Below are 71,424 nucleotides of genomic sequence, written 5' to 3'. Positions count from 1 at the left end.
GTCTAAAGTTTTCTTAGCACCTAAAGTATGTAACTTTGATTTCACTATGTGAGTGTGAGGTCTAGGGAAGAAAATTGGCTAAATGTATGATTAATTTGGAAGTCAGATACGAAGTTGGGAAGGAATCTAGGGTTAGGACAAAGTACAACTTTATCCTTGTGAAAGACAGCAAAGGGTGGAGCTGTCATGAAGACGTGTAACTCACTCACTTACTTGGCTGATGTTACTTGGCTATTATAAAAGCTGTTTTAACAGAGAGGTGGAACAGAGAACAACCGGCCATAGGTTCAAATAGAGGCTTCATGAGCTGCTTTAGGACTGGAGGTCTCATGATGGAACCAGTGTCTGACTGGTGCATAAATATTGGCAAGTCCCTTCATTAATCTCTTAACTGTATTATGTGCAAAGACAGATTTATTATCTGTGAATGCATGATGTGCTACTATAACTTCTAAATGTTCTTTTAAAGAAGGTATGGAAAGACCTGATAGTTTTAATTGAATAAATATTCCAGAATATATTGAATTGGTTCCCATGGTGGATCTCTGTTTCTTCCTTATCCACCTCACAAACTTAGTCCACTTGAGATGAGACCACCTACTTGATTGTCTTCTAGAGTTAATCACTACATGCTGCACTTCTAAAGGGCAAGATTTTTCAAGGTCCATTAAAGATCTATAGCCTGTGCAATCAGTGATAGAGAGTTCAACTGATAAATTCTGCTGTCTTGTTGAGATAATGGTCCAGTAACACTGCAAGAAGTTTGTACGCTCCCTTGGAGAAATGAAGAGAGGCTGTGTACCACTGTTGTGTTGGCCATGCTGGGGCAACTAGACTTACCTTCTTTTATCACTCTCTGGAAAGGAAAGCTGGGGTTGAGAGGGGGAGTATAGACTAGACCTCTCGCCCAGTTCAGAAGGAAAGTATCCAATCTGGACAGACTGTCTCTCCCTCCTCTTGAGCAACAGCAGGGACACTTTGAATTCTGTCTGGTGGCAAAGAGATTTAGGTTAGGAACTCCCACAGGTTGAAGATGTCATCTATCACTTATTTCTTTAGTGAACATTTGTGTAGTTCCAATGCATGTGTGTGCAGCTGATCCGCTGGGCTGTTGTCCTTGTCTGCTAGGTGTAGAGCAATGGGATAAATCCTGTGCTGGTTACACCTATCCTGTAACACGATTGCTTCTTTGAATAGTGGGAAGAGTAAGCTTGCTTCCTTGCTTGTTCATGTAATCCATTGCTGCTGTTGTTTTCTGTAACAACTTGCACCACCTTGTTCTGGATGTGAAGTACAAAAGATCTGAGAACAAGAGGGGTTGCTCACAATTCTAGGATGTTTATGATCTGTAGCTTATTTTCTTGAGAGCTCTAATGACCTTGAACTGTTAGTCTGAGATATGCTCCCCACCCTCTGTTGGGGTCATCCGAGACGACTGTCATCAATGGACGTGTAAGGCTGAATGATATCCCCTTCAAAACATTTGTACATTGAGTCCACCATGTCAAGGAAAGCAGAATTTCTTCCAGGATGGTCAATCTTATGAACATCCTATCTGTACCTGATCTGTAATTTAACAAGTTCTCATTCTGAGCCTAGCATCAGGTGTGACATATGGTTGAAGCCATGAGATTTAGAAAGAACACTACTTTTTGGGTAGGACTTTGATGGAGCACCCTTATCATGGATTAAAGCTTAAGAAATATTTCTTCAGGCAGAAAAGCTCTGCCCTCATGAGAATCAAGACTTGCTCCTATGAAAGGGGTGTTCTGTGGAGGAAGCAGAAGGAATTATTCCATGTTTAACAAGAGTCTTAACCACTCAAAAAAGGAACATATATAGTGTATGTCCTTGAGATGGCCATCTTCTGGTGAGGCTCTGATGAGATAATCATCTAAATAAGAGTAAATGAAAGTACCCTGCCTACCATCTAAAATAAGCTGCTATCAGAGATAGGCACTTCATAAAAACTCTGGAGTCAGTAGATAGGCCACCTTATATTGCAAATGATTCTGACCCGCTAGGATGCAGTGATTCTTGGTGTGACTTGCTCTGATAAACATATAGAAAGATGCATCCTTTAGACTGAAGGCTGCAAACCAATCTAAAGTGGAAAGGTAAGGTATAATGGATGCTAGAGTTAACATACGGAAATGGAATCTTCAGATAAAGGCCTTATGCTTCCTCAGATACAAAACTGGACAATGCCCTCTGTATTTTTTAGTATCAGAAAATATCTGGAAAAGAAGGTCTGACCTCTGACTTCACTCAGAACTTCCTCTCTTGCTCCCACTTGTAGTGGGGACTCAATTTCTGATCTTAACATGCTTTCATAAGAGGGGTCCCTCAATAGGGAAGGGAGAGGGGTGTTGGGTGGAGGAAGGGCTTTGAACTGAATGGCATATGCTTTTTCTGTTATCGCAGAATCTGCTTGTCCGATGTGATGGAATTCAATGTGTTGACACCATGAGAAAGTTGGTTTCCAAAGAGTCGGGAGGGAGAGTTGGTGTAGATTGGTCTGAAGCTTTTGATCCTCATGTTAAACTTGATGGTTGACATTTGGACCAGAAGTAAAGTTGAAGGTTCTTTCCCTTTCATTTGTGGCTTAAGAAAGAGGTCTGCTTCTCTGGTGTGTCTGTGAGGAGGAAAGGGGGTTTTGCTGCTGAAAATGACATTGTTGGAAATAGTAAGATTGGGAATAATACTGTCCATGGTACCTGAAGACAGGTCCAGAGGTCTTTCTCCCACTTGGTTGGAAGACACTCAAAGATCTTGCTGTAGACCTTGTGTCCTTCAACTTCTCCAGTATCTCATCAGTATTATTACTAAATAACCTATCACCTTCAAAAGGGAGGTCTTCTGCTTTTGAGTTGATTTCTGGAGAAAGAGTAGAGGACCTCAGCCATTCATATCTGCAAAGTATATTAACATAAAAGGAGGCTCTAATTGCATGTTTTGCCATTGTCTGAACTTCAGTTATTAAAGATGCCAGCAACTTATGCTGTTCCTCAGGGAGTGCTTTTGCAAACACACAAATCTGTTCCTATAAGTGATACTGAAACTGTGACATCACTGCCTGGGAATTTGCCATTTATACCAAGTGAAGCAGAATGAGATTATCCTCTTCTATGTCTATGGTCCACTGCTGCCACTAGTAGAGACTTGGGATTAGGGTGCATGTGAAAGAAAGTAAACCTCTCATATAGTAGCTGATACAACTTGTCAGCCTTTTTTTTTTAAAATGTTTAACAAGACAAAGGGGTAGACCAAACGGCTTACGCTGGTTGCAATAATCCATCTAAAATTGGGAGAGAGAGTTTATTCTTTGATGGAGGACCTAGGATCTGAAGATTTCCTCCAGTGTGACAGATGGCAGCTTCAAAGTCCTGGTCATTCAAGATCATGAAACTGCAAAGCATCCTCAGAAGAGAAAGGAAGCTGAAGCAACCTCACAATTTTCATCTGGGAAAAATTCAGCTTCCAGTTAATAACATAAGAATGGCCGTACTAGGTCAGACCAAAGGTCCATCTAGCCCAGTATCCTGTCTACCGACAGTGGCCAATGCCAGGTGCCCCAGGGGGAGTGAACCCAACAGGCAATGATCAAGTGATCTCTCTCCTGCCATCCATCTCCACCTCTGACAAACAGAGGCTAGGGACATCCTTCCTTACCCATCCTGACTAATATCCATTAACGGACTTAACCTCCATGAATTTATCCAGTTCTCTTTTTAAATGCTGTGTGACAAAGTTCCTCCTCTATCTTGGTGGGTCCTGCACTTATTGGTGGATTTGTTCGCCTCAGAGATTCACCATGTGGATCAGCGAACAGCCTAGAGACCTTCCCCTCTGGTACAAAACCCACAGTCCAGGTCAATTCCTCTTGTGTCTGATCAGGAGTTGGGAGGTTTGGGGGGAACCCAGGCCTGCCCTCTACTCTGGGTTCCAGCCCAAGGCCCTGTGGACTGCAGCTATCTAGAGTGCTTCCTGGAACAGCTACATGACAGCTACAACTCCCTGGGCTACTTCCCCATGGCCTCCTCCCAACCCCTTCTTTATCCTCACCACAGGACCTTTCTCCTGGTGTCTGATAATACTTGTACTCTTCAGTCCTCCAGCAATACGCCTTCCTACTCTCAGCTCCTAGTGCCTCTTGCTCCTAGCTCCTCACATGAACACTACAAACTGAAGGGAGGTCCTTTTTAAACTCAGATGCCCTGATTAGCCAGCCTGTCCTAATTGATTCTAGCAGTTTCTTCTTAATTGGCTCCAGGTGTCCTAATTAGCCTGCCCACCTTAATTGGTTCCTGCTTGTTCTGGAACTGCCCCTGTTACCTTACCCAGGGAAAAGGGATCTACTTAATCTGGGACTAATATATCTGCCTTCTAACACTCTCCTGTATCCATCTGGCCTGATCCTGTCAGAGCTGTTTTAGTCCTAGTCTTCATTCCATTTCTTCCATTTTTATTCCATTTCTTCCTCTCATACATTGTCAGGCACTGTGGTGGAAGAGTGCTCCAGAAACCAGGAGACATGACCAGATCTGGGAACCTCTGATTGACGGAGCGAGTCTCTTCCTGGTCCCTGGATGGAGAGGCATTCCTACAACTATGGAACATCTCTGTAGTACCTAGCAACAAACATTAGTGCTATCCAGCCTTGGGTGGGCCTTGTCAGTTGTGCCAGTAACTAAACTCCAGCACCATATTGCATCTTGAAGGGTGAGATGTATGCAATGTATCTAGATGTATACTCTCTCTTTGGCAGTGAAACTCAGAGGAATATCTGTAATCTTGGCACGATCCAATTTTTCCTCAGACTGTTTCCAGCCTTGGATATGACATAGATGCTATTGGTGAAGCTATGTGACCTGGCATGTGCAAAATGGAGAAGGGTGAAATAACTTTACTAGGAGAGGCTGAAGGTGTTTTAGGGGACAGAAGGGAAATGTCTGGGGAAATTTTGAGAGAACTCATCCAGCCTCCTTTGTTTCTCAGGTGGGTTTGTACAAGAAGGTAAAGTTGCAGGAAGTTACCTTTTCTCCCTTCTAGGTGAAAAGTCTTGTGGATCCAGCAAATGATCCAACTGCAGATTCATGTGATGCTGTTGTGCCACCATAGTGAGAGTAAGTTGAGTAAAATGGTGATGAAGCTACCACTGATTCCAGAATTTCTTTGGATCCACTGCAATCCTCGGAACTGGGAAATGATCTTTACACAAAAATTTACCCTCATCTGAGATTCTAGTCTTTGGGCATGTCTATATGGAGTCTTTGTGTGCAGCAAAAAGGGGTGTAAATCTACAACACACCAGCTTGCTGAAAACTAAGTTGCAACGTAGACCCTGCTATCGCATGCTAGTGTGCTTTGATGTACTGCTGTTTTGGTTTAGAATTAGTTGTTCTTGGCTCTTCCTCTGACAGACCTGGGAAGTCTCATGAATGTGATTTAGCCTGGTTACAGGAGCCTTTTTGTCCTGCACAGACTTTTTCAGAACTGATATAGGTGGAACTGATGATTCATTTTGTGGTTTGGCTCTTATCTCAGATGCTGACACTGATAAAGTCTCTTAGTGCTTCAAAGTCAGATCTGATGACTTAGGAACTGACTGCTCAGCAGTCTTGGAACCTGATTCTGAGACCAGAGTATTTTGCATATTGGTTGTCTTCTTTGACCCAGAGGCAATAATAGTCTTTGTGACCGGGTCTCTCAGAAGTGTTAGATCTAAGAGGATTCACAACCAGAGCTTCCTGAACCAATAAAGCTTGCAGCCTGTTCTGGTGCTTCTTGTGCACTCTTGGAGTACATGTGCTGGAGACAGAGCATCTTGGAGAACAGTAGCCTTCGCCAAGGCTAACTCCATGAAGACTGCTGGGCCAGAGGCACACCTTTTAAAGCCAGGTCTCTCTACCTTCAGATGTTTCATGAAACCAGTAGCCAGAAACTATAAACTAAACTAAGAATGAAACTTTTCCTTATCAAACTAACTAAACCTTATCCTATGATTAACACTAACAGCAAAACAGTAAACTACACTAAATTAGGGCCCTATATTTTTCTTGAAAGAAGGATCTGGAGGATCCAAAATGATTCCCTTGCCTCTGTTGTTGCGTCTAGAAGGAACTGAGGTTGCCGAGCATGCCCCCACCCCCTTTTTTATAGCCTCACCCTCTGAATGCTCAGGGACACGGAAGGGGAGGAGGATGATTGCTCAAATGAGCTCTGCTTATCAGAAGATTCTGCTGTCTGGGGCAGCACCCGCTGGTGCATCCCATGAATGGGAATATGCAGTGGACACTTAAAGAACTGATTTGTAGTGTGGATGCAATGTACCAGTGCAAGGACAAACAATGTGATTTCATGCACTGAGATACAAAGATGATGGACACATTTGAAAAAATTAGATTCTTCCTGCAACATTGCACTTGCCTACTACAAATGGACTCTTAATAACTGTGGTACTGTTTCTTGCTCCAAGATATTGAAAATAAGTGAGATGTCTAATTACATCCATATTTATAGCTCTAGGCAGATATTTCATCAGGCCCAGGAGCTTAATTTTTCTTTAATGTTCAGATGGAGAAGACTTTATTCACATTGGTGAGCAGTTACTCACATGATTAGAGCCACTGACTTCAATGCATCAATTTGTATGAGTAAGTGCTCACCAATTTGAGTAAAGGGTTCACAATCTGGCCATTTATGAGTATAGGATACTATAAAAGCTTTCCTGCATTAATTATTTCATATATGAAAGTGAAGTCTCCATGATAGTTGATTCACAATTCAGTAGGTCAGCAAAAGAGTTGCATCATTCTATAGGATACTCTGTTAGCAAGCAATTCACTTCCATCTGTCATACACTAAGGAGCAATTTATCCACTCTGCTGGGCCAAAGACTCTTCTAAACACTTAGTGAAATTTTTGTTTCTCGCCTTGACCTGCTTATGTCTGTTGTTCATGTGGTGTCTTATACTACCTGATAATTTGCATATATCAGATTTGTTTTCACACTTTACATCAAAGACCTTTGGTTTGCCTTTTTTCTGAACATTTTTTGTCCTCTATGACAGCTTTATGCTGGCCTGCAGGGGGTTGCTGATGGCCAAATCATTTTCACTAAACCAATCTTGTTTTCAGTGTATCTTGAACGCAAATATCTGAACGACAACCAATTCTAGTTAAAAAAATATAGTCAATTCTTCTTCACAATCTATTGAAGCATCTTTGTATTTGTGGAGCATTTGTTTTTGTTCCATGTCATATCCATCAGGACACAGATACAAACAACCTTCAATTTTTAAGATGAGAAAAAACTGCTCTTTCTTATCCTGTTGAGTCTTCAAAACCCTCACCTAAATTCCTCTCTTCACCTTATCTTCCTGCTATAAAATATCACTTCTCAGTTGGACTAGGATGACACACTCTTTAATAGTTTAAAATTCTTTTACATTCATTGTCACTTCCTCTTCACTGATTATATGAAACACAGTTTTGGTCTTCTGCACATTCAAGGCTTTGGAAGATCTTATCCAGAAAGCAGAGGAAGAATTTAGATGCAACAGTATCTCGTTTTGTAAATCCATGCACTCTGCTCAATCTGCTTATTCTCTTTGTTTTGCTTAACTGTTGCCGCACTATTTATATAGCTATTTCAGAACTCTTACCTTTGTATTTTTCTACTTGTTACTCTTCAGTTTACAAAACTAGTTTTACTTCCACCAACTTCGAAGGCCTCTCCTTATCTTCAGAAGTCACATGCAACTGTTTGTAGCCAACACACTTTCCTCAAAACTTTCTTCACTCCCTGCAGGTGATTTATGATTCTGCTATGCAGTCACAAATAAGGAAAACTGGGCAATGCACACAGAAAACTCCCAACCATGACTTCTGAGTACCATTTGCAATAATAAAAAGCTTTCTTGTTGGATTTCCTGGAAGTTTCACAGCTGCAGTTTAAAGCTGTGTTATATCATTTTTTTCTTAGTTTTCTCTAGCAGCAGTGATGTGATGTACATACATCTAAATGCAAAACTGGATGTTCCAAATTCTTTAATACCTTTTGTTGTTGGTCTATTTTAAAAGTAAATAATGTTTAGAATAAATTAAAAGCCCGTTCACAAAAGTTGTACAGTCTCACACAAACCCTACATCTGTACATCAGCCTTGAAGTCCTGAGATACTGAGTGTCGACTTGTTGGGTTGTTGCTCCTGAATTTCTTTTTAGTGCTAGAAAGCACTTTAAAAAAAAAGTGAAAAGTGAAGCCTTTAAGTGATCTTTCTGCAGATATTTTCCTTACTGGAAATCAGGGACACAATCCCATGCTCCAGATGATCCTAAACCTCCAACTTGCCAGAAGCTGGAATTGGAAACCAGAGGATGGATCACTTGAAATTGCCCTGTTCTGTTCATTCCCTCTGAAACATCTGCCACTAGCCGCTGTCAGAAGACTGGATACTGGGCTAGATGGACTTCTGGTGTGACCCACTATGCCCATTCTTATGTTCTAAATCAGATCTGTGAATAGTTACTTTGTTATTCTGTTAGAAACATCAGTAGGAAAAGAAAAGGATGAAGGCAAATATTTTCTTCTTCAAAAAGACCTGCTTTGTTATGGGATTCTCTAACAGGGACTAAGCACTTCCAGGGCTTTGGAAACCAACTAGCAGACATTTAATTTCCTTTTCATGTGGATCTTTGGAAAACACCTACAGTTGCCTGGAGAACAGGTGGTTTTATTTTGCCCCATAGGATAAAAAATAAAATCTGTTTTCACATTTAAACTGTAAACATTCTAAGGAATAGACTGGGCAGACAAGTCACTTTCAAGTGTTAAACTGACAGTGTGATGTAAAAAAAACTGAAGGGAAGTGATAGGACTCTGAAGAAGTTTGTTCACATTAATGAGATAATGGAAGAATGATTTGGGGTTCTGATATTGCATTGGCTGATTCCTACCTAAACTAGTGATGTGAATGGTCTGTGGAGGTTTGGCTAGTCACTGGATGCTGGCTCTCCTTGTTTCTACCCTAGAGAAACAAAACTGGTGGAAGGGGATGATTGTGGGGAAAAAAGGCAAAACAGCCAGTGAGAGTTCTTTTCTCCCCCCGCATAAAAGAAACACTTATTGCACTAATGACAGGTAAAAATACACAAATACTTTCCTAATATTTTTTCATGTAATCAATACTTTCCATAGGGATGTCATGCAATAGCAAATGGCACACGAGATGGTGTCTTTGAGACCTCTCTGTTAAGATGCAGTCCACATTTGAGAACCCATGCACTAGCATAATCAAACAAATGAACTTATCCTAAGAAGGGGAAACATTACTAGAGGTTATGTCTGTGCAATATGCATAACATGTCTAAGCACACTTTACTTAGAAGGACTTGTCCTTCAGCGTCATTTCGGGATAGGAGTTTCAGTATATACAGGTGAGCATGGCACATGTATTGTAGTATTTTACCAAAATCCTTATCCAAAGAGACATTTTCTGAGCATGCCAAGTTTGCACACTTCTAATACAGTGGCATAGCCAATGCTGCTTCACATTTAATTCCATCAACATTTCTGTTGATTGATGACTGCTTTTTTTGAAAGGTCATATTTCTGCCACTTTAAATCATAATGCAAGCTTAGCATATTTGTCTTTAGCCCTATTGTAATTTTGATTTCATAAAAGTGACTTAAATCCGTCAAACCCTTTTTTTAAAATAAAGAATTTAAAAAATGGAAACCACTCCAATTTCAACCATTGCCACTGGGGTTTCAGACTTTTTTGCAGAGAAGTTCAAGCTCAAAACAAACAAATGGGTTTGTTTTAAAACAAAAGTTTGCATATTGTCAAAAAAATTTATCCACGCCATGGATAATCAGTTAGGCCCCAATCCTGTCAGCTGTTCCATGTGGGTGGATGCTGAGGCATATGCAAAACCCTGTTGAAACAAGGCGGACTCCAGATGGGCATGGGTTCTCAGGTATCATATGCAAGATCAGTGCCTTAGAATGCCATTTTAAAAGGGTAACTGAGCACTTGCAACTCCATCTGGAAATAAATGGGAGCTGAGAATGTTAGTTGCCTCTAAATATCAAGCTTTAATCTTTAATGCGCCTTTCAGCAATGGTATTTTTAAGAACATTTTAAAAAATGGCATGATATATTTAAGTTGAACAAATAGCTAAAATGTATTAATATTTCAGATTTCTTATTTACAAATGCAACTGCACACCAACTCCAAATTGTAAATTTCCTCATGTTTAAATCCAAATGTACTAGAATGAAGCTGAAGAAATTTATGATTTGGAACTGAAGGCACACAGTTCTGTTTGAGCTTCATTTCCTGTCATTTTCCTTTGAAGGAGAGCATTAATTTTGAACTTGCACCCTTTAAGAATAGGTAGAGAAAATAAATTGAATTAAGGTGTCCCTCTGAGACGCTGAGATAAGTTTGAATGTTTTTTCAAATAACACCTTCGTTCCACAGATGCATTGTAAAATTAAATGATGGAGAACCTGTTATAATGCAAGGCCTTCAATCTTGCAAAGGTTTATGTGTGTGCTCAACTTTATGCCTATGAGTAGTCTTATTGAACTCAGTGGAATTATTCACAAACATGACATTAAACGTGTAAATCTTTACAAGACTGTGGTCTAATCTCGTAAAGATAGCAATTTCAGTGCAAGTCTAAGGCTGAATCTACACTGTGAGGTACGGGTGTGATTCTCATCTCCCATACACATACTTGTGCTAGCTCTCATCTGAGCTAGAATGCTAAAAATAGTGTAGCTGTGATAGCATAGGCAGTAATGAGCAGCAGTACATAGTACCCTGTGTACAAACTTGCCTGCACCCCAGGGGTATGTACTTGGAACAGCTAGCCTGTGCTACCATGGCCCATGATACCACTGCTGCACTTCTATTTTTAGTGTGCAAGCTCACATGAGAGCTAGTGCCTGAGCAAGTTGGGAATCATACCCCTAGCTCATGATGTAGAAGTAGCCTAAGGGGCTAAAGAGACGAGGTCAAAGTAAAGCAATCGGTACAAGTTACATCACTATATATGCCAAACATATGTAAACACACACAAAACCTTTGTTTGAAATGAAAACGAAGTTCTAACATATGAACAAGGGAAATGAGTTAATTATTAAAATTATTCTTTCAATAGTAAGGAGAAGAGTCTTCTCTACCCAACACTCTTGCTTCAGATATTTGGAATAACTATTTTGTAAAGAATATTATGCTTCATTAATAAGATGGGGCCACAGTAATTGTTAATTTGGGGCCAGTTACCATCCCACTAAAATTGATGAGAGTTTTGTACCAGGTCTTGGCCCTTTGTTTCTAAAGCTCCCATTGATGCACTCCTCAAGTGCAGCACACAACCCAGTATGTGTTACTGAAGAGTTGTGAGTTCTGGCAATTGGGCGTTACCCTTTTTAAAAAGAAAAGAATGCATTGACACGTGGTTTGGAAAAGAAAGGTGGCTTAAATTTTGCAGCTGATATGGTGCTAAAACATGCATGTCCTTCTCTACAATATTCAGCACAAGCTTCCCAGTGTTATTAAACAATTATTTTCCCCAAACTGCAATCCTTGGACCATGGGTGTGTTGCAAAGCTGACTGTCAGATGTTCTTGGCTCATATTCCACTGCTAAATTACATCAAAAGCTAAAACTCAGAATAGGTCAGTAAATGGGAGAAAAATCAGTACAATTTTAATTTCCATTTTTGGTTGAGATTTAACCAGCATTTTCCACCTAATTCTATACATTATATTCTATACAGGGATGTTACACATGATTATGACTGTGAGGTGGGGTGTCCATGAGACCTTTTTATAGGGCATACCACATGTAATAAACTGTTTGGGAACCCTTGTTCTACCTCACGGACTTCCCAGCTCAAAACCTAGTTTCTTCCGTGCCCAAAGCTTAATTACTTTTGCCCTCAGTTGCTGTTCTATTGTATAACTCCCCAATACAGGTGACTGTCTGTATGAATGCTGCACTACAAAATAAACGTGGACTGTATTGTTCTGGCCATTCATTTAATCTTGGTCATTCAGGTGAACAGCAATAGAGACAAAGTTCTGGGCTGCCTTTGAGGTGGGGTTGAAAAGGGGTGCAATGGGAGGCAGAGCAGTCAGTACACAGATTGCATTCAGAGTGAGAGGTGGTACTCAAGCTGACCCTTCAGCATATTTTTGGGGGAGTGGGAAGGGAGAAAACCTCAGGTTGCTGGGTGGGTGTGTGGGAAGGATAACTCACCCGTCTTCCCAGACCACTGTAGGGGTGGGGACACCCTAAGGCTGCCCATCAGTATACTGGGGTGCAGAGTGACATCCCCAGGGTGCCCCCCCATGAGTACAGGGGATACTCTCAAACTACCCCCAGCAAATTAGGGTGGGGGTCACCCCCAAGGCTGTGCCCCAATTTCAGCACACTGGAGGCAGAAGGACACCCCCTCAGCTTAATATAGAAGGGTGGAGGTCACCCACCCAGGCTGCCCTTCGCTTCAGCATACTGGAAGTGGGAGGAACACACCCAAGGCTGTCCCCCCTTTAGCACACTGGAGGCAGGGGGACACCCCCCAGTTCAGCCCAGTGAGGGTACCCCCAGGCTGCCCTCCACTTCAGCACACTGAAAGTGTGGGGGGGGGGCACACCGAAACTGCCCCTGCAGCACCCTGGAGACACGGGGACACCCCCCAGCTTAACATGAGGTGGAGGTCAGCCCCCCAGGTTGCCCCCACTTCAGCACACTAGCGGCAGGGGGCCACCCCACCCCCACTTCAGACCAGCGGGGGTGGGGGCATTCAAGCCGGGCAGTCTCCGCTCCCCTCCCCCCCAGAGGCCGCTGCCCCCGGGCCTCCCGCTCTGTGGTGTCCGGGGAGGGGGGAGCGAGGGGGGGCGGTCCCTGCCTGTGGGGGGGAGCGAAGCTGCTGCAGCCCCCTCCCCCGCCCGCTCTCTCGCTGCCTCCTTCCCTCTCCGCTCGGCCGGGCTGCGCTGCCACCGCCGCCTCCATCTTGTCCCCCCCTCCCTGTTTCCCCCCCGCAGCAGCAGCCGCCGGAGCCGGAGCCGCGGCGGCGGAGCAGCGAGCGGGGCCCCGGGCGCGGCGCGGGGAGCAGCGGGGCCGGGCCGGCCGGGCTCGGAGCCGCCGCGGCGGGGGCATGCGGGGGCGGCGCTGAGGCGACAGCAGCGGAGGCGGCGGAGCGGACCCGACCCAGCCGACATCTTGTCTCCCCCCCCTCCCCCGCGCGCCCCCCGGCCCTGTGAGCCCGTCCGCCCCGTGCGGGGAGGCGGCGCGGGAGATCCGGAGCCGCCGCGGCTGAGGAGGGAGGAGCAGGCGGCGGCGGCAGCGCGGCCAGGTAAAGCGGAGCCCGCGGGGCCGGCACCCCACCCCGGGGGTCGCGGGAAGGTGACCCGGGGGAGCGGGCGGGGCGGCGGCCTTCCCCGGGCCGGGCGCGTGCGGGGCTGGGGGGAGCGTGGCCGCCTCTGCGGAGCCTTATAGCGGGGGCAGCAGAAAGGGGTGGCGGCCGGGGGGGAAGCTGGGGCAATAACCCCACCCGCCATCTTGTTCCCCCGAACGGGGTAGCCCCGCCCACCTTCTCCCACACCATTGGCCGAGGCGGGATCGAGACCCACCCCTCGTGCCCTGCCACAGGCCTTGTGCTATCATTGGTCTCAATGGTCGGATGGACAGCGACAGCAGCCAATGGCAACGGAGAGCTAGCTGCCCTTCCCCCCCCGCGCTCCCTCCGCCAGTGTAACCAGAGGAGGGATTTTCCCCGCTGAAGGGCTCGAGAATGCTGAAAAAGCGACAGACCACCCCACCCCTTCCGTCCCCTGCTGAGACCTGGCACAGCTCGCTGCATGCACCATCCCCCTGCCATGGGCTGACCCACCTCAGCCTTGGGGGGAGGGCCCTGCTGAGACCTGGCACAGCTCAGGGCATGCACCATCCCCCTGCCATGGGCTGACCCACCTCAGCCTTGGGGGAGGGCCCTGCTGAGACCTGTCATAGCTCGCTGCATGCACCATCCCCCTGCCATGGGCTGACCCACCTCAGGCTTGGGGGGAGGGCCCTGCTGAGACCTGGCACAGCTCAGGGCATGCACCATCCCCCTGCCATGGGCTGACCCACCTCAGGCTTGGGGGGAGGGCCCTGCTGAGACCTGGCACAGCTCATGGCATGCATCATACCTCTGAAAGGAACTCTCTCCTAAGTCCTTACACATCTCATTGCATGCACCATCCCCTGAGAGAGGCTCCCTGCTGAGTCCTGGGAGCTCATTGCATGCATCATCTGTTGCCTGACAAAGTTCACTGCTAGCACCATCCTCCATAAGAGGATCTTCTCTGCTGAGACCTGATATGGCTCATTGGCATACTCCATCCCTGGTGAGGAGTTGCCTGCTTTGGCCTGATACAGCTTAGTGCATGTACCATTCTCCTGAGAGAGGCTCCTTGCTGAGGTCTGACAGGTCATTGTATGCACCATCCAGTGCTGAGTCTTGAGCCAGCTCATTGCCTTCATCATGTGTTGCCTGATGAAGTTTACTGCTTGTATCATTCTCCCTGAGAAATGGTGTTAAGTCTGGTTGGCATGAGAAAAAAATGCAGTATGGTGGCAAGATGAAGCGTAAGTGAAGTGTGACTTGAAGACACTGAGGATTATTTCTTTGTGGAATTTATTGATAGGTGCCTGTCAAGTGCTCTGGAAAATTAAATTAAAAATCACAACATAGACAAACATAAACAAGGTGTTTCCCATAACTATCTATGTTGGCCCTTGTTTTTCTGAACTGCGTTAGAGAAGAGTGAAAAAAGATTGGCTTTTCAGTGTGCCCAGAAGGTTAACAAATCTGCGCCCTCATGGACCAAGGTTGGGACTGAATTCTAAAACGGATGCCCTTTCACAGAGAATGCCCTGCCAACTGCTTCTTTTTCTTTATATCAAAGGAACAGCAGTTTGAGCGTCTCTGCTGATCTCAGTTGCAACAGCATGTCATGGAGGGAGAGGCAGTCCCTCAAGTTACCAGGTCCCAAACCATTTAGGGGGTTGTAGGCAAAACCAACCCCTTGAATTCCACCTGGAAGCTTATTGGAAGTCAGTTCAGATCCTGGGGCACTGATCGGATGTGTTCCCATCATGTAACTCCATTTAATAAATGGGCTGCAGGATTCTGTACCAGCCTCAGCTTCTAAATGGTCCTAGCATTCAGCCCCATGAAGAGCATATTACAGCAATTTTATCTTCATGGCATGGAAAACTGTGGCAAACTCCATTTTGGAGAGAAAAAGTCGCACTTGTCTTGCCTGGTGTAGATGGCCACCTCTGCTACCTGGGCAATCCAGAGTAGCCCAGGATATAACAGCTTCAAGTGGTTCACCTGTTTTACAAATGGCAATTGCACTCTGTGAATGAGAGGTGCTAAAATAAGATCCCCAAACAATTCCAGCTGCTTTCTCCAGCCCACCTACATTATCTCAGCCCTGGTCTACACTGGGTGGGGGGATTGATCTAAGTTACGCAACTTCAGCTACGTGAATGACATACTTAGATCGACTTACCGTGGTGTCTTCACCACGGTGAGTCTACTGCTGCTGCTCCCCCGTCTTCTCTGCCTGAGCCTCTCGTGGCGCTGGAGTACAGGAGTCAACAGGAGAGGGCTCGGGGGTCGATTTATCGCATCTAGACTAGACACGATAAATCGATCCCTGCTGGATCAATTGCTGCCCACCATGGGTAGTGTAGACATACCCTCAGTCTTGTCTGGATTGAGTTGTATACAGCCAGCTCTCATTCAAGTCTCAAGTTCATCTAGGCACTCAATAATTTGTTTTGCTGCTCTCTCTGGGTCATACATGATGAAGATGTAGGGCTGGATGTCATCAGTGTACTGAATACAGTGCAGCCCATGTCACCCCCCTTACCATCTTTGAGGAGTGACTTACACACATTGAACAAAAGAGTTGACTCTGTTGACCCACGTGGCACCCTGCAAACGAGATCCATTGTAACATGGGACAGTTTCCCACTGCAGGCTTGTGGGTTCTCTCAGAAAGATGGGAATGGAGCTGCCCAGGAGTAGCTACATCCATCCCTGCTAATGTCTGCAAAAGAAACCAAAAAATTGTACGGTCAGCTGTATCAAAGGGTTCTGGTAGATCTAAAAGAATCAGCATGGACACTTTGTCCACTACTAGCAGGAGATCAGCGGCTAACATAATCAATGGAGTTTCTACCCCATATCCAGGCCTATATAGCAAGACTGGGTAGAATCTAAGGAATGAGACTGCTAGAGTTGCCTTGTCACTACCCTCCTAATTAACCTTCCCTGAAAATGGGAGATGGGACAGCAGTGGATAGATAGCCAGATTGTTGACATCTGGAATTGATTTCTTGAGCATGGGCCTCAACGCTGGGGAAACACTGACAATCTTGATTAACAATGGACCCAGTTTTTCCACTGGTGTTCACCTGCCAGGAGTGACAAGAGTCCAGATTTCAGCTTGTGACACGAAGCTGACCCAGCATCTCTATAATCTCAGCAAGCAACACTGGCCGAAACTCAGCAGAGAGAAGAGAGAGAGAGAGAGAGAGAGTGTGAGTGAGTGAGTGAGTGAGTGAGTGAGTCCTCTCAAGTATAGCCCAGTACAGACAAAATTGCTCATGTTTGGTACGTAACATGAAAACGAGAGAAACTTGACTTGGCAACTGAGGGGAGGCAGTGAGGATTCACCACGCTGTCAGCCATCACTTGGAACAGTTTTGCTGTGCGAGACGTTGCAGATGCTATGGTGGAAGTGAAGAAACCTTTCTTAGTACAGCCATAGCAAACGATCTTAAGAGCTGTGCATGCCACAAGCAGTCAGGCTCTGCTTTAGACTTCTGCTTCTAATGCTTTAGCAGTCTCCCCTTTTGCTTTGTCTGTCACAGTTCACCAAGCTCATTTGTGAAGCCAAAGACAGCAGAGAGAGAGTGCCTTTAGGGGTCACTGTTTGTAGTGGAGGAAAAAAAGATTGTTATAAAGTCTTACTGAGCTATCAACAGAGTGGTCTGTTGGAAGAACAGCCTTCTCCCTCAAGACCTCCTGGAAACTTGCTGGCTCCATCAGCCTCTAGGGCATTGGTTCTCAACCTGTTTACCACTGAGGGCCGTATATGCAGTTCTCTGTGTGTTATGTGGGCCACATCCACACTATATATACTACCTGTATGGCCCTGAGGATGTCACGTGGGCCACAGCTGTGTGCTGATTGGGCCGTAGCCGGCCCACGGCTTGAGAACTGCTCTAGGGCAAACCATTAAAACATGTTTATCACCCCCGTGCGATGGGGGCATCCTGATCTCAGATCGAAGGAGCATGCAGTTGTCCCATCATTCTAACCTCTTCCTCCGACGCAAACATCAGATCTAGAGTATGTCCACCCTTACGAATAGAGCTTGCAATTATGTGGGGCAGTTTCGTGGTTGTCATAGCATGAAATTCTGGAATGATCCAGAAGAACCATCATCTACGGGGATATTGAAATCACAAAGCATTATCAGTGACGCTAGTGCCACTGTGATGAGGAACCTGATCTTCCCACAGTGGGCCTCCACACTCACCCCATTGGAGCCCCCTTCCAGAACTCTCACACAGTGTACACACACAGACACACACACAGACCTCGCTGTGTTAGGGGAGACAGCCTGCATTTGAGATCAGATGCAAAAAGCACAACACCGCCTCCTGGATGCCTTTTTGTTTCAGGTTGAACCAGACAACTGGAGTCAAATGTGCCAACAATGATCCTGCAGCACCATTCATATTTTGCATGCAAAGTCAGGGGCCTCATCTGTTATTAAGTCATGGGTGGTACTAACTGCTTTAGCCACCAACTGTGTATTTGATAGCATGGATCCTGCTTTGTTGCTTCAGTTCACTAATACCTTGTTCTCCTGAGCATGATTATTTGGTGAAACCAAAGGAACCAGAATGTGATATCTTGGCCTTGATTTACACCTTTGCCTCAGTCAGTGCCTGGTGTTTCCCCTGCTCATCACCGCAAGAATCGAGGGGTCTAAGCTCCCGGAGTCCATGCCTGCCTCAGTCAGTGCCTGGTGTTTCCCCTGCTCATCACCGCAAGAATCGAGGGGTCTAAGCTCCCGGAGTCCATGCCTGCCTGGAGTCCCCCATATCCTGAGCTGATGGCAGCATTGTTCAACCTTCCTGGCCAGCCCAAGGCATTTATCAGAGGGGCCTGGTGTCCAGATTAGAACCTCTCCAAGGCAGGACTCAAATCTGTCATAAAACACAACAACTCCTGGGGCACCCTGCTGTTTTCTGTGGTGCTCTCACTCAGATGGCACCTTTACTCGCTGTGGGGAACCCTGGTACTCTCACCCCCACTCCTTGAGGAACTCTCAGGCCATGGCACCTGTTCTTAAGCCAACTTAATTCTCTCCACATCAACCAATCCAATCATACAGACAAAACACGCACAATACCGTTTGATACATTTTAACCACCTCGCCCCCAACTGGCTTGTAGACTGATGGCAAGTATGTTGTGGCCTTGTTACTCTGGAAATGGAGTGGAGGAAAGGTGAGACCTGCAGCCAGCTAAGCAAGGATTGAAGCTTGGTGGCACTGGAAATGGATTAGCAAAGAGATACTGATCTGCTGGTGCTGGGGAAGGAGGACTTTGTTGTCAGCACAGCAGAATGGCTCCAGAAGGACACCAGTAGAAAGTGAAGTGGTGTCACATGGGAATGGGATTTAGGAAGCCTTAAATTGTGTGGCATAATGGCATGGGAGGAGAAATATTTTATGGCATCAAGGAAGCAGAAGGGAAGGACAGGGCATTATAGGAATGGAGTGGAATGGAATAGAAAGAGTGTACAATGAGCATGGAGGGTTGGTGAAGTAGGGTATGTTGGCACTGGAAAATAGTGTTGAAATTCTGGAAGGGGTAAATCCAGTATTACATGGATGTAAATCAGTATAGCACTTGGCCCCTCTGTCAGAGGCTTTGTTTGTGTAATTGAATTGCTGCAGGCCTGCAACGGGGTGCGTCCGGGGCTCAACCCTCCGAGGGGAGGTGGGGAGGCACACCGGCCCGCTGGTCTCACGTGGGCTCTGCCCTGTCCCTTTGACTCTGTTGTCTAGCCTTAGAGTCTACTGGGGCTCTGGCCTTTGGCTGCAAGGCGGAGCAGGAAACAGTACATGGGAGCTCAGGCCTCTTGTAGCAGGGCTGAGCAATAAACAGTACAAGGGAGCTCAGGCCTCTTGTAGCAGGGCTGAGCAATAAACAGTACAAGGGAGCTCAGGCCTCTTGTAGCAGGGCTGAGCAGTAAACAGTACAAGGGAGCTCAGGCCTCTTGCAGCAGGGCTGAGTGGCCACGTGAGGGGGATAACTGCCACCCGTGAGTGGGGTGGCAGGGGGGGACACAGGCCCACCCACTCCACTGTGTCCCGGCCCGGGGCCCTAGGCCACGGTCGTTACCGCTGACGGTCAGTGGGGATCCTGACCACAACACACTGACATGGGTATTGTCTGGTCAGCAGCCTGACTGAGGTTGGCTGCCCCCGGGCCACTTCCAATATCCCCCTCGGGGCCTACCTGGTCCATGGCGTCTGGTCCCGGGAAGTCCCACTGCATGGGTTCCTCACAGCCCGGGCTGGGGGGTAGATCAGGTAGTTCCTCTGGGAAGTCCGGCCAATTCTGCTCCAGAGGTTCCTCGAGGTAACAGCACGGTAGCAGGGAAGTTCCTGGTGGCTCCTCTTTGTATGTGGCGCGGGGAAGCTCCGGCAGGTCTTTCCAGTAGCAAGCGAGGGGGATCTCCGGCCAGTCCAGGCAACTGCCCTGGATTCCAACAGCTCCCCCCCATCAGGAGCTCCCTCAGGCAGATCTGCTCCCCGCAGTGGCTAGGCGCCGACTGAGCTGGAAGGGCCGGCTTTTATACTTCCGGGTCGCCGCCTGACCCTCTGAGGGGCGGGCTCACCGCTGTGTAGCCCCACCCCTTCTGGTGTCCAGGGCTCAACCCTCCCCGGGGAGGAGGGGAGCCACACTGGCCCGCTACAAGGCCACTTTTACATTTGAGAATCAGACTGCCCCTGAATGAACTGGTGGGATAGAAACAAGTTAAGCACAAATGGTTCAGTGTGTGCATAACAGCCATGCTATTTGGTTCAGGTGTAGTGCTTTCTAGGGACTTCGCCCACAGTTCCCAGAAGCAGTTCAATATGGGAGATTTTTGAAAAGCTACCTGTGTACCATGTCACAGTAAGAGGAGGACTGTTTGAACCTTTATGCTATTACCTTTGTTCATGTTGGGACTAAATCAGCACAGACCACTACAGTACTTAGCCCTGATGAAAGCAAGTATTTTTGCACACATGTACACCCTTTGGAGCACTTTTTTGTGATCATGAGGTGTTTTACAAAGTGCTGGGAGGACTAAAGAATTAGAATGGCAAATTTTGCTAATATAGACAAAGCTGCAGCGTTTGGCTAGCTCTATTTCAGATTCTTTCCTTGTTTTGGAGTCAGGTTTCAGGGATGGTTATGCTGACAGCCTAACAACTTTTTGGGTTCAGCTGCCCTCTCTGACCCAGCCACTCAGCTCTCATTGGCAGTAGTTTAACTAACTTTTTAGATGCTTCTGCATAGTATTAAGTGATGGTATGTTTTATAACCTTGTTTTTTATGACAGCCAATTGTGATGAGAGAAACCCCACTTTTCTCAATAGGCCTAAGTAGGAGGTAAACATTGTGATTGGTTTGGGTGCATGCATGTATTTGCAACAGAGTCTTGAGGACATGGAGGCTGCATGCTCAGTTAGTGGCATGAATAGTGGAATTTAATTCTGTTTACCAAACTTGGGGCCTATTTAAATTCTTTAGGCTCCAGTTTCACTTGTGTCTCTGAAATCCTTGTTTTCCCATGTTTCAGTCCCTCCCTTGTGTGTTCTCCAGTTCACTCTTTCTAAGCCTGGCTGATTTGCAGTGGGGAAGGAGGGCAGGAACAATTAAAGGAATGTGCAGTGTGGGTATTCTGTTCCCATTGGTTTACAGGTGACAAGTTGGGAAGGGAGTTGATTAAGGATAACTTGTCTCTGCTGCATGGACATCCCTTTCTTTTTGTTTGAGTTCATTTCTCCCTTAGCTCCATTCCCCAAGTGGGCTCTTTTGCATAATTTCTTTACTTCCCCATCAGAAAGTCATTTTTCTGCGGGGAAGCAAAGAAATCTGTGGGGGACATAAATTCTGCGCATGCGCAGTGGCACATAATTCCCCCTGGAGTAAAATTGAAACAACCAGAAGCTCAGTCAGGACAAATGAAATTGGATTCTTTACTACCTGCTGATCATGTGGCTGATTAGTGCTTTAAGGTCCATGGTTACATTTTGTGATACTCTATTAGTCCTGGCTGAAACCTGGACTCCCCATGCTAGAGCATATTAATACTCTAGGGCTAGAAGCATCATTTCTAGAACTTGTTTACCCCTCACCAATAGAACTGATTACGGTTGTAGGGCCTGATCCCTGCAAGCCTTTACTCATTCTTGCCTCTTGTGAATATGCGTTTGCAGGGTCAGGCCCTTTAGAGACCAAAAATCATGCAATGGGCTAAACACAAATTACGTGTTATAATGTTTTTTCATGGCTGCAAATTCTGTAAGCAGGGCTGAATTTATATATTTAAATAAAATATGGGTGAGGCAGCAGTTCAGACCCTTCGTGTACCCTCACTGCAGCAAGAGATAAGCAGGAGCCCACTTATCTTTTCAGGAGGCTTTCACGTTCTGTTTTTCTTTCTCTCCTCTCCCTTTCTTTCTGGGTTTCTTCCTGTGATTTGGTCGCTTTCTTCCCACAGCTCATTTTCATGTTGCTGGCGCGGTCGCTGTTCTCAAGTGATTTATCTGGCTCCCTATTAACGTTCCCATCTTGCCTCTTTCCCACCTCTCTCCTCCATAGCATTTCTGTTACTGCATTTTCTTTCCTCTCTCCAGCTGCCTCAATTCCCACTGAATCTTCTGGCACCAGCATACGGTCCTGTCTCCCTGTTAAAAAATCATTGCCCTAAATGTGTTGTGCTTGCTGTTTGAAAAGTATTTGAGAGGGGAAAAAAAATCTCCTTTCCCGTGTTGCTCCCACATCCCCTGTTCCATGTTGACTAGTCAGCGCTTGAGCCCTGGGAATGAAACCTAGTCTCTGTCACCCACTGTGTTTCCTTGAGAACCCCACCAGATCGCAGAAGGAACGGATGCTTCATCCTTACATCTGGCCTGCTACATTGCTAAATTCTTCCTCTGGCTTTGCTCGGCCAGTTGTGCCCCTTTCTGCATGTTCCTGTTGGGTTCTGGCTCGTTCTGCATGTTGGGAGGCAGACACAGGGCTAGTTACATACACGCTCTCGGGAGTGCTCCAGAGGGAACAACTGCCATTGTGGAGAGAGAGGCTGGAGACCAGTTTTCATTGCAGGTTCAGCTCAGTTGTGTTGGTCAGTCAGTGCACCTAGGTATTTTTAAGTTAAAGACAATCCATATCTCTAACCAACCATGATGGTATGTAAGTGCTGGAATAGCAGCTTGTCCTTGACAACTGCCTATGCAGCGTACGTACACAAAACTTAAAAAGTAACTACTAAAAATTAAGTCTTTTCCTGGCTGTAGTGAATAAGTGGCCTCCATGTTGCGCGCGCTCTCTCTCTCTTTCCCCAGCACATGCATTGAACTCCTCTGTCTGTCCACTTTCCCCCCACCCTTTTCCCCATTTGGGCTAATGTTTCCACCAGGTCCAGGAAGTCTGTTTATTACAGATCCAGATTGATTTCCAAATTGTGAGCTGCATTTACCATTAAAAACCAGTGATATTCAGTATAAAGGGATCACTGAAGGAGTGATTATGCACATGGGTGGAGGATTGAGGTCCCTGGTTCTTGGTAATTCCTTTAATTGTTTTCAAGACACAAGACTAGTGCAATAATGAATGAACAGGCAACAGTCATCAGCTTCTGTATTGTATTTTAGCAGTAGATGTTACGCTCTTTGGCTGAGAGCTGTTTCTGGGATTATATACCCATTATTTATTAATTTATTTTATTTCTTTGACTGTTTAAAAGAAGCACCTGTTCTGACACACTGCATCCGTGTATGCTTATTTGCAATATAAAAAAGTGAGGATAAATTGGATTCCCAGACTGCAGCAAGAATTGTGTTTACTGAAGGCCAGGTTACCAATCTATTTCAGTGCCAGTCCCTTTCGGTAGATATCCTGGAAGTGCTCCAGAGCCATGAGACAATTTCAAACAGCACTTGGCCAGATTAATCTCTTCCCAACCTTTCAATATCCCATTGCACAACCATTGTCTTGTAGCACTGCCTAATGCAGCCCTCTGAGCCTGAGTGAGACTTTGCAAAATGAATATTTTTGTGGACTACTTTACAGAAGGGTTGAAAATAGGACCCAGATTCAAATGCTGGTTGCAACCTTAACCAAAAGAACTATGACTGGCTCCACTTAAAAAAGACTGGTTCCTGAATGTAGCCTTATAGCTGGAACTCACATAATGTATTCTGGGATATTACTTGCAAATATAGGCATATAACCCTCTTCTGTAGAATTCTCAACTGTTTTTTCACCAGACTTTGGAAGTATTGCTGCAGCTGTTGAGTAAAAACAGTATCATGGTCTACAGGGCAGGAACAGTGCCTGCTTTTAAGTTTGGAAAATATCTAGCACATTGTGTGTGCTACGGGAAATAAATAATAATAATAACAACAGGCACAAGAACATAGAGAAAAATTCCATGTGGAGCATGAACTTATTAATATATGGACAATGCCATCGGATATAAAAAGTGTTATTGGATTTGGTGGGAGTTCCAACTGTGAGCTGAGCAAAGCACAACATTTAGCTCAATACAAAATACCATCAAACTCATTCCAGCCTTTCTCAGCTGGTTGTACAGTGGTATGCCAATCCTCTGAAAAGATAACAGAGCAGGGACCTGGAGGGGATTTGCAATGCAGTGCTACAACATAATGGGAGAGATAGTAGACCCTATCCACTGGTGGATGTGTGCCCCTTTGGATCTAAAGAAGGAGGAAATGCTTTTGGTGCTTTACTGAATCTGAAATTAGTTGAGCCTCTAGTGGACATGTTTCACTCCTATCACGCTGAGTAAGTTTTTGAATCTGTGCTGCTCAAGTTTTCCTTTGCTGCTGGCTTAAATTGTACTCTGTCTGGGTTGTGTTACAGGGTTTCCAAGTGCAGCTATGAGGAAGCCTCGGAGAAGGTCCCGGCAGAACCCCGAGGGGAGACGTTCTCCCTCGCCTTACAGCCTGAAATGCTCGCCCACCCGGGAGACTCTGACATATGCCCAGGCCCAGCGGATAGTGGAGGTTGATATTGATGGACGGCTCCATCGCATCAGCATCTACGACCCCCTAAAGATCATCACGGAGGATGAGCTGACTGCCCAGGATATCACAGAGTGCAACAGCAACAAGGAAAACAGTGAACAGCCCCTGTTCCCTTCCAAGTCCAAGAAAACTCCCTCCAAAGGCAAAAAGAAAGAGTCATGCTCCAAACATGCACCAGGGACATCTTTCCATTTACCCCAGCCCAGCTTCCGGGTGATGGACTCCTTCAGCCAGCCAGATGCCCCTCCTCTGCCTGCAGCATACTACCGGTACATTGAGAAGCCTCCTGAGGACCTCGATGCAGAGGTGGAGTATGACATGGATGAGGAGGATTTGGCTTGGCTGGACATGGTTAATGAGAAGCGGAAGGACGATGGCTATGGGACAGTTTCTGCTGATGCTTTTGAGCTGCTCGTGGATCGGTTGGAGAAGGAGTCGTACTTGGAGAGCCGCAACAACGGGGCCCAGCAGTCCCTGATTGATGAGGACGCTGTCTGCTGTGTCTGCATGGATGATGAGTGTCACAACAGCAACGTCATCCTGTTCTGTGACATCTGTAACTTGGCCGTGCACCAGGAGTGCTACGGTGTACCCTATATCCCTGAGGGCCAGTGGCTTTGCCGCTGCTGCCTGCAGTCCCCTTCTCGCCCGGTTGATTGTGTTCTGTGCCCAAACAAAGGTGGAGCCTTCAAGCAGACCAGTGATGGCCGCTGGGCGCATGTTGTTTGTGCCATCTGGATCCCCGAGGTCTGCTTTGCAAACACTGTGTTCCTGGAGCCCATCGAAGGGATAAACAACATCCCGCCCGCTCGCTGGAAGCTGACTTGCTACATCTGCAAGCAGAAGGGCATGGGAGCTGCTATCCAGTGCCATAAGGTGAACTGCTACACTGCCTTCCACGTCACCTGTGCCCAACGGGCTGGTCTCTTCATGAAGATAGAACCTATGAGGGAGACCAGCATTAATGGCACAACCTTCACGGTGCGCAAGACGGCTTACTGTGGGGCACATTCCCCACCTGGTACAACGAAAAAAGGATCTACGACTGCTACCAGTGAAGGGGAGGAGGACGTCGCAAAGGAGGAAGGAGAGGAGGAAGACAGCACTGACATCCCCAAGGGATCCCTGAAGAAGAGCAAAGTGAAGTTGAAGCAGAAGATCAAAAAGGAAGCCTGTGACCTGTCAGATGGGCGTTCATCTATGCCACTGGTGACAGTCACACAGATCCCCTCTTACAGGTGAGTGTTGGCAACGATGCTCTCTGGTGGGACTGGCCAGGTCTTTTGTATTAAGGACTGGGTTAGTCCAGCATCTGTCTTCTCTTTAATCTTTAAACTGCACCCCCTGAGACACTTGTCCACACTTCAGCTAACAAGAACCGTGTTAAAAAACCTTCTGCAGCAGCAGGCTCAAGCACCATTTTTGCACACGGTAGTTGTCGGCACAGTTGTAGCGTGACAGAGAGAGACAAGGTGAGTGAGGTAAGATCTTTCATTGGACGAGCTTTTGTTGTTATTTTTTCAGCAGTTATGCCCAAACTGTGCTAATAACTGTAGCTCATTCCCAGGGGATCTTTAAATACACCAGACCTGGCAATTCAAAGAAAAAAAATCATTATGAGTTGAACAAAATGTTTTATTTTGATCTTTGGGCCTTTTTAGCCATTTAAAAAAATATAAAAGCAAAGGGGGCTGGATTCCCAAGAGTACTCTGGGGCTCCTGGCATTCAGACAACTGAGGAGAAGGTGCTGCCGCTTCCTCCTATATCCTACAGGTTAGAGGTTCAAATCCTTCTTCCTGATGTGGAGGATGGACTTGAACCCAGGTCTTTCCCTCCCAGTTTTGCACCCTGACCACTGGGCTATTGGCTATTCTAGGGTGGGTCTCTCTCAAGCTCTGCTGTTAATATTCATTGGGCCAGAGAGTGAAAGAGTGACTTGATAGCTACATGGTTAGGGCTCCCTCCTGGTGGTGGGGATGGAGATACCTGAATTTCAGTCCCTTTGAATTGAATATTTAATTATTTGTACAAAGTAGAACAGTTTCAACAGGAGAGACTGAGAGAGACCTACTCTCAAATGCCCCAGAGTCCAGTGATGAGGGCACTCACCTGAGAGGGGGGACATCCAGGTTCCAGTCCCTGCACCACATCAGGCAGAGGAGGGATTTGAACCAGGATCATCCTGGGCGAGTGCCGTAACCACTGGATTATAGGTATGAGAGGAAGCAGCATCTCCACCTTGGGCCTTGTGAAAGCCAGTGGCGCCGCAGTCAGGAATCTAGTGCAAAACATTGAAATGGTGAGTTTCGGCAATCTCAACACCAAGCTTTTTGACATTTCCAAATTATTTTTCCTTTTTTTTGTTGCCAAAACTAATTTGCCAAAACCGACACAAATTCGCGAAATATTTTGATCGACCTGAATCCGTATTTATTTGCGAGAAAAAATTTAGTTGGAAAAATGTCACCCAGCTCTAATTATAGCACACAACGTGTGTACACGTAAGCCATGCAGGGCTGTGACCAGGCTTTAAAATAGTTTCAGACTTGGTTGCAAACCATTGGGTGAACAGGGCCTCAATGGAAAGCAGCTTCCTATTGATCTAAAGCCACTGTATTTTGACTTCTCACTTCATGGCTCCTAAGCATCCTGCTTAGTGAGCCGAATGCATCATTGTCATAGCAGCTGTGAATTTGGCCTAGTGTATTTCGGCCAGGACACCATCACAGAGCTGGGGATGGCGCTCTATTTTCTTTTAGCATCTTGGGAAGTGCAGCCAGATGCCCCATATATTTTAATAGATGTTCTGTTGGAAATGGCTCAGATACCATGTATTGTTTATTATTTGTATTATCATAGCAGCTCGGAGCCCTAGTCGTGGGCCAGGACCCCAAAGTGGGTACTGTACAAACACAGGAATGGTCTAATCATTATTAAATAGTTAAAAATATTGTCCAGGGACTCCATTTGAGTTTGTTCCCTAGTGTGCCTCCCTTAATAATGTGAAACTTAAATGACTCTAGTAAAGTTAACTGCTCCCTTGGAGCTGAATTGGTGATTGGATACTTCTCACCCTGCTATGACTATTGTTTGGTAAGAGCCTCCAGCCGAGCTGCTGTTAAAATAACAATACATTCCTGAAGGCAGAGATGGCTATCTTCACAGCTGAAAGACCCCAGATTGGCACAGACTGGCGTGGATTAGGTGTACGGTTCTTTTGCATATTGACACAACATTGCAAAATTGTGCATCACTGTTACTGCAGCAGGAGATCTTAACGTGCCATCATGGTCCATAGAAATTGATGATTGCTTTGATGTGTGGGGTAGCCTGCTTGCTGATCTGGTTTGTTTCCTATAGGTTGAATAAAATCTGCAGTGGACTCTCTCTCCAGAGGAAGAACCAGTTTATGCAGCGGCTGCACAACTACTGGCTGCTGAAGCGCCAGGCAAGGAATGGTGTCCCTCTGATCCGGCGCCTCCACTCTCACTTGCAGTCTCAAAGAAATGCAGAGCAGGTACCACTCCTCATTCCATACCACATGCTGTAGCAGCTGGGCAGAGAAGAGGAATGTGGGTGAGGGAACAAGTTTGGGGTAAACTGGAAAGGGGAGAGCACGGTGGAGAAACTGGAAAAATGTAATTCAGCTTTGAGCAGTGGCAGAGGTGCAGTCAGGTGATGAGTTCTGGGTATTGAATTGGGGATTTGGGATGGGTAATAGCAGTAGAACTAGAGAAACACCCTGTTCTTTAAGGTAATTACAATGGAGGAGTTCTCTTAATCTATGCTGCCTTCTGTTGGTACACTCAAGGAGTCAGGCCAGGTCAGTCCTGAATGGGAGATCCCTTGTGCTGCAACAAATGGTGCTGGTGATTCAGGTGGCACTCTTCCTCGTGAGTCAGAATGGAATCAGTGCCCTGGAATTGCGCTAGTGTGTGATGTGCTGCTGGTGGGACCATCTTTCAGATGAATCATAAAACCAAGCACTGTCTGTTAATGGCTGTTAAAGATCCCATTCACTAGACAAGAGGTGTTAGCTCCAGAATCCTGGCCGAATCCCAATTTGGGTAATTCCTCCTGCGGCTTCAATTTCAAATCCTCCAATGCACATTTATGGCCCCATTTAAATAATAATCAGATAAATAGCCTTTTTCGTTTCCTCTTCTGAACTGATGCGCAGTGTTAAACAGTGGCTGCGTTCCAGACCAGCGGTATCTGGTGAGGTAGTGAAGTCAAGTGATTCCTGTATGCTGTAAAACTTCTTTGTGGAGCATTGTGTATATTGTGCACATATATTTTTACCATTTTTAGTGGAAATCACAGATTTGATTTGTGTGGTGACTTCTGACTGACTAGTGCAAAATTTAATTTACACTAATGAATCTAGGGTAGGGGAGTGCAAAATTTCCTTAATATGTTGATTTAGCAGTTTTCAGTAAGCAGTCATTGTAAATGAATGCTTCTGGGTGAAAGGCACTATACAAATGTAAATCATCAGTACTTCCTTTGTGTTTGTCTTTTATTGGTTGTCTCAGGTGAGCATTTATACATCAGTATATCCTTGTCATTACTTGAAAAGCAAAGAAAAGGACCTTAAGAGAGGAAGGCTGGCTGTGTAATTAAGGAACTGGGTTGGAACTTGGGAGGTCTGAGTTCAGCTCCCAGTTCTGGCTCTTCCTGTGTGACTTTGGGCAACTTGTTTATTCTCTCTGTGCCTCAGTTCCCCATCTGTAAAAAAGGAGATAATACTTCCTTTCTCCAATACACACAGACTAAACCCTGTCTGTCGAGGTCGTAAACTCTTTGGGGTAGAGACCATTCCTATTATGTACCGCACCTAACACGATGGGTCACCAAGCTCAGTGGTAGTGTAAATAATAATGACTTTTATATAAACGGAGTGAGAGTACGAGTGAACATGGACTAGATCTTATTTCTGGAATGTGGTTATAACCTGGTTTAGACCTGTCCACACAGACAAGACCAAATGCCGGTTTTACCATGATCAGGCTGCTATTTAAGTATAGTGCTTAAACACAGTCGATTTTGTAATGTGGATGGGGTCTAGTAGAAATGGAAGTAGACAGGAGGAAGAGTATGAGAGCGGAGACACTTGGAAAAAGTAGACAACACAAGAAATCTGTATGTGCATTTCATCTCATCCCACTGTTACCCCTTACAGAAAGAGCAGGATGAGAAGACCAGTGCAGTGAAGGAGGAACTGAAGAACTGGCAGAAACTGCGGCATGATTTGGAGAGAGCACGGTTGCTTATTGAGCTGATCCGTAAGAGGGAGAAACTCAAACGGGAACAGGTAGGTAGATCCTGGGCCTTTCCTGCAGCCTCCTGCGCCTCTCCACTTGCAGCTGGAGGAGGAATTGAAACAGCAGCTTTTCTTAAATCTTTTTTTCTTTGCACAAGGTCTGATCTTCAGAGGCACTGAGCACCCACAACTCCCATTGAGGTCTGAGGGAGATACAGGTGCTCAATACCTCTGCAAATCAGACCCTTGCTGACTTGCAGTGCTAGGGAGAGGCTGACTGATGGCACTGTGCTGTTAAGTGCTGTGCAAGCTTCTTTATATAACTACCTGTGCATTTGAATCATGACCTGCAGCACCCCTGCTATTTCTGTCCTGAGCATGGACCAGATGCTTGTGCAACAGAAACTAGATCTTCTTTAATATTTATTCCAGTATTTTGGTAACTGTCACACCAAGAATGATCCTAAACCCTCCTCCTCTCCATTTGGTAAGGCAGAGATTCCTATGTCTTACCTTCAGGTGGGTTGTTTTTTTTGTGAGAGTGGCAGTTTTAAATTTAGACCACTTAGCTAACCTGGAAAGTTTTCTCTTTTATCCTTGCAGTTTTTCAAGCTTATACCAGCTTGCATGGTCAGATTTCTTTCACATTCTCCATCCTGGTCTCAATATTATTTACTTTGCTTACGAGCTTGTCCAGTTGGGAATCTTTTCTAGTGACAGCTGACTGGACTCCATCCATTTTTTGACGAGATCTTCTGATGGTGCCAGCACTGGTTCATCCTGTTTATGTTGTTCTTACAGGATTGGGGTTATCCTGCTGTGAATGCTGACATCCTTTGGGTGGGAGGGTAAAAAATCATTCCTTTGTTTGTTTCCTTTTGCTTTTGATATCTTGATGTGTCTGTATCACAGGTAACTACATCCCAAACAGTTTAGTGAAATTCCAGTATAGTTTGGAAAGGAAAAATTACCATGGAATCATAGAATCATAGAGTATCAGGGTTGGAAGGGACTTCAGGTCATTTAGTCCAATCCCCTGCTCAAAGCAGGACCAGTCCCCAACTAAATCATCCCAGCCAGGGCTTTGTCAAGCCTGACCTTAAAAACCTCTAAGGAAGGAGATTCCACCACCTCCCTAAGTAACCCATTCCAGTGCTTCACCACCCTCCTAGTAAAATAGCGTTTCCGAATATCCAACCTAGACCTCCCACACTGCAACTTGAGACCATTACTCCTTGTTCTGTCATCTGGTACCACTGAGAACAGTCTAGATCAGGAGTAGGCAACCTATGGCACGGGTGCTGAAGACTGCACATGAGCTGATTTTCAGTGGCACTCACACTGCCCGGGTCCTGGCCACCAGTCCAGGGGGCTCTGCATTTTAATTTAATTTTAAATGAAGCTTCTTAAACATTCTGAAACCTTATTTACTTCACATACAACAATAGTTTAGTTATATACACCTCTACCTCAATATAACGCAACCCGATATAACACAAATTCGGATATAACGCGGTAAAGCAGTGCTCCGGGGGAGTGGGGCAGGGCTGCACACTCTAGTGGATCAAAGCAAGTTCGATATAATGCGGTTTCACCTATAACGCGATAAGATTTTTTGGCTCCCGAGGACAGCGTTATATCAAGGTAGAGGTGTATTATAGACTTATAGAAAGAGACCTTCTAAAAAGGTTAAAATGTATTACCGGCACGTGAAACCTTAAATTAGAGTGAATAAATGAAGACTTGGCACACCACTTCTGAAAGGTTGACGACCCCTGGACTAGATCGATCCTCTTTGGAACCCCCTTTCAGGTAGTTGAAAGCAGCTATGGAGAAACGTATGTAGCTGGAACTGCTTCTCGGCACAGATTTAGATGTATATAATATACATTCTTGGCAGTCCTAGTTTTTGGTCTTCATACAGATCCATCTTTGATGTTGTGGGAAATACAGTATAATCATGCTGTCACGTAAAGCTCTTCCTGTGTTGTTGCCCAGGCTCTTACTGTTGCTGTCTTGTCATTTAACACACTAAATAAAGTTTGGCTCACATAAGTAGAAGTCCTTCCCCTAGATATTGTGTTGGTGATTTTAATGCCATACAGAAGGACTGTCATATCAGAGACCTTAAGAAATTAAAGGAGGAATACATTTTTTCATTCAGTTCCATTGTCCTTGAAGTAGAAATGCAGCCAGATCAGATCAGATCAATGGTTCAGCTAGTCCATTATCCTGTCTCTGAAATCAACCAGTAGTAGATGCTTCAGAGCGAGGAGCAGGAAACCTTCTGATGGACAACTATTGAATAGCCTACCTCTAGAATCTTTCTAGTTAGTGATTGGCTTATGCCCGGAAACATGAAAGTTTATATCCCTTATAATCTATTTATTTTGTCTAATGTAACCCTGGATGTTGCTATTCATAAAAAAAAGCCTAAATCTTTTATCCTTTAAAAAAACAACACCACCACAATCCTGCTAATTGGTCTTATATTTTGAGGTTGGGAATTCCATGGGTTACTTTGTGGGGCGTTAAAAGGTGTTCCCTGTTATCAATTTTACACATGTTGCCTTTTAATTTCATTGGGTTTCCCCTTGTTCTAGTGTAATGAGATAGACTAACTAGCACCCCAGTTTACAAGGTTTAGTTCCCTGATAGAGGGTGTATCAGATATCAAACTTGGACTGTAATATTTTTGTTAAGACAGTAAGAAGGCAACTTCTTTAACTATATAACTCAGTATACTGCACAGTATTTTTGTTAATTTCTACATTACAAACAGAAGAAACAAGCACTTGATCAAACGTCCTTCAGAAATGAGTTTTAAAAGGTCTGAGGTTGCTGTCAGTGAATGGAACTGATTTAATTTAATTTAACGGAAGTAAGGGAAATGCCACTTGCATTTTCCATTTTTGATAACAGCATGTGGTTCCTTTCCGCCATTCCCAGGTCAAAGTTCAACAGGCTGCTATGGAGTTACAGCTGACTCCTTTCAATGTGCTGCTGCGCACAACTTTGGACCTGCTGCAGGAGAAGGATCCGGCTCAGATTTTTGCAGAGCCCGTTAACCTGAATGAGGCAAGTATCTTTCCTATGAGGGCACTGCTTTGAAGATGGGAGGAAGCTCACATGGTGTCATAGTTGGCAGGGGCAGGGCATTGTTTTGAGAGAGCTCAGACCATCTTTGTCCTCAGTTAGCATGAGCTAAGGAATTTCTAAAGGAGGCTCACATGGGGTATCCTAGGCATCGTTTTCAGGAAGCTTACTACAGCATCTCAGTCAAGTAATCTCATTCTGCAGAGCCGGGGCACGTCTGGCTCAGTTGGGTGGAGTATATGTGTATTGGTGACACTACCCCTTCTGCAGGTGGAAAGGACATTAAGAGTGCTTATGATGGATGCGCTCTGGTTGGCTAGTAAATGGTTTTTGTAATTGTACAGGTTTTATATGTTTAGGTTCCAGATTACCTGGAATTCATTTCCAATCCAATGGATTTTTCCACCATGAGGCGGAAGCTGGAGTCCCACCTGTACCGAACCTTGGATGAGTTTGAGGAAGACTTTAACCTTATAGTTACCAACTGCATGAGGTATAATGCTAAAGACACGATTTTCCACCGAGCAGCTGTCCGTCTGAGAGACCTCGGAGGAGCGATATTACGCCATGCGCGACGGCAGGCTGAAAACATCGGCTTTGACACTGATGTGGGGATTCACCTGCCCGAGTCACCCAAAACGGAAGACTTTTATCGCTTTTCTTGGGAGGATGGTGAGTTCCCCCGGGCTGTTTATTTTTAGGATTGGCAAACAGTCCAGTAAAAGCCAGATTCCTAGACTGTGTGTGTAGGACCAGCCATCATTCTGACCATGTTACTTTGGCTGGGCTATAACTGTACCCACCATTTGAGGTGGAAGATTTGGGCACATCTATTTACCTATATAGGCAATTATATGGCTCCCATTATTGTAGCGTCTAAGGGCCAGATTTCAGATGAGCTTAACACCCACTTCCAGGGACAGGTTTTCAAACAATCTTAGCTCCTCTTTAGGGACTTAAATAAGTGGGCAGCTTCTCAAAAGAGCCCCGTAGTGTGCTGAGCTCTTTTGAAAGTCTGCAGTGCTGCAGTGGGAGCTGCTGGCTGTTGAGCACTTTGGAAAAGCTGGCCCTGATTGGGGATGCCGGGCACTTGGAAATGTGGCCTTGAGCTATTTTGAAAATCCAGCTGTATGCATCTAACAATTACAAATTTATCCTCACAAAACTCCCTGAGCGTGAGTCAGGTAAACGTTTTTAATCCCCATTTTACAGATGGGAAGCTGAGGCATGGGAAGATTAAGTGATTTGACCAAGGTCACAGGAAGTTTGTGGTAGAGCCGGGTATTGAAGCCAGCTCCCCTTAGTCCCAGACCACCAGACCGCAGGTTCACTATTTGCTGTGGAATCCATGTGCCATGGCTGTAGTGTAAATTGGGTATTTTTAAAGAGCCTTGAAAAGATGAATTCATGCAGGTTTAGGCTGTCTTGTACTTTATATTATTGGCCCACCATTTCCCGACCTCTGCCTAGGTTGGGAGGCTGGTTTAAAATGTATTGGAAAGGTATTCCAGTGCATCTCATGGAGAAATCAATTACATGCTTGTAGGGCCGTTTATTGTAGAGACAATCCTGCCCTGGCCAGCAGCTGGAATGGGAGGGTGTCTTCCATTTCCAATTTCCATGATTCTTTTGAGTCACAAGTGCAGATAGCCCAGTCTAATCTCATTTCACCCTTCTCCTTGCACTGGACATAATGACCATATACCCTCTCTCAACAAGGGCAATCTGGGTAGCCAAAGAAGTGGCATGTTCTGAAGGTGTTGAGGCAGGGGGATGGGAGGAATTCTTTGTGAAGGGGACAGCATAGGCATGATGGGATTGTGACCCAGAATACCGAAAACACCGTAGCAACAGCCTCGTCACGGAGACCTTTATTCCTGGCATGGCCTGAACTTATGATTGCTTCGGTTGTAGAAACCACCATGAGACGAATTGGCATCTCTGTAGCATTTGTTCCCAAACCCATGCAGTACGAAATAACTTTGCTGAACTTAGTTCAGATGCTTCCCATCCCTCCCATGGAGCTTGCTCTGTGTCTGTGATCTGCTTCCTAAAGGACGCATCCCTCTTGGAATCTGACCCTGAGAATTCTTCAGTCCTCCACCAGTGGCATAGCGTTCGCAAATAACATTGATAAGAAGACTCATAGAAATGCAGGGCTGGAAGAGAACTTGAGAGGTCATCTAGTCCAGCCCCCTGCACTGATGCAGGACCAAGTAAACCTAGACCAGCCCTGATAGGTGTTTGTCTAACCGGTGCTTATAAACCTCCAATGACGGGGCTTCCACAAGCTGCCTTCGAAGCCTGTTCCAATGTTTAATTATCCTTATAGTTAGATGCATGGCTGCAACTTGGAATGGTTGGTTTGGGTATAGTGGAATTTCCTCCTCCAACGAACAGAGCACCTTTCTTTCGCTCTTTGAGTACATGAGATGTCAGCAATCACTTCTTAACATTGCTTCTCTTCTTGGTGCAGTGGACAACATTCTCCTCCCCGAGAATCGGGCTCACCTTTCCCTGGAGGCGCAATTGAAGGAGTTGCTGGAGAAGCTGGACATGGTGAGCACCATGAGGTCCAGCGGCGCCCGGACCCGACGCATCCGGCTCTTGAGACGTGAGATCAACTCCATCCGGCAAAAGCTGGCCCAGCAACAGAACAAGACCATGCCAAATGGAGAGCTTGCCTCGCGGGAGGAGGGGCTGGACAAACCGTTAAGGGGAGAGCAGGACGATGACGGGGAGAAAGGTGAGAGGTTTCAGCTGGTCTCCAAGGGAAATGGAGAGCACTGCAGCCTGGGCAGGAAGGGAAACCTGTTGGGGATTGCAGAGGACTAGCTAGATGATTGTATTGTTCATCTTTGTGCTGGGAAAGTGCGTTTATTGTATCAGAAAGAGGTACAGGCCACATGTAACGAATTTTGAAAACAATCTGGAGCAGGCTGTCCAAGGGATGTAGGGCATCAGAAACCTTCCTGATACTTCTTGGCACTTTATCGATTGGTATAGGCCATAGATTTCTGCTGCCAGGATTGTATTGTTTGAGAGATTGGAATTGGGAATGGGGTTACAAGCCTTTCAGGAAAGGCTAGAAGAGTATGAGAGGAGAGGTTGGAGGAGGATGTCACAGGTTGGGTTTCGCTGCACCTCTGCCCCCTCCTGTGGTTTGCTCAAGGTCTCAGATCTCCAGCCATCATTTCTGTATAGGTGGGGACCCCCATCCCTCTCTCCGGGCTGGGGATTTAGGCTTGCAATCCCCCTGTTATTCTCTGTGGCTAGCCCAGCAGGTCTGACCGTAGTTCAGCACCTATGGTTCGTGCTCTCCCGGGGACTCTGACAGCATTACCATTGACTAGCTCGCTTTCACAAAGTGTAGTACGTTTATTTTAAGACAAAAGCAATAGAGAGAAAACGGATCATAAAACAATACAGTCTGCACTCACGCAACGCTTACCAGGTGTAGCCCATCTTCCAGACAGAGCCCTGGGAGGTTCCCAAAGTCCTCCAGACCTTTCCAGCGGGGCTTTACCCTCTTGATTACAGTTTCATGTCAGTTTGAGGTTCAAAATGAGGTGCTGTGGCTCAGTTCAGGCTTCTTCTTTATACCAAAATCCCCCCCCCCCTTTTTTTTTTTTTTTGTCTGCTGGCCTCTCGAACCTGGCCTGAACCAGTCTATGCAATTCCTCCCAGGGGTGGTACTTCTCTGGAGTTACTTGTCACTGGATTTGCAGTAATTACCTCCCTCTGTTTGTAGTCCCTGGAGGAAGCTTGATAACCCTCCCCCCATGGAGCTTAAATACAATCCCTCGCTCACAAAAATGCATATAACATTTATAGAGGCACAAGTTTATGAATAATCCCTGTGCCTACGGTGTCTGGCATATCTCTAAATAATAGTCTTTAGAAGTTTCTACGCTTCCAAAGTCTCACATCTGTCACTTCCCTGCTTTGCTGAGTCTTACTATCTGAGGTTGTTCTTTCATACGTTGGAAATAAAATACCCAGATAGTGGCCGTAGAGATATGAGGCATGCAACCAACATGGCAGCTGGATCTAATGTGGAAGAAGATGGACTTGCTCTCCATCTGGGGGCACTCTAGTTCTGACCTGTATCTTTATCGGGGTGCCTTCCGTAAGGGAGAATGACGGGCGTCTGTTATCATTTGAGCCCCTGGCTTTCCTGCCGCCATAGGAAAGGGGTAGAGTTGCTATCAGTATTTTTGGGATTAACACTTCCTAAAATGTTCAAGCAGGTTCTTTCTTTCTTTAGCAGATGACACCAAGCCCCCACACCCACCCACCCTGGAGCCCACGGGACCTGCACCCTCCCTGTCTGAGCTGGACTCTCTGCAGGACCCTCCAACGCTCAAACCCATCAGTGAAAGCAAGTCCTTGAACAGATTGCAGAAGCGGCTGAAATCGGAGGGCGAGCTCTTTGATAAGAAGGCACTGCAGAGGGAGAGCCACGCTTTCCAGCGCTTGCTCAGTGACAATGGGCTGAACGGACTGGCCCTTCAGGCCATGGATGCTCCTGCCAGCCCCCCGTTCAGTGGCGTGGGCAGGCGTACGTCTGTCCTTTTTAAAAAAGCTAAGAATGGGGTGAAGCTGCAGAGGGGTCTGGACTGCCCCCTGGAGAACGGAGAGGACCACACCCAGAGCGGACAGCTTTCCCCCTCCAGTGCGGAGGGCGAACGACAAGCCCGGAAACGGCTGCGGAGTGGGAGCTGCAGCGCGAGTGATGGCGAGAAATCCCCCAGGCAGTCAGGAGAGACAGGTGACTCCTCTGGGCTTTTCTTCCTCGGGTGTCTGGAGCTAGTCTGGGCAGGGCTGCCTGGTCACCACTCTCTTGGCCAGCTGGCACAGCTGCCTTTGTAAAGATGGTCTCCAAACTCCCATAGGGTCAGCTGCTTCCTTTAGTCATTGCAAAGGGGTTGTTGAACTGGTTGGTGATTAGTGGGCATCGTAGGACTCCGGTGCTAAATAAATAGGGGCAAACTATGGTTAGGTAGGAATCTACCCAGAGGAATTGCACTCCGGCAGCCAGCCAAGAAGTGGTGGTGGGAGAGTGGCTTGCAAACATGCGAGCTTCCCCTTTACTCAACAAAGGCTGCATCTCTTCTTCCACCTCCCAATGAGCCTGGCATTAATATCTCAGCAGGTGATTTATTTATTTTTGAATGTAGTGCTTCTTAGAAGTGTTGGGTTGAGTAAAGGCCCCAGTCGTGGCTTAGAAATGCATGCTTTCCTGCACTGCCCTCTGCCTTAAAAGTTGAACATGGACGGACCCCCTCTAGGAGTGAGAGTTCCCTACCACAGTGATGACTTGTTTAGGCCCTGGCATCTCTCCGAGGCCCTGACTGGGGGAGCATGATGGACTGGGCCGCCATAGAGGTTTAGGGGCCTCTGCTCTCCGCAGCTTGGCATCTGGCGTTGGATGAGACATTACTGTATTAAACTTCATTTTAATTAAATTTACAGATGGTCCAAACTCACAAAAACTGGCGAGAAGAGAAAAATACAAAGATCCCTTTTAGAGGTTCAAAATGTGGGTAGGAAATGCTAAACGAGATCAAATTTAAGACCCTGCCAAGTGTGGGGGAGCACCTGAGTGAAAACAATTCAAGGCAAAAATAATGACTGACAGGGGAAACCTGGAAAGAGATCAGATAGCAAATAAAGTCAATGTGATTTTGGGCTGCATATTCAGAAGCATCACAGGGCTGGGAGATAAGAGTAACCTCTGTTTGTAAGACTTTAGTGAGCTCGCACCTGGACTATTGCAATCATTCAAGGACATCTCACAGCCAGAAAGATGTTAACAAATTGGAGAGAGTTTAGAGAAAAGTCATCAGAATGGTGGAATCGACTTATCAGAAAAGATTAAAAGAAATGAGTTAAGTACAGTTTGTCTAAGCAGTGACTCCTAGTTGGGGGACACACAAGAACCATCTACAGATACTTGAAGGACAGAGAAGAATGATTTAAAGCTGTCCAAGATGGGCTTAGATTTAGCTAAGAGTAAGAGGATGAAATTAAGAAAGAAGAAAAAGTTAGGTAGGATATCAGGAAGTTCACTGCTGAACCGGTGTTTACTTCTTTTTCCTATGAGCTGAAATGTTGCTTTTTTGATCCAGTCCCTTCCCCAACTTCAAAACTGGCTGATTTATCTTAATGTTAGGAGTGTAAATAGTATATAGGGTTTGCACTACCGCTGACGCGTATAGGACCTGTGTTACTAGAACCAGGTGACTCCCAGAAATATGTTTCTTGTGGCTCCTTGTTCCATATTTACTGGTTCAGAGATTGTAGTGACATTGACACAGGCATACGGATGATCATCTCTGAAGTGTCACATTTATTCCTGTTAGAATTCTAACAGCCTGGTTTGAAACTTGTGTGACCTGGTACCTAGAGCCAGATTCACTCCACGTGAAGTCTTATGGAGTTGTATCTGCTAACACCAGTTCTGAATTTTGCTTCTGGTGTCCATGGAATGCATCTCGTATGATGGTGCTCAGCCTCTGAGGTGACCTGTAAGCCCTCACTGGCCATTCACTGTAGATGTGTCCCTGCCTGTTCTTTGGAGTTTGTGTCTCCTTATGGCTCCTTGTGTAAGCTGAAAGATGATCCTGCACTTGTATTTATTTATCAGAGAACACCACATCCTTGCAATGTGGGTTATGTTTTGTTGAGTTGGTAAATTCTGCAGTTGTATAGAATGAAAAACCGGCCAGCTTAGGGAGTGTTTCCAACTTTGGATATTAGAGTTCAGAGGAATAAGTTTAAATATTCCGTTTCATTGTTAAAGTGACATTTGAAATGGCCTGAGAGAAAGAAGATAGAGGGAGATTTGGTCTACCCGTGGACCGCTGCTTCCTTACACTTCCTTACTCTCTTAGCTTATTCAAGTGAACTATGCATTGGAAATCCAGAAATCCAAGGTAGAAGGTTTTATCTAAGGTGACATTTTCTAGATCTCAGATTTGGTTTTCTAGCAAAAAATAAATAAATACAATTATCCCTGTGGTTGTTAGTTGTACCCAGGATGTGTTACCATTAGTGTTCCAGCAGATATGACACCAGACTGGGAGTCAGGATTCTGGAGTTCAGTTCCCAGCTCTGCCACTGACTTTCTGTGTGAATTTGAGCAAACTACTTTGCCTCTCTGTGCCTCAGTTTCCCCATCCTTAAAATGGGGGTAATAATGCTCAATCACCTTTGTAAAGCACCTTGAAACTGATGGGCAAGGTGTTGATCTGAGCTTGAAAATCCTGGGTGCATTGACTAATGGGCACATCTGACACAGCTTGACGCTAGAACTGGGCTCCTGCCTCGTTTTCTTTTCAGACAGCCTCAGAAGAAGCAGATGATTTGTTTGCTTTGTCTCTCCTCTGACTCTGCTTTGCGAGTTGTACCCCATATTGGTCTGCCATAGGGGGCTCCTTTTGTATAAAATGTGGGGGGACTGCCGCCTCTGTTCCCGTGGAGTTCCAAGGGAACAGAGGCGGCGAGAGGCCTGTTTTCACATTTAGCCCTGCGTAGACGTAGCAGTCAATCAGTGCTCCCAGGATTTGCATGTGTCATTCTTCAGCCTGTGCAGTGGACAGTAAATAAAGCGCTTCATTTATCCAGAACAGGTGTTTGGTTGTCCAGACAAGAGGCCTCGCCTCCAGTAATCCCAGTGAGTTACAGTCCAGCAGGTGCTGGGGAGAGGGAAGGTGAGCGAGAAGTGCCCTCTCATCAACAGTTAGAAACTGATCGGAGAAATGCACCAGTGATTGCGGTGACCACCACCCCTTGTTTGAAGCTAAACCATTGTTCCAAATAGTTAGGGAAAAAAGCTATTTTACTAGATCCCTGCTGGCTGCTGCTGGGTCTGGGGAACTGAGTTTAGCATTCACTTTGCTGTTAAATAAGATCTTTTCTTAAAAGTGCAGAATAGTCTGGCTATTGGTATGATACCCTCCTTCTGAGATGCAGGGTCCAGAGCATTAGGGTGACAGTTCCTGAGCAGGTTGTGATGCCTCTGGGTCTCCCCCTTCAAGCATCCTTGGGTCGTGGAGAGGCAAACCAGGCTTTTAGGCTGATTCTTTTCTGTCTTCTCAGCAGGAGTGACCAACGGCTTTGGGAAACATACGGAAAGCGGGTCTGACTCGGAGTGCAGCTCCGGCCTTGGCAGTGGGCTGGCATTTGAAGCCTGCAGGTAAGTCCCCTTCGCTGAGCCCTTCCCCAGAATACGTACTGTCTACACACGAACACGAAGCTGGGATGTAAATCTACCCCACACTAGCTTGCCGTACACCAAATGTCTGCATGGACCCCACTGCTGCGCACTAAAAGTTCCATAGGGTGCTTTGATCTATCCTGCTTAGAAATGGAACTGGATCAAAGTGCTCTAGGGACTGACTGCACCGAGTGTGAAGCAGTAGGGTCTACACGGACACTTAGTGCATGGTAGATTTGTACCCCAGCTTTTTGCGAACTAAGTGTTAGTGTAGGTAAGTCCTATATGTTCTCACTGGGTTTCCTTGCCCTTCTTTCTTAGGCAACTTCACCATGTAAAATCCTGTTCAAATTGTTTCTTAACTTCTGTATTAATGTTGGGGCTGAGAGCCAAAAGCCTCTTGCATTTGCACCCTCTACACTCCGGATATAGTTCTCAAGCCAGTTCATAGATCCCAAGACAGCATTTGATGTTTTAGATGTACTGGTGTATAGCGGACTCATGTTACGTGATATGCATGTACATGCTGTAGCAGCTTTTACACAGGTATATCCATTACCAGAGAGACAAAGTTGGGGAAACATAGGTCCTACCTGGTCAGCCCAACCCTCTTGAGGTGAAGATGAGCCCCCATCACTTACCAGCACTGCTGCTTTCATTCTCCAGCGGTGCTTAAAAGATGTTCTCTTTTCCATTCTGGGCACCTCAGGCAGGTCTGACTCGTCTGTAAACTGATCACCCGACCTCCCTTTTTGGCTGAAAACAGTTGACATAGACACAAGTATATATGATATGATTGATATTACTGTTCTGTTTTGGGGGTCTGACCATAGATTCTGTCTATCACACTGCCCTGCTCACAATCTGAGCACCTCACAGTCGTTGATAGATTTTTCCCTCACAACACCCTTGTGAGGTCGGAAGGTAGTGTTCCCATTTTACAGGTGGGGAACTGAGACAGGCTAGATAAGTGTCTTGCCCCACACAACTGGTTTGTATCAGAGCAAAGAACTGAACCCAGGTCTTGTGAGTCCCAGACCAGAGCCATAATCACTTTTTCAGGTTGGTGACGTCCTCCTTTGAAGTGAAAAGTTTTCAGGTAGCAGTGATAATGGTGATTATCCAGAGAATGCTTGACCTTGAATGGGGAGGAGTGTGAGTGGCAAAGCGAGATTTCCTTTGTTTTAGATTGTAATAAAATTTTCTATATCCTCAACATCTCACAACCCCCAATTGCTTTGTGTGCCATCTTTGGGATCATGACCCACCAGCTGAGAAACACTGCACTAGGCCATCCTTCCTTCCTAAGAAAATACTCATTTAGCCATGCAAGGCCCTGATCCTGCAGTGTTATTTGGTCTCTGAGGGCATAAGACTCTCCCCATAAACATGCCTTTTCAGAACTGGGGCTACAATTTAAAACTCATCACTATGGTTTTCCCTTAACAAACTATTCCACTGAGGCATTGAGTCACAAGAACATTTTTAGGATGCAAACTTTGCTCTCGGAGCTACATAGAGTGTTCCAAAATGTTAGCTGTCAACAGATGTCTATAATTTTGTGGTTGTAGCTAAGATTTGATTTGTGTTTCCGTTATGAACCTGTTTTCAGAGGCATACAGCTTGTCAACAGAAATTAGTTCTGGACTGAAATTAACATAACACATTTTAACCCAAGAGCAAACTCAGTCTGGATTTACACATTTCTTTTTTAATAAAAATTTTTTTGAAAAGCAAATTCACATGAATTTCTTAGATGCTCTTGTAACTCACAAACAGTATTGGTTTTTAAAGCCCAGTTTTGCAGAAAGATAGTCCACAGAACTCACTAATCTTTTGAATTTCTTCAACAAATATTTCGGAAGGTCTGAGATAGCAGGCTGTGAAACAGTCTACAGCATGTGAGCAGAAGGTATCCCTTCCCCCCCTCCACCTCGCCCCACCCCACCACTTATAGGGCCGGATTGTGCCCTATCCTCACACGACTGCACTGGAAGGAACACAAAGACACTTCCCTGCACACATACCATGTGTGGCAAGTAAGGGCTGGCCACAATTTCAGGGAGCTTAGGGATTGCTTCTGACTTCCACCCCTGCAGGAGCAAAAGGACAGAGAGGGTAGAGGCTTAGCAAAGTAATGGGTCCATCCCCGAAGAAGGAGATATACTACACCTATTAAGGGGGTGTAGTGAGTTACCTCCCTCAGCAGATCACAGAATTGTATCATAGGACTGAAAGAGACCTCAAGAGGTCTTCTAGTCCAGTCCCCTGCACCCATGGCAGGACTAAGTATTATCTAGACCATCCCTGACAAGTGTTTGTCTAAACTGCTCTTAAAAAGCTCCAATGACTGAGATTCCACAATCTCCCGAGGCAATTTATTCCAGTGCTTAATCACCTTTACAGTTAGGACATTTTTCCCAATGTCCAACTTAAACTTCCCTTGCTGCTATTTAAGCCCATTGCTTCTTGTCCTATCCTCAGAAGTTAATAAGGAAAATTTATCTTCCTCCTCCTTGTAAAAACCTTTTATATACTTGAAAACTGTTATGTCCCCTCTCACTCTTCTTTTCTTCTGACTAAACAAACCTAATTTTTCAATCTTCCTTCATAGGTCATGTTTTCTAGACCTTTATTCATTTTTGTTTCTGTTCTCTGGACTTTCTCTAATTTGTCCACATCTTTCCTGAAATGTGTGCCCAGAACCGGACACAATACTCCAGTTGAGGCCTAATCAGTGTGGAGTAGAGCAGAAGAATTACTTCTTGTGTCTTGTATCAGAGGGGTAGCCGTGTTAGTCTGGTTCTGTAGAAGCAGCAAAGAATCCTGTGGCACCTTATAGACTAACAGATGTTTTGCAGCATGAGCTTTCGTGGGTGAATACCCACTTCTTCGGATGCAAGCAGTGGAAATTTCCAGGGGCAGGTGTGTATATATAAGCCAGCAAGAAGCAGGCTAGAGATAACGTGGTTAGATCAATCAGGGAGGATGGGGCCCTGTTCCAGCAGCTGAGGTGTGAAAACCAAGGGAGGAGAAACTGGTTCTGTAATTGGCAAGCCATTCACAGTCTTTGTTTAGTCCTAAACTGATGGTGTTAAATTTGCAAATGAATTGGAGCTCAGCAGTTTCTCTCTGGAGTCTGGTCCTAAAGTTTTTTTGCTGGAGGATGGCCACCTTAAAATCTGCTATTGTGTGGCCAGGGAGGTTGAAGTGTTCTCCTACAGGTTCTTGTGTCTTGCTTACAACACTCCTGCTAATACATCCTAGAATGATGTTTGCTTTTTTTGCAAGTGTTACACTGTTGACTCATATTTAGCTTGTGATCCACTGTGATCCCAGATCCCTTTCCACAGTACTCCTTCCTAGGCAGTCATTTCTCATTTTGTATGTGTGCAACTGATTGTTCTTTCTTAAGTGGACAATTTTGCATTTGTCCTTAATGAATTTCATCCTATTTAATTCAGATAATTTCTATAGTTTGTCCAGATCATTTTGAATTTTAATCCTATCCTCCAAAGCACTTGCAACTCCTCCCAGCTTGGTATCATCTGCAAACTTTAGACGTGTACTCTCTATACCATTATCTAAATAATTGATGAAGATATTGAACAGAACCAGATCCAGAACTGATCCCTGCGGGACCCCACTTGATATGCCCTTCTACTGTCTGGGAACGGTTTTCCAATCAGTTATGCACCCACCTTATAGGAGCTCCATCTAGGTTGTATTCCCCTAGTTTGTTTATGAGGTGGTCATGCGAGACAGTATCAAAAGCCTTACTATAAAGTCAAGATCTACCGCTTCTACTGCTTCCCCCCATTCCACAAGGCTTGTTACCCTGTCAAAGAAAGCTGTTAGGTTAATTTGACACAATTCGTTCTCGACAAATCCATGCTATTACTTACCACCTTATTATCTTCTGAGTGTTTGCAAATTCATTGCTTAATTATTTGCTCCATTATTTTTCTGGATACTGAAGTTAAGCTGACTGGTCTGTAATTCCCCGGGTTGTCCTTGTTTCCGTTTTTATAGATTGGCACTGTATTTGCCATTTTCCATTCCTCTGGAATCTCTCCTGTCTTCCATGACTTTTCGAAGATAATCACTAATGGCTCAGATATCTCCTCAGTCAGCTCCTTGAGTATTGTAGGACGTATTTCATCAGGCCCTGGTCACTTGAAGACATCTAACTTGTCTAAGTAATTTTTAATTTGTTCTTTCCCTATTTTAGCCTCTGATCCTACCTCACTTTCACTGTGTTAGATGTCCAATCGCGACTAAACTTTTTTGGAGAAAACTGAAACAAAAAAGTCATTCAGCACTTCTGCCATTTCTGCATTTTCTGTTATTGTTCCCCCTCCCCACCCCGCACTGAGTAACAGGCCTACCTTGTCTTTGGTCTTCCTCTTGCTTCTAGTGTATTTGTAGAATGTTTTCTTGTTACCCTTTATGTCTCTAGCTTGTTTTATCTTGTTTTGTGCCTTGGCTTTTCTAATTTTGTCCCTACATACTTATGTTATTTGTTTATATTTAGCCTTTGTAATTTGACCTAGTTTTTATAGGATTATTTTTTGAGTTTCAGATCATTAAAGAGTAAGTCAGGGTGGTCTCTTGCCATACTTCCTATCTTTCCAATGCAGTGGGATAGTTTGCTCTTGTGCCATTACTAATATCTCTTTGAAAAACTGCTGACTCTCCTGAACTGTTTCTCCTCTTAGACTAGCTTACCATGGGATCTTACCTACCAACTCCCTGAGTTTGCTAAAGTCGGCCTTCTTGAAATCCATTATCTTTATTGGGCTGTTTTCCCTCCTAGCATTCCTTAGAATTATGAATTCTCTCATTTCATGATCACTTTCACCCAAGCTGTCTTCCACTTTCAGATTCTCAACCAGTTCCTCCCTATTTGTCAAAATCAAATCTAGAACAGCCTCTTCCCCTAGTAGCTTTCTCCACCTTTGGAAACAAAAAATTGTCTCCAATACATTCCAAGAACTTGTTGGATAATCTGTGCCCTGCTGTGTTATTTTCCCAACAGATGTCTGGGTAGTTGCAGTCCCCCATCACCACCAAGTCCTGTGTTTTGGATGATTTTGTTAGTTGTGTAAAAAAGCCTCATCCACCTCTTCTTCCTGGGTAGGTGGTCTGCAGTAGACCCCTACGATGACATCACCCTTGTTTTTTACCCCTTTTATCCTTACCCAGAGACTTTCCACAAGTCTGTCTCCTATTTCCATCTCAATCTCAGTCCAAGTGTATAAGATAACATATCCCCTTTTTCCCTGCCTGTCCTTCCTGAGCAAGCTGTACCCTTCTATCCCAATAGTCCAGTCATTTGTATTATCCTACCAAGTCTCTGTGATGCCAATTATGTCATAGTTGTGTTTATTCACTAGCATTTCTAATTCTTCCTGTCATTTCCCCATACTTCTAGTTCTTCCTGCTTATTCCCCATGCTTCTCAGATGTTGATAGGGTTGCCAGGTGTCCGGTTTTTGACCAGAACGCTTGGTCAAAAAGGGACCCCACTAGCTCCAGTAAGCATCACTGACTGGGCTGTTAAAAGTCCGGTTGGCAGTGTAGCGATGCTAAGGCAGGCCCCCTGCCTGCCATGGCTCCGCACGGCTCCTGGAAGCAGCGGCATGTCTCTCCTCCAACTCCTAGGCACAGGAGCAGCCAGGGGGCTCCGTGCGCTGCTCCCGTCCCAAGTGCCAGCTCCACAACTCTGATTGGCTGGGAACTGCGGCCAGTGGGAGCTGTTGGGGTGGCACCTGCGGACAGGGCAGTGCGCAGAGCCACCTGGCTACCCCTCTACATAGGAGCCAGAGGGGGTACATGCCGCTGCTTCTGGGAGCAGCCTGAGGTAAGCACTGCCTGGAGCCTGCACCCCTGACACACACATGCACACCCCCATGCGCCCCAACCCCCTGCTCCAGCCCTGATCCCTCTCCTGGCTTCCAAACCCCTCGGTCCCCTCGGTCCCTGGAGCACCCTCCTGCACCCCAAACCCCCCAGCCCCACCCCAGAACTGCATCCCCAGCTGGAGCTCTCACACTCCTGCACCCTGCCCCAGCCTGGATTCCCCTCTCGCACCCTGAACCCCTCATTTCTGACCCTACCCCAGAACCCGCACCCCCAGCTCAGAGCCCATACCCCCTCTCCCAACACTCTGCCTCAACCCAGAGCCCCCTCCCATACTCTGAACCCCTTAACTCCACCCCTAAGCCCAGACCCCCCTCCTGCACCCTAAACCCCTCATTCCTGCCTTCCCTCACATCTTGCCCCTCCCCCCAGCTAGAGCCCTCACCACACCCCCCCCCCCAACTCCCAGCCAGCCCGGTGAAAATAAGTGAGGGAGGGAGGGGGGATGGGAGTGAGCAGGGGGCAGGGCCTCAAAGGGGAGGCAGAGTAGGGGGCGGGGCAAGGGTGTTTAGTTTTGTGCGAGTAGAAAGTTGGCAACCCCAGATGTTGAGGCTCTCTGAGGCATAGTGCCTCCAAGTGCTCTCCATGAGCGGTGCACCTTTTCATCACCCTTTGTAGTGGGAGTCCTGCAAATAATACGATCTAATCAGTTTTGCCACTCTTAGTTAGGTTGAGTAGACTCTTGTTCCATATGTCGTCCTGATGAAGCCAGTGGGACATCGACACCAATAGAACTACTCACAGAGTAAGGTGCTACTTAGTATCAGAGGGGTACCCGTGTTAGTCTGTATCCACAAACCAAGGAGGAGTCTGGTGGCACATTAAAGACTAACAGATTTATTTGGGCATACGTTTGGAGTGAAAATTGCATGGAGTGAAAATTACAGATATAGGCATAAATATATTGGCACATGAAGAGAAGGGAGTTACTTTACTACTTAGTGTGAGCAAGAGTGGGAGAACTGGGCTCATCATTAGTTCTAATACTGATTAGGTAGATATTTCTGTATTCACTGGAAGTTCCTTAAAGGAGTAAGAATGGTCCAGTGGTCTAAGGACCAGGACCAGTAGCCCGGAATTCACTTCACCTTGCCTGTTTCCGTACCTATAAAATGGGGAAAATGATACTTGGCTCACAAGGGAATTGTAAAGATTAGTTAATGTTTTGTAATACACTCTGAAGATGAAAAGTGCTATGTAAATGCTTATTATAATTACAAGCAATTCCCATCTCAAAAATGACATTAGAGTTGTGGGATGCACACAAAAACAAGGAGTTGAAAACTAGCCTGATGCCTTGTGGAAAACATATACAATTATTCTATGTAGGGTCAGTTCTCTTTAGTGTTTTAAAATAATTGAAAAATAAATAGGAAATAAACTAGGAAATTACTATAATGTTACAAATGAAAATTTTCAGCTAGGGAACAAGAGTTACTAAATTCTTCAGCTGTAGGGATGCTGTTTTCATAAATGTTCTCGGTAATAAAGAACAAGGAAAAAGAGATCCTGAAAATATGATACTGAAGCCCTATTTATCCGTTCGTATCTGTTTCAAAGATGTTGGCTACTCTTTTATCCTCCAATGTCTCAACACAAACCAGGTAAACTTGTTGAGTTTAAGTGTTATAGATTTGACTCTTAGTGTACACTTCTTTGATGGGTTTCTCCCTCAAGTTCAGCAGGTCTCCTTAACTGCACCCACAAAAATATATCAAAGCAGATATACTGGCAAATTTTACTAGAGCATTTAATGAGGCCTGCTGAAAGCAGACCTCTAGTGTTCTTTTCATATCGAGATTGCATCAGTCCAATCATTTCCCAGCATTTTCCAAACAGCTGGGGAATCCTGTAACTCAGCTGTGTTTTGTAGTGAAATCTTGCTTTCCCTAACACGCTACTTTTTGTTCCTTTTTAACAGCGGTTTGACTCCTCCCAAACGTAGTCGAGGGAAGCCAGCCCTTTCTCGGGTCCCCTTCTTGGACGGTGTGAATGGAGACTCTGATTTCAGCAGCTCAGGTGAGAATAATGTCTATAGAAGAAGCTCTCTGGGGCAGACACTGTCTTTTTTTCTTTATGTTTGTACAGTGCCTGGCACTCCGGGTCCTGGTTTGTGACTGGGACTCTGAGGTGCTACCACCGTACAAATAATAACTAATACGAATAAAAGGAGCGCCGTCTCTGAAGCTGAGTTCATAGCTGTTCACTGTCCTATAGCTATCACTACTTTCCTTGTGAGTGTGTGCCATAGATCAGTGTCATTAAGCCACACTCTTCTAATATTACCCAAGGCAATTCTCTGGTTTTCTAGCACACCAGTGATCAGATTCTGATCTCAGGTACTGAGGCCAGTCAATGGAGTTATTGCAGATTTACACGGGTGCAGCTGAGATCAGAATCTTAACTCTCTACTATACATCTATCCCCTTCTTTATAGCCACTGTACTCGTCTCCTATCTCAATGGAAACTGTTATTGTCAAGGACATCGTACACTCAGCAAATGGCTGCTGAGATAAGCTTTACATAGCCGGCCCACTTCTGGGGAAGTTTGAATCTTTGGGAGAGCTCTGTGTGTTTTAACCTCACATTGGGATAGCAAAAGAAAAAATACATCATATATTTCCCAACCTCACCCTCACTTAGGTCATCCTGTGTATGTATTTCTCTGATTCATTCTGACTTCTGATGCAGTCTGTAGTCTGCATTCTACAGTAAAGTGACCATTCACCTCGGGCAGAGACTCTCTCACCCTGGGAAATTCACATTAATTAAAACTCCTTCTCAGAGGCCAGCAGCTAGCAGATTAGTCATGTGTCCCCCACATGGAACTTTTGCAGCCCTTCTGGCTATGATAAAAATGGTAGCTAATCTTATTCCATCCACCTGAGCTAGACATTCCCTGCAGGGATTAAGCAGCCAGATACGTGACAGCAGAATAGTCTGTGTGTTTGTACTCCATTGAAAAAAATCCCGCTGTCTGAACAGTGGTGCGGATTCATCCCTAGTGTAACTTCGCTGATTTCAGTAGAGATTCACTAGGGGTGGATTTGACCCATTATAATTTTGTTCTGGGGCTTACTGGGCCAAATTAATCTCTGATGATTTCATTTTATGGGAGTTGCACCCATTTAATCTAGAACTGAATCTGATCAGTGTTTCTATATTAAAGATTCAGGCATGTGGTTGGGGTTGCAATTTAGGCTATTAGAAGGGAGTTGTGGTGACCCTATCCCATGAATTAAGAGGTTCTGATCTTGCAAGCCTGACTATATATATTACTATAGCTTTAATACGGCTGGGCTTTTGCCATGGGACCCATCGATTACGAGATCTTCCATGGGTGTTTTGTGGGGGCTGTTTTGTTTTAACGTTCACAACTGTTGATATTTTAGAGGTTTATGTGGCTTAGGTGGTAAAATAGCTGAATAAACCTCACTGTGAGGTGCATAGTAAAACTTGCATGATTGGCTGACAGAGGCTAGAAGCCCAGCCACAACACCGTGACAACACAAAGAAGTAGAATATAAAACAACATCTTAAATGGAGGAGACTGTGTCTAGTTGGTAGAGCTGGTAACTGGTACATAGAACCCCTGGATTCTCCTCCTAGCTCTGCCACTGAATTGCTGTGCACTTTAGGGCAAGTCACTTCACCTCTCTGTGCCTGAGTTTCTGCAGTTTTATAATGGGGTTAATATTTCTGTAATGAAATCATCAGTGCAGGATTATCATTCCTGTGTCTTGTGCCTCCAGTATTAGTGCCGTGAGAAACTCCCCAGCTCTTAAGACTTTTGACCCTCTGAAGCACCTCTGCTGTTGTTTGACAACTCTGGACCATTGAGAATCCAACCTCAAGTATCTCAAATAATTTTGGCTGGTTCCTTTCAACAGCGGGAAGCAAGAGCTCCCCTAAACCCTGCATTGCATATAAAAACACAACTAAGGACTTAACTTGATGATTCCCTGTTCTGTTCATTCCCTCTGGGGCACCTGGCACTGGCCACTGTCAGAAGACAGGACACTGGGCTAGATGGACCTTTGGTCTGACCCGGTATGGCCATTCTTATGTTCTCATCTATACAACCATTTATTTTACGGCAAGCTGGGGTGTGAATTTACCCCGCACTAGACTGCTGTGGACTAATTGTCCGCATGGACCCTGCTGATGTGCATTAACAGTTATTTGGTGTGCTTTGGTCTAGTCCTGTTTCAAAGATGACTAGATCAAAGAGCATTAATTAAACATTTATGTGCGTCAGCAGGGTGAGCACAGACAGTTGGTCTGTGGCAGGCTAGTGCGGGGTAGATTCGTGCCCAACTTGCTGCAAACCAATTGATCATGAAGACAAGCCTAAGATTCCTCTTTCTTTTCCTTTCAAAAAATTTAAAAGGGTCAAACCGCATCCTTCCCCCAAGCACTTCTTGTTATGAATGGAATTCTCCCCTGCACTAAAGTTACACTTAAACTCTACTTTGAAGGTTGAAGTGGTGTGAAATGCTTTGAGCCTGCTCTTTGCACAAGAGTCAATGTCACCCGTTATTTGTTCTGGTGTTTACAAAAGTATCTTCTGCTTTGGTGACTCTTCTGTTCAGAACTATTCCACCTGTCATCAAGCTACATGTACCACTGTTATCACCCTGTGACTCTTCTTAAAAAATTCAGTGACAAAATCTTAGTCCTGCGTAGAAATCACATAGGGCCTGATTTTCCGAGGTGCTGAGCCCCCCACAACTGCAGTTGAAGTCAGCTACAGGTCTTAGCACTACCTTTTGATTAACAGGTTTCTTAGATGTGTGTGTTTCTAAATCACCGTATTGCGTTGTTAATAAAACTTTTAACAGAAGCACCACTGTTGAAAACGTATTGGGAAATGAGATCAGGAGGCAAAGCACTTACCACCTTCTCAGCTGTTCTTTGCTCACCTTTCTCTGGTGCTGTGAGAGCTGTACTGGGGACCCTGCTGAGCCAAGTCAGAGTGTTTCAGAATTTGGAGGAGCTGGAGCACAGATTTACTATTAGGGAAGTAATGATTTATAAAATAGTGTTGGTCTGGGTCCAAGCAGGGCTGCACTAGCTGCAATGGCATCCCTGAGGCAAAGCCATGTGCATTTTGCATCAGAAGAGAGCAAGGTTGGCATGGGACTACTGAGACCCACCTCGTGTCAAGTTGGAGATGGTTGGGGAAATTCCAGGCAGTGGGACCATCTTTTTGTTCTGTGTTTGTACAGCCCCTAGCACAGTGGGGTCCTGGTCCATGACTTGGGCTCCTAGCACTACGGTAATACAAATAATAATAATAATATAATAATAGTAATCTCCACACAACTGACCTTATAGTCACAGGTGGACAGATCCCAGGCTCCAACTTCCAAGACCTGAGTCATGAAGCCAGATTGTCCAGCACAGTAATTAAAATAGATTAGCCTGAGAGGGGGGGCTCTCATTGCACCATCCCAAGAGGAGGGGGAACTGTGTGGGATTGCTACTTACCCAAGGCATGGAGAGGTGGTGGAGACTCCCCTCCTGCTTACTTTACCCCCTGCTCTGCATGAGGATGTGAAGCAGCTCTGTTTCTGGTGTTGCACAACAACATAGAGCCTTGGAGCAGGGACATGGAGTGGCAGCAGAAGGCAAAAACAAGTGACGTTTCACTTTGCATCAGCCCTCCATCAGGAAAATGGTGCTGATTATAAAATGATGTAGACGCACACGTACTAGTGGTGACATGTATCTATTTGTGGGGTAAACGGTGGGGCGGATGTAGGTTTATTTTGAACACAGTGAAATTTCAGCTGTGCACTTACCACATAGCAAGTAGGTTTAAAAAAGCAAGCCAGAAATTCTGCTCATGTATTTTAGCCACAACAGCAGTCTCATCTGCGTTAGCTGGTTGCTTTGGAGAACGAGTAGGCTGCTGTGTCTGAGTTCGTAGACAGAGATGTTTCTTCTGTTCCCATCTTCTCTATACTAATGGTTTCAGGCACTTCTAAGCCATGTTTCTTTGTGACCCCTTAGGGAGAAACCTCCTGATGCCCTTTGAGAGCCATGCTGAACTGGAACCTTTGGAGCTGGTGTGGGCAAAGTGTCGAGGCTATCCTTCCTACCCTGCCTTGGTAAGTACGCCTGTCACACAGGATCCTCCTTTGCTGCTGCAGCAATTTTAGCAACGCAGAGTCCAGTGCTGGGGGTGCAGCATAGCCCGTTAGAAAAGAGAAACTTCCTCCAGTGCGTAATGCCTGGTTCTTTCCTTCGCACTGTCAACTGCCATTTTGCTCATTGTTTCAGACCATTGGGAAAATGTTGCAAAATATAAATCTGTTGGTGCCAAGCAATGAGCGCTTTCTTCTCCTATCTTGTTCACTGTCCTGGCGTATTGCGAGAGCTATCTATGCTATTGGTCACATGAAACATTCATGTGCAATTACACACTTTGCTTGCAGTTACTGCAGTCACACATGTTTATTCCTAACTGGCCCTTTGCATGTGCAGATACCCAGTGGATGTGTACAATTACAATAATTGCATGTGCAAATATGCTGTTGTGTGCACATTTTTGCACCAAGCCTTAGGCACCTGGCCTTTTGAACAACAGTCCCTTAGTATCTTTCGAGATTGGTGCACAGGCTGTTGCTAAGAAATCCCTAGACTGGCATCCCAGGTTTAAAGAAAACGTGCTAGAGTTCATGGTCTAAGACAACGAACACAGCTAGTGCTAAAAAGCGTAGTTAGCGCTGTGTTTTACAAGCATTATTTAAATAGCCAATAAAGAGAGAATTCTGACATGAGTTTGAACAGGAGCCAGATAAGCAGTAAGTGTGATTCTACTCTTCCCAGTTTCTGCTGCATATAACAAAGACCTCTCTCAAGAAGCTGATCTTTTTGTTCCCCTTGTCTGTGTAAAAATCCCAGTGTGGCTATCACTAGTGCATCTGCATTGTTGGGAGTGCTAGGATAGACAAAAAACTGATGGTCGCTGGTTACCCTTTGACCCCTTGGACGGAAAATTGTAGGAAATGAAAGCTATTGTAGACAAAGGGGTGGAAAGTACAAAGGCGCCATCTACACTGGTGTAACAGTAGAGTTTTCACACCATGCTAGAGCTTAACCAGGGTTTATACTTGATTGTGGCCAAGCAGAATTCCATCACTGTTTGGCCAGTCACTGTAGACAGGACCAAACTATGCTAGAATGGCGTTCATAATCCATGTTCCTAGCCCAGGTAGGAGCCCAAGGTAGAGAACAATTGTTCTGTGCTGCCCCATATTGGCCAACTAAAACATTTTAAATCCTCGTTTGGCCACAAGCAGAGTTTAGACTGTGTCAAAGCTTGGTTTTTAAACAGTTATATCCGTATAGACAGAGTCTTATGTCATGGTTGAAACTGGACACAATCTGCTGTGCTGTTGAAGAGTGTTGTCAAATTCATCCAGCTGGCCAGTGTCAGTGCCCAACACATCATCCAAGCCAGTAGGCTGCATCTCTGCACCGAGGTCAGAAAGCACAGAAGACTGGACCTGGTTTCATATCTGGTTTCTGCAGTTTCATCTTCCCCGTCTGACCTAATGTAAATGTTGGGCACATTGGCATTTCTGCTTTATACAGAGAGAATTGATACATTTGCTTTTACATCTGTATTTTTGGCCAGAGTACCCCCGGATCTGGCACTGCCTGTCAACACTTCTGAAATACTAGACCGGATTCTCATTTAGTACCAGTGTAAATTCAGAAGTAACTCCACTGAAGTCCAGGGAGTTGCAGCCGGGTAAAACTGGCACGAGTGAGATCAATTTATGCCTATTGGATGCAATAATCTTGTTACATTTACTGTGTGAATTTAAATAATAAAATACTGGGTTTATACGAAGTTATTGACTACCAAAAAAGTATATATTAAAATACAGTATTGTGACAGTGCCTCACTCAACGCAGTATGTTCAAGTCCTTTCCCTTTCAAAACTAGCTGCTGGGCTGGAGACCTTATGGGTCTCCCACAATACTGCATACGCCCTAGAGACAAACCCTCTTCTACGAAGACTCTGTGCAGGGAGTTACTCAAATGGAGCAGGAGGGTGCCTCTTGCTTATATGTCATAGGTTACTTTAACCATCTAGCTTGGACATACTGAAAGAGAGAGAGTATAGATAAGCTATGTTTTCTCTGCTTTTCTTCAGGGCTTAGCATAATGGGACCTTGATCCTGACCAGAGCCTCTGATTGTTACTGTAGTACAAATATTAAATTATAATCGTAATGACTATCTAACTATCTTAGGTGCTTATATGGCTCCCATTGCCTGTTTCTGTCCTGACTGATATCCCATGTAAGCTCATTGGCTTCAGACTGCATTTAGCTTGGCTATGAAGTTGTTTAATCTCTGGTGCTGAGCAGGTCGAGAGCCCTCCCATTCGCACAAATGTATTTTGCATTGGGAAATCCCACGTCTGCTATCAAAAGTCTGAACTCTTTTGCATCCTCTTCCTCCCTCCTGTTCCCTGCAGGTTCCCTCCCCCCGGTGCCTTTTTGCTCAGGCAGCACAGAGCAGAGCTGTGCTCTTAAGCTGAACTTGCAGGAGGCTCCTCTGGTGGGGCTTTCAAAATACTGATCCGTGCGCCTCATCTGTCTCTCCAGATAATTGATCCCAAGATGCCGCGCGAGGGCCTCCTTCACAACGGAGTCCCCATCCCCGTCCCTCCCCTGGATGTGTTGAAGTTGGGGGAGCAGAAACAGACAGAGGCAGGAGAAAAGCTCTTCCTTGTCCTGTTCTTTGACAACAAGAGAACCTGGTGAGTGAACAGACATCGCGGGATGGGCTACCCAGAAGGAAGATTTAACAGAATCTCAGGACAAGGAGGCCTAATAAGGCTTCTCATTATTAAGGCAGATTTAAGGTGGAGCATTTTTAAAGATACAGCAGTCACAAAAATCTCATTGAAGGGGTTTGCACACCTCTCCCTTGCCCGAATGCATGACAGTGGGGTAGCCTGCTTACAAGATCAGCAGCTGGAAGAGGTGCTGAGTGCCTACAGTTTCCAGATCAGGCTATTTGTTCAAGTTCCATAATGTGGATTTTAGGCACCTATCGTAAGGCATCCAAATGAAAATTTTGTGCCTAGCTCTCAAGGACTTTATCATTCAATCTCAGACAGACTAAATACTTTGCTGATCTTGGCCTCAGTGGATGACCAGGTTTATATGGTAGCAAAAGAACGATCAGATATAATAAGCCCCAAGCCAATGAAGTGCTTTGAAAATAAGCAATAAAGCCTTGAAATCCATAAGTGAAGCAATGTAAAGATTGTAAAACTGGAGCAACACACTGGGAGAAAGACAAGGGGGATGAGCTAATATCTTTTAGTGGACCAGGTTCTGTTAGTGAAAGACAAGCTATGGAGGTACACAGAGCTCTTCTTCAGGTCTCTGGAGAAGTTAGTCCACCAAAAGATATTACGTAACCCACCTTGTCTCTCTTACATCTTGGGACTAATACGGCTACAACAACACTGCAGACATCCTGGGAGAGAGGTGAGTCCCTATAATGATGCTGATAGCCACATCCTCAAGGAGCTGCATTAGTGAATCAGGAGCTCCCACAAGGAAAGAGGGACTGACTGTGCAAGTAAAAGTCACATGGTAGGTAATATCCATGTTCCCTTCAGATCGCTGCTTCAAAGAGCTTACACTCGGAACAAAGTAGACACAGAGTAGACAGATACACTAAGAAACCCAGAAGAGATAATTAATAAGGATTTTTCTTTCTTCTATTATTATTAATTCTCCACTTGGCATTGCAAAATGGAATGAGGATAGGATTTTTATAGGAGCCCAAGGGAATTAGGCACCCACATCCCATTTCAGTGAGCTCCTAACTCCCTTAGGCATGGTCTGCAATACACAGGTCGACGTAAGGCACCTCATGTTGGCCTAATTATGTCAGTGTCTGCACTACAGCCTTGTCCTGCCGATGTAAGTGCCGTACTACACCAACATAATGACTCCATCTCCACAAGAGGCCTAGCACAGGGGTTCTCAAGGTTCATTGCACTGTATGACTGTAGCTTTCTGCAAAGCTAGAGAGATTTTAGCCCTTAGCCTTGAAAGGGCTGGAAGTCTTGGTGCCCCTGGGCCATCGGCCATTCTTTCCCATCTGCCTTCTCTCCATTTCTCTCGGTGACAGGGTTTTTGGTATTCTGCTTGGATTGCAGGCAATGGCTTCCGCGGGACAAAGTTCTTCCTCTTGGGGTGGATGACACAGTGGACAAGCTAAAGATGATGGAGGGCCGAAAAACCAGCATCCGCAAGTCCGTCCAGGTGGCATATGACCGAGCAATGATCCACATGAGCCGCGTCCGGGGAGACCACCCCTTTGTCACGTCAAATTATCTGTAGGGAGTCGGAAATGCCCACTCTGCCCCATTTTTTCAGATCCAGTGCTTGCACCTGTTGGCACAGTGAACCTTGCCATGCACAGAATGGTAGGGGATTCCTCCCTGCCTGGAGGAGCGTGATGGGGCGTCTGCTGTGTTCTTTTCTGTTCCTGTGAGAGATGCATTATGCCTAACAGTGTGAGCAGCTCCTATAAAGTACCTTGATTCGTGCCAAAAAGCTTGTCCGGATTCTTTCTGAATGTGTCTCGTTGAAGAGCCGGCAGGAGAGGAAGTGATGTATTAGGCTGGACCACAAGAAAGAAGCCAGGAAGAGCTGCAGTGTGACAGCTATGCCTGGACAGAAGTCACGGTCAGCTGGTGAAGTGCGGGGTGAGCTGCAGTCTGATGGTTGGACCTCATGCCCCACACCTCTTGGGGTTTTAGTCTGCAGCCAGCCCTGAGTAATTCTCTGGAATCCATCACCATTGTAAATAAACCAGTACCCTTTAGTGGAACTCCAACTGAAGTGTCTTGTGCCAAATTTACAATAACCATCACTGGACTTTTTTTATTTCATTTTTTAAATGACATTGGTTGCCCCATGGCGTTAACAAATTTGCAGCCTACTGTTATTGTTATGACTCTCATGCCTATGTATATATAATATGTTTTCATGGTAGGTTTTCACCACAATTAGAAAAGATTGAGATCATATTTTGATAACTCTCTTTTTCCTTACGCACAGATGCACAGAGCTTTAAATATAAAAAACAAGTTCCCTAATTTTATTTTTTATTTTTATGTGTGTGTGACCTAGACATTTATAGTCAATAGTTTCATGTGTAAATTTCAATTTCAGTGACTGTGTGACAATTCCAAGAACATGTACTTCATATTGCATCTTAACAGAGTATTGAGTCTGGGCAAGAAAACGTCTTTTATGTTTTTTTAACCTAATTTTGGAAGCGTCTAATCAGCTGGAGCAGCTTTACGGACACTAACGTTGATCAGGGCGGGAGGAAGACACATTCTGTGGTGTCGTTTTATGCACATTCAGTTTAAAATAACTAGTTGGAATGTCAGACCCCAATTCCTCTCTGCCCTTAGTTTTTCACTGACTGTCTTTTTAAAGTTTTCCTCCAGCTTGGTTTGGACTGAATTAAAGCTGTGACTGGATTCCTGCTAGCTGGAGCACATAACCATTTCACCCGTTCACTTTTTCTCACACAAACACATCTCTTCCCTGCTCTGTGGATCTCTAGCATTTGTGATCCATTCAAAACAAAAAAAACAAAAACCCAGCTCTGCAGAGAATCCTGTTTTATTGCTTTTGTATTGCAAAAACGGGGACAGCTAATGTTTGAAAGCTGATGACAAAACTTTTCTTTTCTATTAGCCAAGGTCTCATCGTTTCTCTTATCTGTTCTGTTGTGTTTTTTTTTCTTTTAAATTTTAAGAACCAAAGGTGCAGATCAAGATTGTAGACAGAATATCATCCTTTCGCTTTTTAACTCAATATTTTTTTATTATTTTAACTTTTTCATACTAAAGAGAATGTGGGGAGAAAATAATAATAAATGGGAGGGAGGGGCGGGGGAATCACTGCCATTTCTACTTGGTCTACTTTTTTAAAGTACCACTTCTTATACATTGGGACATGGAACCACACTTTAAGGAAAATACCTGTAACATATAAAGACGAGCTATAGGATTTTGTAAAAAAAATAATCCCTAAAGAGTGTGGATAGGGAAGGAGGTTGTGTACATAGTTGTAAAATATTGTTCTAAATTATTCAGGCCTATTGTCACCATTCTTGAAAGTCCTCAGTTGTGTTGCTGGGTCTTTTTGTATGCACACAGTATAATTTATTTAAAGGAACATACACTTTTTCCAGATAGTAGCTCAGCTGTGGACTTGTGACCTGTGTATAACTGTTTTAAGATCTTGGGGGTGGGATGGGGGATTTGTTTTGTTTTGTTTCCTTTTTTTTTTTTTTAATGACATTTTAGAAGTTTAATTGGCTAATATCCTGCTGTTGCTACGGGACCTAAACGTTACTGTCAGTCTGCTGTAAAGCACAGATTGCTCTATTTATTGTAGAAAGTGAGTTTATTTGCTTTCTAGAATTGTTTATATCAGATGGTATAAGAGAGGTAATAAGAAAATCTATGCTTGTAAAGAAAAAAAATGCTAATTTTACCTACTATAATCTGACTGTCTGAAACTATATTTTCTCTCTGAGAAATAAATGTTCTGATGTAAAATCTGTGGTCGTGTTGTCTGGCATGTTCAGACTTTTGAAGTCTGCTTTCCCACCCTCTGCCAGCCCACCGGGATGAGAAACGTGCAAGAAACCTAGTGAGGATCACATCTTGAGGAACTGTCCTCTTCTGCAGAGTGCTTAGTGGCGAGCAGAGTAGGGTCTCTGATATCTGAGGAGCAGCTCCTTGGTTCCTTCAGGTCCCTTGCTAATTATCTGCTGCTATGGTTTGTTTCCCTTTATCCTCCGTATTGCCATGGAATGAATGGCTCCATGTGGGATGTATTGCAGTAAACAATGAAAATAGTCCTGCAGAGGGTGTGAAATTCACCCCCGGGCAAAGGACCAACGCAAGGCCTATGTGCCACTGAAGTCTCACTTAAACCCTGAGCCTGGATCCTGCCGTCCCTCATTGATTTCAGAGGGACCGAGCACGGGTGCAGACGGTCTTCCTGTTCGTATCTATTGCAGGATCAGGGCCTAACAGCTTAACTGGGACTTAAATGGTCCACATCGTGTTCGCACTCTGCGCCTGGATGAATTTAACCCCTTGGTCTGAGGTGTCTGCTTCCTGGGTTGGCTTGAAGTTGTCTCGGTTCATCTACTTTTCTTATTCCTAAGGCTCACTGTAGCGCTGGTCTGGCCTTGCAGCCTGAGTGCTCTTGAGAAAGAATAACTGCTCTGAGGCTTGTGACAAGCACCTGCTTTTTATTTGCTCACGTTACCGATTAAATCTGTCCGGTTGCTAGCTTGTAAAGCCTCATTCTCATCTCACTTCCCCCAGTGCACATCAGGAGTGATTCTACTGTAGTCGATGGATTGATATTTGGCATAGAGCTGTTGCAAATGGGAGGAGAATTGAGCCCTTATTTTTCTATCTCCTGAAATGCCAGGACCTCCCGCTCCTACTGGCAGATGGAGACAAGAACAAATAAACCAGGCCATCAGTCCACTCTAATGGGAAGCCGTAGGTACCAGCTGTGCAGACCTGCTGGATTGGTTCTTTCCTGGCTCTCAGCAGGTGGGGGTTTTCTGACCAGCTCAGCTAGGGTTTAAAGTTCTTTTTTTCAGTTGGTTCTTCAGCACATTCTTTCCTAGTCCTTTTAAGCCGTGTGGCTTCTTTGCTTTTAAACCCGGTTGGGCTTTCACCTCAAATTCCTTTTTATATTCCTGACCCGGGTTTAAGATCTGGGCCTGCAGACATGGCAGGGCTTCGCAGCCGTCAGGTGTAGCAGTGTGGGATAGACCTCAGAGCCGTCGCCTCCAGAAACACCCCGGACGCTTACAGTGGTCCAGTCAAATACTGCTGCTGAGATCAGCTTGGCTTGTCACTCTTGTGGGAAGGCACTGGAGTGACTTATCAGTATTCTCATGGCAGTGGGTGGGTCACCAGTGAAAGCAGAGCTCAGGCTCTAACACCTCCCCCACCCACCCCCCGGCAGGCCAGCTAGCCTGGGTTGAAAGCACCACTTAATCTGGGTGAGGGAGGGGTTTGTATTTGGATGGGAGCGGGGCTTGGGGCAACCCCTGAGTGAGAACCTAGGCTAACTCTGCAGTGAAGACACACATCCTCCATGTGGGGGCTGTATGGGTATCAGATAAAGTGATGCTTAGCTCCACTATAGAGCTGTCCAGGGTTGGGTCCCCGTCGTGCTAAACCACACAGGGTGGGGCCCTCCCCAGAGAGTCACAGTCTGATCCTAACACAGAATGTCGCACCGCCTTCATTCTTTGGGTAACTCCAGTGTAGTCAGCAGGGCGCTGATTTACCACATGCCCGGATGTTGCTTCCCTAGCTGCTGCATCTGCTTCCTCCCTCGTGGGCCTGGATTCGGCCCTGGCGCTCATTGTAACACCAATCCGAATCCGGCCTTCGTTGTGAGAATCACCCCCAAGGAACACTAGGTGGGTACGAGTTACGCTGCTTTACCCTTCCACCTGTCGGGCCGTTCAGACCATTGTCCACAGCCTCACTGAACTTGGCACTTGACCACCATGGAAAGTGAAGGATTGGCACGGCCTTGTCTTGGAGACTTGGCAAACACACCGTAGGGAAAGGTGTTGCATTGGCCAAGTGGATGGACTGGCTACAAAACTGATTCCCATCCACGTGAGATCTCTGTCCCGGCCCTCTGTCCTTGGTGGGATTTCTATCCTGGCCGTCTCTCCTTGGTGCCCAGGCATTACTGTGGATGAGCGGTTCTGCAGATGCTGCCTGGCACAGGGCATAGCCTCACTGGATTTTTCTCTGATTTCCCTCTACTTCCCTCTAGGTGGCAACCATGCCGTTTAAGAGAATCTTCTCCTCCCACTCTTCCATGCTCTGAATCCCTTGGGGGGTAGGAGACCTCGCTGTCTTGCTCCAGGATAGCTAGGGGCAGGGAGGGAGTGCTGCCTTATCCCAAACGCTGCTTTGCCTTTTCCGTCCAGCCATGTCTTAAACAGTTAGTTTTACTGCGGCCAATGCAACTGGCCGTCAGGTTGTGCGGAAACCCACACACATGCTGGAGTCCCACTCGTGCTCCAGTCCATCCGCTTATTGCTGTGGGACCAGGCCACCTGCCCCAGTGTTGGATTGTTTTCTTTCCCTCCGAAGCACAGCTGGGCTCGGGCTAGCAGAGCGCTCAGAACCCAGGGCTGGTCCAGAGTGGGAAGCAGCTGCTGAGAAACTGGACAGGAGAAAGGGCCGGGGGAAAGGAGAACGAACAGGAAACGCCTGCAGTGTGCAGACCCTGAGGAGACCAGCTAGCTTGTGAGCCTAGGAGGGGAAGGCAGAGCTTCCTCTAGGTTGCCAGCTCAGGCTGGTAGTGCCCAAGACGTGTTACCGTCTGGTGGCCTGTGGGAAACGAGCTGATGCTCCCTGTAACAGGGTGGTTTGCCCTTTATGGGCCAGCCCTGCTCAATCAACCTCAGCTGTGCCATAATTAGCTGCCCCCAGCCTAGGGACTGGACTAACTGGGGTCAGGTGACAGCCTGATAAACACCTGGGCCTCAGCAAAGCAGAGCACTCACGTGGAAGGAGGAACTGCAGGGAGCAAGCTGGGCTCTGGGGAAGGCCCCCGAGGAGAGGCTGGAAGGACTCCAGGGAAGCAGCCTGGGAGCTGGAGCTCCAACCCAGAGCGGACAGACTTAAAGGTATCCTGGAAGGGCTGGGAACTGAGGGGCGGCTGGCTGAAGAGGGGCCCAAGCAGGGAGAAAGAACCGTTTGTTTGTTTGTTTGGACTGGTGTTAGCCTGGAAGGGGATGGAACTCTGAGAGTGACCCAGCCGGAGGGCTGAGCCCTGTGAATCGCTGGGGGGGGGGGGAGCAGAAAATGGGGGTGAAGGGAAACTGAGGCAAGGAGCACATGCAGTGATGTGTTTGGCCAGCGGGGGGTGGGGGGGAGTGGGCACTACAGCAGAACCGCTTACTCTCCCAGTCTAGTTCCTAGTGGGTGTGTTGCAAAGCCATCCAGCCCAGAACTGGGCAGGCGCAGCAGAGAGGCCAAGGGCTGGATGAACCCTGGAGACCGAACTGCCCTCGTGTGTCTGAGGTGGGTCGCTCCAGGCACAGATGGAGGAAGCTCTGTTTGGCTCTGACTGGCCTGCTGGTGGAAAACACCAGCCTCCCGGTCCATCCATCTTTCCCCTCTCGCCAGCCCTAGGCTAGAAGGAGCGACCCTTCTCCTTCCCCATCTAATGACTGGGCCACAGATGCACACACCAGGCCCAATATATGGGGTGGCGGGGAGGGTATTTAAAGCCTTCCACACGTGGTTATTCCTTTCCACCCAGCTCTTAACCAAGGGGCAAGGAGAGGCCTGATCGGATGTGCTGCCGCCAGAGGAGCCGTCCTGCTGAGAAACCTGCGGGGATTCCTTCTGCACTGTGAGCAGAGGGCCCGTGCGCTGCCTCTTCTGTGGAAGGATTCAGAGCTTGCTCCAAAAACTCCCCAGAGTCAAGAGGAGTCTTTCCACTGATCACAATGGGCTTGGGGTCAGCCCCTTATGCTCCAGCTCTGTCAAGCCAGCACTAAATCGATTTAAAATGCATTTGCCTCCAGCTAACGTAAAGGGTGTAGACAACGAATGCAGAAAGGCATGGGGGAGGGCGGGAGGAACTAGCTCCTGGCTCCTCAGCTTGTGCTCAGGAGAGACCTAGAATTTGCACCCCTTGCTTTGAAGCATTGTCCTCAATCCCTGCTTTCTCCCCAGCTCTCTGGACCTACCTTGCTGCAATATTCCTGGCCTCTTCGGCTCAGTTGACTTGGCGGCTCAGTTGACTTGAAAAGCCCTGGTTTCTGGTAATCTCCCATCCCCGGTGGCCCCTCCGCTATCACTGACAGCTTGTAAACTCCCCAGTAATTAAATTCCTGGTTTCCCCCTAATAGATTTGACCTTTCAGCGCCGCTGCCTGTTCCTTACATCTGAGCTGTAGGTTTCAAGGGGCAGCTACAGGGATCAATTCCACTTTCCTTTGTGCAAACTCTGTAAGAATTAAGAAAAAAAAGTGTATGGATCCCCTAGCTTCTTCGTGTCACCCTTAGCAAAGGAGGAACACGAGGCTGTGTTGCTGGGACTTAGTCTAGAGGCTGATTAATGCCCTGGCCAAAACACCTGTTAATCATCCGGCATGGGAAATCATCTCTCTCTGAGTACAGTCCACTCCCAGCTCGGAGCTGCTATATCACCAGAATAACAGCCGATGTAAACAGGCCAGTGCTTTAATAATTCACTTTCCCTCCCATGCCCGGAGTGTGGCTGGTCCCTGAACGTGACAGGGCATCACAGGCAAAGAGAGTGGGGAGAGGATGCTTTGCAGCCTACCTCTTCGCAGCCCGCTGCTTTGAGCCTTGTTTCTGTTAAGTGCTCTGCTCCTGGTAGGGCTCCTCATTTTGGATGGCGTCTCTGGCTTGGAAAGATGCCCGCAGGCCCACCTGCTCCGCTGGGGTTAGCGTGGTGCCGTTTGGAGACAGCCTGTGTCAGAGATTCTGTCTGGAGAGTCGTCCTTCGAATGCAGGGCCTACGGTGGGCCCAGCAGCAAAGGCACTGCAAGCTTGCTGGGCTGGGGAACTGCTTCCGTCAGCGCCCGGCCTGACCTGAGCGCCTTCCCGTACGTCCATGAGGATGGGCTAGAAGATGGCACTGGGCCATCGGTGGGCTCACCACACCCAGCCACTGAAGGGGAATGCTGCGTGCTGGAGGCTTGCCAGGCGTATGGGTGAATGGATGGCTGTTAGAGAGGGCTGGCAAGATCCCCAGTCTCACCGGGGACGGGGCCGTTAGACGCTGCAGGAGGGATTTCCTCTTTTGGCGGGAGGGAGGGAGCTGTTATGGTAATGGATTTTCTGTCGGGGAGAGGGGGATTCTGTGTCTCCTTGAGGGGGAGCCAGTTGCTGGCAGGGTGGGGTGGTCTCTGCTGGAGGGGACACCTGTCTCGGGGAATCAGATGAGACCTGCCCCCTATTGACAGGGAGCGGGAAGCGCAGTCACAACTAGACACACTGAAAGCTTAGGATAGGCTTTGAGTCCAGGTTTTGTGTAAACACTGAAGGCAGGGAGAGGGTGTTATGTTAATAATATTACCGTAGCATGGCAAGGCTGCCACTGATTCATCATCAGACCTTGGGCAAGTCACGTAACTTCTTTATACCTCTGCTCACCCAACCCTAATAGGAGGGACAAAACTACCTTCTGTAAGGTGCCTTGATATATTCCGCCAGTAGATGCTATGGAAACATAATTGCTATTAAGGAATCGCTCCCTTCCCCCTCTCCCATCGTCTCCTTTGGCTGAATTTTCAGTGTATTGCAAGAGTCAACAAATCGTGTCACAGCTTGGATGAGCAGACATCCAAGCATACGCGCGGCTAAGTGTCTTGAGCCACTTCGCTGGCAGGTACCAGCAATGCAGTTAGGTGGCACCTGGTTAAGCCAATTGTCAATCATTAGACGTCGGTGTTCTCTGCGCCGTCTTAGAATGCAATCCATTTCCCTCTGCTGATTATTAGACTCGCCTGTTAGATACCTACAAGATGCGATGGCCTTTTGGGGCACATGCACCTTCTCTTGGCCTTGGGTAAAAATCTCTTCCTAATGGGAAACAAACTCTTTGGACCCTCATGGCTAACTGCCAATCCAGGAGGGATTTTCTTTGCAGGGATGAAGTCCAGGTTTTAACCAGGACTTGTTTCACCTGCACTCAGAAAGGGGTTGTGTAAGTCTCACAACCACCTAAGCTGCGTTCCTTAGACACTGAATTGTTGATTACAGGTGTTGAAAACAGCACCTAGATATTCAGCCCATAACCTTGCCCCAACTCTAGGAGCAGGAGGGTGACCCTCAACTCTGGGCATCATCTGCAAAGCTGACTGTTAAGTAGCCCACGCTGAGACTCTGATAGTCATAGACACTAAGGGACCAGTGGGATCGCCTAGGCTGTCTTCCTGTATAACCCAGGCCATCGAGAACCTCACCCGGTACAGTCTGTATCAGCAAAAACAACGGGGAGTCCTTGTGGCACCTGAGAGACTAACAAATTTATTTGGACATAAGCTTTCGTGGGCTAGAACCCACTTCATTGGATGCATGGAGTGGAAAATACAGGAGCAGGTATAAATACATGAAAGGATGGAAGTTGCCTTACCAAGTGTGATGTCAGTCTAAGGAGACAATTCAATTAACAGCAGGATACCAAGGGAGGAAAAATAACTTTTGAAGTGGTAATGAGAGTGGCCCATTTCAGGCAGTTGACAAGAAGGTGTTAGTAACAGTAGGGGGAAATTAGTATTGGGGAAATTCGGTTTAGGTTTTGTAATGACTCAGTGGTTCCCAAACTGAGGTTCATGAACCCCTGGGGGTTTGTGAAATGTTACAGGGGATTCTTGGGGGAAAAAAATCCCTAAACGCGGACAGAGCTGTCCCTAGGGACTCCGGGCAGCACGGGACCAGCAGCCCGCAGCCCCTGGACTTCCAAGAGCTAAGCAGATCAAAGCAAGCGTATCTATCACACTGAGGAGATTTTTAAACTTCAAGACTCCTTATGAGAAACAGAAAGGGAGGTGAATATTTTTTGCTGTTTTTAAAATTAAATAGGCAGCTAGTATTGTTTTTAAAATTATTATGAAGAACAAGTTTAAGTTTTGTTGTAATGTGCGCTGTTTGCCTGGACTACTCAAGACCTGAATGCTTGTGTAGGAGGAACTCTTTTGAGTTGGCTTCTTAAATACCTTTACGCTGTTTCACATCTGATACTCCCTGATGAAACATAGGAGCCTTGTCTTCTAACAGGCTTAATTCAAAGTGATACAAGCTCCAAAAGAGAGATCTTGGAGAAGTGTTCATAATGTAATAAAAATACTGTAATGATACACACTATTTATTATTAATTATTTAATAAAACAAATTTTATATTTCCAAGATCACTGCTTTTATAATTTATACTCAGGTAAAGGTGAAAATCCCTGGAAATATTCATTTGTAAGAGGTGGTTCGCGAGACTTGACGTGCTAGTGAAAGGGGTTCACAGGCTGTTAAAGTTTGGGAACCGCTGTAATGACCCAACCACTCCCAGTCTTTATTCAGGCCTAATCTGATGGTGTCCAGTTTGCAAATTAATTCCAGTTCTGCAGTTTCACATTGGAGTCTGTTTTTGACGTTTTTTTGTTGAAGAATTGCTACTTTTAGGTCTGTTGTTGAGTGACCAGAGCGATCAAAGTGTTTTCCTACTGGTTTTTGAATGTTATGATTCCTGATGTCAGATTTGTGTCTGTTTATTCTTTGCGTAGAGACTGTCCGGTTTGGCCAATGTACATGGCAGAGGGGCATTGCTGGCACATGATGGCATATATCCCATTGGTACATGTGCAGGTGAACGAGCCCCTGATGGTGTGGCTGATGTGGTAGGTCCTATGATGGTGTCCCAGTACAGATATGGATGCCTGTTGCTTTAGGTGACAACTGAAAAGGCATCCTTACTCTTCCACATTGAACATGTATTTGAAAAGCCATCCCACCGCATGCACAACACAGGAAGAACAAAATTCACCCCTCTGCAGAAGGCCACCACATGAACTATACTTAAGGCTTCTGGTTTTTTTGTTTGTTTTTTTTAGGAGGGGGTAGTATTTAATTTCATTTTGGGGGGGTTATTTTTAGTCATTTTTAATTCTACATAGATGTCCAAAATCGGGGTTTTGCAGGGCTTTCTCTTTGTATAGACACGGAGTACTGTTTCAAAAAGCACTACATTAAAGCACACCAGGGAACATATAGTGCACACAAGCAAGGTCTACCCAGACCAATTAATGTGCAATACGGTGTGCTTTAGATATCACACTCCCAGAGCGCACATAACTGCGCTAGGTAGACAAACCCTTCGATACAAGCCAGGGAGCAGGAACATACCTGTATAACCAAACTGCAGTGGGGATGGGGTGAAGTTCACATGAATCTGGTAACCATTTCCAATGTCTTTTCCAGTGTTGGTTGGATAAACACTGGTTTCCTTCTGGGGGGTAGAGAGTATCAGGCATGTTTTATTGGGGTGGAGCGGTTAAAACCTAAAATCAGAAGCTCTAACTATACTCCACATCAAGTGGAACTGTGTTCACTGTTCCACTAAAGCAATGCAAGTGTCAGGGGGCGCATTAGCACAGGAGACAGAGCGTTCTCAGGAGCCGGACCTAAGCCACGGAATTCACTCCTGAAAGAGAGAAAAGACCCTGAGATTTCCCATGCTCCAGACTAACTGCAAAGCTCAGCTCCTTGACTTAGCTTTCCCTCCATCAGCTCAGCACCCATTCAGTCGCCAACCAGCTCTGTAACAATCAGAGTGAGAGATGGATCCTCCCCCTGAGCATGCTGGAGAATGCTGATGACTTCGTGCTATGGCCAAGGAAGCTACATCTTGCTAGAATTAAGTTGTAGATCCCAGCAAGCAGGTTGGGTTGGTTTTGTCTGTAACCCGTTTGTCTCACTTTCGCTCTTGCTTGAAATCCCTTAAAATTATGTTGTGAGTTAATGAAGTTACTCTTCATTTTCCTATGAATTGTCCCCGTGGGTGTGTATGAAGGTGGAGTGTATACCCCCAGCTGAGCTAACAAGCTGTAGTGTGCCCTGGCTCCTTGGAGGCAGGGAACATGGGAGTGTCCAGTACCCGGAACTGGATGCTGCAGGGGAGACAGTTTGGGGGAGACTTGGGACTGGAAGGGTTGTTGGGGCCACCCAGCCAGGAGGAACTGGGCTAGTGGAAGCGAGAGTGAGACCACAATGCTGTGAGCAGCATGCTGATGTCGGAGCTCTGAGCCGAAGCTGCACTGCACAGACACCCAGGGTTGCAGAGCAGGTGGTGACAGAACCCCTTACTGGTCTAGGTGAACCCCCAAACATAGAATGATAGAGCCATAGGGTTAGAAGAGACCACAAGGGTCATCTAGGCTAACCCCCTGCCAAGATGCAGGATTTAAACCAGTGGTTCTCAGTCAGGGCTATGCGTACCCCTGGGGGTACTCAGAGGTATTCCAATGGTACTTCAACTCATCTAGATATTTGCTTCCTTTTACAACAGGCTACATAAAAAGCACTAAAAGTCAGTACAAACTAACATTTCATACTGACAATGACTTGTTTATACTGCTCTATATACCATACACTGAAATGTAAGTACAAGATTTATATTCCAGTGGATTTATTTTATAATTACATGGTAAAATGAGAAAGGAAGCCATTTTTCAGTATTAGTGGCTGTGACACTTGTATTTTTAGGTCTGATTTTGTAAGCAAGTAGTTTTAAGTGAGGTGAAAGTTGGGGTACGCAAGACAAATCTGACTCCTGAAAGGGGTACAGCAGACTGGAAAGGTTGAGAGCCGCCAGTTAAACTGTCCAAGACAGACAGCTCCAGCCTCTTTTTGAAAACCTCCAGTGAAGGAGCTTCCGTGACCTCCCTAGTCAAGCTATTTCTCCTCTAGGTTGGGAAGGAAGAGAAAGAGAGGGACACTATTGAGACTTTGGGAGATGCTCAGAGGTGTGTGTAGAAGGGGACTCATGGCTTTGATCCGTCAGAGCCAGGGGCGGCTCTAGCGATTTCGCCGCCCCAAGCACAGCGGCACACCATGGGGGCGCTCTGCCGGTTGCCGGTCCCGCGGCTCCGGTGGACCTCCCGCAGGCAACCCTGCGGATGCTCCACCAAAGCCGCGGGACCAGCGGACCCTCCGCAGGCATGTCTGCGGGAGGTCCACTGGAGCCGCCTGCCGCCCTCCCGGCGACCGGCAGAGCGCCCCCCGCGGCATGCCGCTCCAAGCACGCGCTTGGCGTGCTGGGGTCTGGAGATGCCCCTGGTCAGAGCACTTCAGCATGTGCTCATGTCTCATTGCACTGACTCTAATAGGATCACATACGTGCTTGAAGTTAAGTAGGTGCTTAAGGGCTTTGCTGAATCATGACTAAATTGCTCAGCTGCTTGCAGGTTTGAGTGTCCTCGCAATACCTGGAGAGCTAGCCTCCCCATTGCCTGTCAGTGAGAGCATCTTTGACTGAGAGCAATAATTAATCTGCAGCCTCATAAGCAAAACCTTTCAAAGGAGAAGTTTGATTTTCCTTTAATTACTTGTTACATCTTGCTCTGTGTTGGCAAGTGTTTCAGATACAATCAACAGGCTTTCCACACCGATTTCTCCCAACTTCCTTTTGGATTTAGAAAAAATAAAAGAAAATCAGGGTGGCAAATTGACAGGCAGAGGAAGTGGCTCTTTAATTAATGCTAGGCAAATGCTGAAAAGGCAGTTTTTAATGAGGTATGCGGGGGGAGAGATTGGATTTCTGCTATAACTCCTGATTTTCTGGATTCTTTTCTTTGCAGCCATCTCACATGGAGCTGTGAGCTCATCCGATTTTACCAGCTAAGCAGGGTTGGGCTTGATCAGCACTCAAATAGGAGACCACCACAGAAATCATAGAATATTAGGGTTGGAAGAGACCTCAGGAGGTCATCTAGTCCAACCCCCTGCTCAAAGCAGGACCAACACCAACTAAATCATCCCAGGCAGGGCTTTGTCAAGCCAGGCCTTAAAAAACTCTAAGGATGGAGATTCCACCATCTCCCTAGGGAACCCATTCCAGGGCTTCACCACCCTCCTAGTGAAATAGTGTTTCCTAATATCCAACCTAGAATCCAGCGTGCTGTGAATAATAATACCTGGCTCTTACATAGCTCTTCTCATCAGTAGATCTCAGTGATTTAGAAAAGAGGTCAATAGCATTATCCCTGTTTTACAGATGGGGAAACTGAAGTATCAGTAGGGAAAGTGACTTACCCAAGATCACTCAGTAGGCCAGTGTCAGAGCCAGGCATAAAACCCAGAGTTTCTGAGTCCCAGTCCGGTGCTCTGTCCACTAGGCAGCACTGCCTCTGGTGGGTCATTGAGGTTGTTCTTCTGAGTGAATGCAGGACTTTTTGATCTCACTGTGGTGCTATGATGCTGTAGGTACCAGGTCTGTTTTTCCACAGGCCCGCACCTTTTGTTCCCATTTACAGCAGTGCAAAGTGGGGATAGACACCACCATTTGGAACTGATGGCAGTTTACATGCCCTTTGCGCTGGTGCCAGTGACCGAACAAAGAGCAAGGCAGGAGAGTGGAGAATCAGGCCCAATGGGAGTTGAGGGAGAGCAGCACCTTTTATCAGGTGCTCAGCACATTGCAGGATTTATCCCAGAGTGAGTCATTGATGGGGGAAGTGCTAGAACCCTGTTCACCTGCTGCGACCACTAGACTCCACTGCTTCTCACATGCATACATAGAAGCAAAAAAGCATTTTTCTTTTTAACGCTGAATAAAAGGATTTAGGGGTTTGGGTTTTTTTCTTGTCCCCCCCTCCCATAACTCAGACCAGCTGG

The 71,424-nt window shown here is 46.0% G+C and overlaps 1 protein-coding gene across 5 annotated transcripts; it reads left to right on the top strand.

Annotated features, from left to right (window-relative positions):
• Positions 1 to 13,251: 13,251 nt before the first annotated feature.
• BRPF3 (bromodomain and PHD finger containing 3) lies at positions 13,252 to 58,850 on the top strand. 5 transcript variants are annotated; one of them, XR_005598064.1, is made up of 14 exons: positions 13,252 to 13,376; positions 24,263 to 25,664; positions 27,788 to 27,944; positions 29,610 to 29,741; positions 32,640 to 32,768; positions 33,146 to 33,458; positions 35,263 to 35,532; positions 37,054 to 37,557; positions 40,890 to 40,986; positions 48,850 to 48,947; positions 52,945 to 53,042; positions 55,557 to 55,711; positions 56,435 to 56,558; positions 57,131 to 57,218. XR_005598064.1 is itself a non-coding variant. In XM_039537452.1 (13 exons), exons 2-13 carry the CDS (start codon positions 24,280 to 24,282, stop codon positions 57,312 to 57,314), a joined length of 3,516 nt encoding a protein of 1,171 aa, XP_039393386.1. In that variant the 5' UTR covers positions 13,252 to 13,376; positions 24,263 to 24,279; the 3' UTR covers positions 57,315 to 58,850. The 5 variants fall into 5 exon arrangements, 4 of the variants coding, with proteins under 4 accessions (XP_039393386.1, XP_039393385.1, XP_039393384.1 ...); XM_039537452.1 differs by lacking the exon at positions 56,435 to 56,558 and having other exon boundaries at positions 37,057 to 37,557; positions 40,893 to 40,986; positions 57,131 to 58,850; XM_039537451.1 differs by lacking the exon at positions 56,435 to 56,558 and having other exon boundaries at positions 37,057 to 37,557; positions 57,131 to 58,850.
• The last annotated feature ends 12,574 nt before the right edge of the window (positions 58,851 to 71,424 follow it).

This window comes from Mauremys reevesii, linkage group 4 (assembly GCF_016161935.1).
Source record: "Mauremys reevesii isolate NIE-2019 linkage group 4, ASM1616193v1, whole genome shotgun sequence".
In the NCBI taxonomy this organism is placed as follows: domain Eukaryota; kingdom Metazoa; phylum Chordata; order Testudines; family Geoemydidae; genus Mauremys; species Mauremys reevesii.
This window is presented reverse-complemented; position numbering and strand designations above follow the sequence as displayed.

Bases quoted from the DNA above. Each gene is read 5' to 3' on its own strand.
- BRPF3 (XM_039537448.1), top strand. From the start codon at position 24,280: ATGAGGAAGCCTCGGAGAAGGTCCCGGCAGAACCCCGAGGGGAGACGT. The intron at 27,945-29,609 runs GTACCACTCCTC...TACCCCTTACAG, and splicing joins CTCAAAGAAATGCAGAGCAG to AAAGAGCAGGATGAGAAGAC. The intron at 55,712-57,130 runs GTGAGTGAACAG...CTTGGATTGCAG, and splicing joins TTTGACAACAAGAGAACCTG to GCAATGGCTTCCGCGGGACA.